The sequence below is a fragment of the Phragmites australis genome, chromosome 20, assembly GCF_958298935.1.
Source record: "Phragmites australis chromosome 20, lpPhrAust1.1, whole genome shotgun sequence".
Classification (NCBI taxonomy): Eukaryota; Viridiplantae; Streptophyta; class Magnoliopsida; order Poales; family Poaceae; genus Phragmites; species Phragmites australis.
This window is the reverse complement of record NC_084940.1, coordinates 13,116,895-13,188,663: the sequence shown is the minus strand read 5'-3', so window position 1 is coordinate 13,188,663 and position 71,769 is coordinate 13,116,895. Positions and strand designations below refer to the sequence as shown.

The 71,769-nt window shown below is 46.6% G+C and overlaps 2 protein-coding genes and 2 long non-coding RNA genes across 14 annotated transcripts in view; 3 read left to right on the top strand and 1 right to left on the bottom strand.

Moving 5' to 3' along the window:
* Window positions 1–19,280: 19,280 nt before the first annotated feature.
* LOC133901638 (ankyrin repeat-containing protein At5g02620-like) lies at window positions 19,281–31,237 on the top strand. Of its 8 annotated transcripts, none has more exons than XM_062343060.1 (5): window positions 19,281–19,883; window positions 19,952–20,479; window positions 20,571–21,088; window positions 21,209–21,925; window positions 30,609–31,237. In XM_062343060.1, the coding sequence occupies exons 1-5, from the start codon at window positions 19,499–19,501 to the stop codon at window positions 30,672–30,674; spliced, it is 2,214 nt and encodes a 737-aa protein (XP_062199044.1). In that variant the 5' UTR covers window positions 19,281–19,498; the 3' UTR covers window positions 30,675–31,237. The 8 variants fall into 8 exon arrangements, with proteins under 8 accessions (XP_062199044.1, XP_062199046.1, XP_062199045.1 ...); XM_062343062.1 differs by lacking the exon at window positions 30,609–31,237 and adding an exon at window positions 22,361–22,810; XM_062343061.1 differs by lacking the exon at window positions 30,609–31,237 and having other exon boundaries at window positions 19,281–19,846; window positions 19,960–20,479; window positions 21,209–22,166.
* Window positions 31,238–31,442: 205 nt separating this feature from the next.
* On the bottom strand, window positions 31,443–36,951 carry LOC133901639 (cysteine desulfurase, mitochondrial-like). Of its 4 annotated transcripts, none has more exons than XM_062343067.1 (3): window positions 35,382–36,950; window positions 33,278–33,426; window positions 31,443–31,749 (listed from the first exon to the last, which is right to left on the bottom strand). In XM_062343067.1, exon 1 carries the CDS (start codon window positions 36,791–36,793, stop codon window positions 35,444–35,446), a length of 1,350 nt encoding a protein of 449 aa, XP_062199051.1. In that variant the 5' UTR covers window positions 36,794–36,950; the 3' UTR covers window positions 31,443–31,749; window positions 33,278–33,426; window positions 35,382–35,443. The 4 variants fall into 4 exon arrangements, with proteins under 4 accessions (XP_062199051.1, XP_062199052.1, XP_062199053.1 ...); XM_062343068.1 differs by having other exon boundaries at window positions 31,443–31,684; XM_062343069.1 differs by lacking the exon at window positions 31,443–31,749 and adding an exon at window positions 33,557–33,672 and having other exon boundaries at window positions 33,106–33,426; window positions 35,382–36,951.
* A 4,129-nt stretch (window positions 36,952–41,080) lies between these two features.
* LOC133902540 (uncharacterized) lies at window positions 41,081–41,776 on the top strand. Its single transcript, XR_009906878.1, has 3 exons — window positions 41,081–41,142; window positions 41,209–41,331; window positions 41,405–41,776. It is a non-coding gene; the product is annotated as an uncharacterized LOC133902540 (long non-coding RNA).
* Window positions 41,777–70,972: 29,196 nt separating this feature from the next.
* The window catches only part of LOC133901952 (uncharacterized), a 4,264-nt gene continuing 3,467 nt past the window's right edge, over window positions 70,973–71,769 (top strand). The window contains exon 1 of the long non-coding RNA XR_009906806.1: window positions 70,973–71,769. This exon is cut by the window's right edge and continues 2,201 nt beyond it. This is a non-coding gene — a long non-coding RNA (uncharacterized LOC133901952).

The window sequence follows — 71,769 nt, the reverse complement described above, 5'->3', positions numbered from 1 at the left end:
CTACGCAAGTTCTTCCCGTAGATGGCCATGTATGCAGGCTCAGGTCAACTAGGCCGGGGGCTCCCCCCCCCCCCCCCCCGCCCAAGTTGACCGGGGGCTACCACTAACAAGGTAAGTCACCTAACCTTGTAAAAATTGTCAATAATGCAATACATATATCAATGTGCAGTTCTTATGTCAAAATTCATTTTTTTCTGGATTCCATATGTTTAATCTGTCTGATGAGATACTCGATTGTGTGAGAAAAATTCGCTCTCTCATGTTCCCCGTTGATAAAAGAATCCCGATCGGTATGCGCGCGGGCAGTTGCCGCTGACTTACGTCTGTCATGGTAGGCTGTGGTGTTCGGTGTCATGGCAGTCTCCCGGGCATCACCGAGTCCTTGGGGTTCTCGGGTAATCCTATCGCTCGAGCTGCTCGAGTAGTCCGGAGCCTAGACCCCAGGGGCGGGCTGTCGGTGCTCAGTCTGGTCTGTCATACCCGGGCGCCACCGAACCATAGGACCTCTGGGTTATGCCTCTGCCTGTTTAGTCCGCCGGTCCGGGTATTCGAGTGGTCTCGGGTCAAAAACGAGAGCAGTTTATAATGAGTACCGCACTAACAGAGCGCACCAAGCAAAGAATTTTTTTTATCTCTCTCAAGTCACAGATCGACAATCAAAAGCAAAAGCAGCTCGACCGCGAGGGCCTCAATGCCCAGGTCGCTGCTCGGCCCTAGGGGTCCTTGGTGGTCCTACGGCTCAGGCGTGAGTAGTCGGGATCGCCTGGTCCTGGACTCCCCATGCGCCCCCCAGTGCTCAGGCGCCCCAGCCGTGGGAACCAAGTTCCCGGGCACCCCGAGCTCGGAGCGCATGCCTCTCTTGGATCGGGTTGGCCGCAAGGCTGACAACTGTCCGGTGAGTGGCTAAATTCACATGAATTTACGTTAAGTAATATATTGTTCCCGAGTTGTCCTCGGGACCCTCGTATTCTAATCTGTTCGGCGAGATAGTCTCCTCGCGCACAAAACCCTGCCACGTGTCCGCTTTTCTCGGAACGACAGAACGGACAGTAGAAAGGTGTACCGTACGTACGGCAATGTCTGACCGAAGTCTTTCATGGTAGTCATGGTGTTCAGTCTGCTTAAAAGGCCCCAGACACTACCGAGCCTCTGGGGTTCTCGGGTTATCTCACGGCTCGAGCTGCTCGAGCGGTCGGGAGCCTAGACCCTGGGGCAGGCTGTTGGTGCTCGGTCCGATCCGTCCTAGCCCGGGCACCACCAAACCGTGGGGACTCTTGGTTGCATTTTCGCCCGCACGTGTCTCCAGTCTACCTGTTTGAGTGGTCGCAGAATGGGAGAGTGTTCACTGGTCATGGCGTGCTCCGTGCTGGATCGATCTATCTCCCGAGCAAGGAAGTTCGTGCCTTTGTCTTTTGACTTAGCCGTTGCGGACTCGCGAGGGCTCGGGGGCTGAACGCGCAGAGAAGGCCTCACAGCTCGGGCGACAAGTGGTCGGGGCGACTTCGTTCTCGGGGAGGGAAAGGTCGGGCTCGGTCTGACTGAGTACTCCTCGGGGCATCAAGAGAAAAGAACATAAACTTCATCAAGCACTCAAAAGAACACTGGAGTTGCGACCCCAAAGAAAGGCTTCCATTATATTCACAAGAAAGGACAGCTATTCTAAGGGATCACTCCCGTATTTACATCAAGTCGAAGAAAAAGAAAATTACAAAAAAAAACCTAATCTAAGTCGGAGCCCTCGCCGCTGCTCCCTGGGTCCGGAGTCGGCGGCGCCTCTCGCGTGAAGCAGGCCGCCACCTCGGCGGCGGCACCCCCGACTACCTCCCGGGCAGCCTCCTCCTCGGCTTCAACCACCCCTTCCCGAGCTGGTTCCAGCGGGAAGTTCGGGTCCCGGCTTCGGTAGCAGGCCAGGACATGCTCGGCCACCGCTTGGGCCAAGCCTCGTTCTTCCCGGGTGGCTAGCTCCTGGACGGCTTGGGGGAGCGCCTTGAGGCGCTGGCTGATTCTCTGGAAGCCAAGGGCGATGTGGCCAATGCCCGTCCCCTTCGCCTTCACATGGACTCGCCTGAGCCTGGCCACCCTCACGGACCTCCGCGCTTGCCGAAGAATGTCTTCCATCATCAGCTTCACGTTGTCCTGTTCGGTCTTGGCGGCCTCGAGCTCCTCTGTCATGCTCGGCAGCTGCTCCTCAAGGCCCTGTCCCTCGGCCGCGCCGGTCGAGCTGCCGCCGGGCGCCTGGGCTTCAGCCAGCTTCACCCGCTCTGCAAGGGTGGAGAGGACCTGCTCGCGGGCGGTCAGTTCAGACTCTCACTTGGCGGCCCTCTCCTCCCGAGTAGCTGAGGCCACCACCGCCTCGGTAGCCTCCGTCTCCCGGCGGATCAGCAGTTCCTCCCGGGCTTCCAGATCCAACACCGTGATGCCGATGTTGATCTCTTGGATCGCGACGTCCTCCTCCCGGCGCTGGAGCTCCTCCTCCCGACGCTGGAGTTTGGCGCGGATCTAGTCAGCCTCGCCTTTCTGGTGGGCCAAGTCAGCCTGGGAGGCCTCTACCATCCTCTCGTGGGCCAGGACCGCCTCCTCCCGCGCCTGCACCTGCCTCTCCCTAGCGAGTGCCTCGGCAGCCTGCTGCTGCGATGCCTTGGCCAGGCGGGCGGCTTCGTCCTGCTCCCGCATGGCCTCCGTGCGAATGCCCTCCAAGGCCTCCCGCTCCTCCTCTAGAGCACGCTGCTCGTTCTCATTGGCGGCGCTCGTCGCGGCAAAGCGGGCTTCAAAAAGGCGCCTGCCTTCGGCAAGCCGCTCCCTCTCCACGGCAAGGGTGGCGCGGCTCACCTCAAGCTGCGTCATCTCCCCTACCACGGCCGCCTCCAGCCTCCCGATCACCACCCGGGCGCTCCCTAGCACGACTGGGAGGGGGTCGGCGAGCCGGCTGGGCGACGACCGGGCGCTGGGTCCCCTGCGAGCCTCCTCCGAGGGGCTCAGGGTCCCCGAAAACTGCCATGCAGGCACCACCCATAATGAGGTCATCCGCCCCACGCTCGACGCGCTCGGGGCGGGCTCAGCCGGCGCCGGTTGCTCCGGCGCGGCCGCTGCCGTCCGCTCGGGGCTGGGCGGCACCTGTGGCTCCGTCTCGGCCGGCGCGCTCTGCGGCTCTGGCTCCACCGGCGTGCTCGGCTTGGGGGCTGGAGCAGACCACGGCGCCTCCGGCCGTCCTTGGTCTCTGGCAGCGCCCGTAGGTGGCCTGCAAAAGAAAAACGAGGTTAGACTCCGAACTCACTCCGGGCAAGGCATGCTCAGGAAAGGGGGGGGGAACTTACGCAGATTTGGGTCTTCGGTATTGCCACCTCGATTCCGGGATCCTGTACCTCGGGCCCGATGGCGTTGGCCCAGAGTCCTCCCTCCTCCTCTTCCGTGGGGGGCTCTGCGGGGCCGCCGTGCGGTCTCCGGGCTCCAGACCAGACCCAAGCAGATCAAGGTCTGGTTCCAGAACCGCAGATGCCGTCCCCGCCGACGGCCCAACACTGGGCGACTGATCGCCCAGGCCTCCCTCCTCGCCAGGTGACGGCGACGGCGGGGACGCCGGTCCGGGGGCACTTCCCTCTGTCCCTCGGCGCTGTCGCCGCCCCGCTACTGGCGGTGCCTCCTCCTCCGGCCTCGAGGCTGCTGCCTGTAGCAGGCCCACCGCTGGCCTGCGGCCCGCCGCCTGCGGCGCCCGGGCCACCGGTCTGTGTAGGATCGCCTGCGGCCTCCTCACCGGCCACCTCGTCCACCCCGGGAATCTGGATAGTCTCGGGGTTTCGGCGCCCTGGCCGATCGACCAGCCCCTGGGCGTCGAACTCCGGCAGCTTCGCTTGCAGCGCCACCCAGTCAGGGTCGGCGCAGAGCGCTAGCTCCTTCCAGGGGAGCTCCGCCCGGCTCAGGTCGTTCACCCCGATCTCCAACCAGAGCAGGCCCCTCAGCTCCGCTCTGTCCAGGTCCCACTCCGCGCCGATCTGGGTCCGGGTGATGTCCTGGGGGCCGATGTACACCCAGCAGGGCCGGGCCCTCTCCCGCAGAGGCGCCAGGCGGTGGCGCAGGTAGTTCGCCACCACCATCACCGAAGTAAGCCCGGCCTAGGCGCAGGAAGTCGATGCGCTCCAGGATCGGCGCCATCCGCACGTCTGCCTGCGACGGCACCTCCCAGGTCGCCTTCTGGGGCTCCGCCGCCATCTCCGACAGGGTCAGACGGTCGTGGGGGCTGACGTCAACGTAGAACTAGTCGCATCGCCAGTCCTCCCACTTGCTCCGCAGCACCTGGGGAATGTACTGTTCCCCCAGGCCGTCCCGCAGTCGGAAGTTGCAGCAACCGGCGACGTCCGCGGTGGAGAAGCCCCTCTTCTTCCCTACCGACCGCAGCATGAAGAAGTGCCGAAAGAGCGTTACCGATGGCGGCACCCCCACGAACATCTCGCAGAGGTGGGCAAAGACCGCCAGGATGACCACGGAGTTAGGGCTCAAGTGCACCAACTGGATCCCGAACGTGTCGTGGATCTGAAGGAAGAACGTCGAAAACGGCGGCACCAGCCCGGCCACCACGAAGGAAGTGAAGAGGACGATGCGCCCCGGTCAGTCCGTCATCGGCGGGAAGCTCGCCGGCGTCACCACCGAGGCCCCCCGCTGGCCCTCGGGCACCATCAGCTTCCGCACCTTGTTCGCTGCCTCCTTGTTCACAAGCTGGGACTCTGGCAGCATGCTGTCAGGAGTCTTGTCACGGCGGCTTCCTCCGGCTCTCAACATCTTGTCAGGGTGGGGGATGATCTGGACGGTGGGGGAAGAGGGGTGCTCTGATCACCTAAGGAAGGTTTAGGGCTCAGGAGCGCAAGGAAGACGAAGGCTTGTTCGTAAAGATGGCGTAAAGAGGGGGGCGGTTCGCTCCCCTCCTCCTTTTATACCCCAGGGAAATTCGAACGTCGCCTACCGCAGTGCACTCAGCGGGACAGTTTCCTCAGCCAGCGCAACCGCCAGGAGAATCTCCCTCAGGTCGTGCGGGTCTCAGCAGTTGCCAGGCGTATTTTCCTCAATTTGCGCGGTTTCCACGCGCGCCGCCTGCCTCGTTATCCTGCGCCGCCCGTCCCGTTATCACATGCCTCGGGAGTCGACTGGACGCGCGTCCGTTCGGCTCCGCGTTGCGCCGTACTAGAAGCCCAGACTAGAAGGGCCAGTATCTATGAGCACGCCGCATGGCGTCAGTACTGGCTTCGGCCTCGTTGACGATGAAGGGCCCATCCGCAGTCTCTGGGCCATCGTCTGCCAATGGGCCCGGGGGCTGCTGTCGGTGAATCAGGAACCGGGAGTCCCCAAATCCCGAGGCCAGGCCAGCAATCTGTCACGTGGCGCCATCCCGCGGAGTCTCCTCCACGAGGTAAAAAAGATTATGTCCCGGGAGAGGGCGCTCAGGGCCACAATCAGTGGTCCCCGAGTACCCAAGTTCCCCGATGATCTGCAAAGTCTAAGTGCCGGGAAGAAAGTGCTCGGGGAGATATATGGTGATCCCCGAGCACCCGAGTTCCCCGACGATCAGGAAAGCTAAGTACCGGGAGAAGTGTGCCTGGGGCCGCGAGCGGTGGCCCCCTGGGCACCCAAGTACCCCGAGGACCCACTGAAGGAAGTCCCGGGAGAGAGTGCTCGGGGCTGCGTGCAGCGGCCCCCGAGCACTCGGTCCCCCGAAGGTCCGTACAAGTGTGCCCAGGAGAGAGTGCTCAGGGAGGTGAACAGTACCCCCGAGCACTCGGTTCCCTAAGGACTAAGGAAGGGCATTCTCGGGAGAGAGTGCTCGGGGAGGTGGATAGTGACCCCCGAGCACTCGGTTCCTCGATGACTCAGAAAGCCCCCTGACAGTGGCCCCCAGGGGCCCACTGATGAGGTGTCAGTCAGTCAAAGGCCCAAGGCCGTATTTAAAGAGCACGTATGGCCTGTCACCTCCAATTGCTCCCGCCACACTCGGTGTGAGTTCCTGCCACATTCTGACAGAAGGGCGTGGGGTCCTTAAATGCACGGGTCTCATCCCGTGCCATCCGGCCCGTCTCGGGATAACGTCGTGAGGGCCGAGGCGTTCCGTCTGCCGCGCGGCTGTGGCAGGAGAACAAGACGGGGTGGGCACACCGGGCCGCTCTGCGGCTGCTCGGTGGGCCCTCTCCACGGCGCCCATTGCGAGTGCATTTATGGTGACGGATGACCGGGCGTGGGGCGCGTTTTCCACCCCTGGTCACTTCGCACAGAGGCTATGATGACGCTCTTTCCATTTATGGTACCTTGGAACTAGTGCCCTCCTGTTCAGGGCACGCTACTGCCGGCGGGTATTTAAAGCAGCCGGCAGCACGGACGAAAAAGGGGGAAAAAGAAGGAGAAAAGAAACAAGCTTGAAAAAGGCAACGAAGATTGGAACAGGCAATCTCTCGGAAGTAAGTAGAAAAGAGAAGAGAGGAGAAGATCGAGAGCATCAAAAACCAACAGATACACACGGACCGAAGAACAAGGAGCCCCAGGCTCTAAGATAGACAAACATTCTTGTAACCAGCAACATCCTTGAGGGACATTCTCAAGGCATTTATAGTATCCATACAGGAGTAGGGTGTTACACCTTCGTGCAGCCTGAACCTGTCTAAACACCAGAGCATTTACTTTGTTCCACACCAGATCATTCCACCCCACCGGCCATCGCATTTACACCCATTTATTCCTCTGGCGAACTTATTCAGGATCATCCCCCCGGCCGAATCTCTAAAAAGGGGTCCCTCAGGATCCCTGCGACAGGAGTTAACCCTCCGACAGTTGGCGCAAGAGATCGTCTTGTGCTAACAAGTACGGCGAGAGTTTCTTCTAAGAAGGAGACTCAAGCTTGGAGACGAAGTTTGAGAGGAAGGGACACAGAAAATGTATTGATAGTCGAAAAGATTAGTCTAGGGGGAGTATCACTATGTCTCTTTGTGTTTGTGTGTATCTGTCCTTTTTTCCAGGGGACCATGGCCCCCCATTTATAGGGTTGTACGTAGCTTGGTGTATAAGTTATCACCATGTACAAATATCTAGGACCTAGCCAAATTACATGGCCTTATCCTAAATAACTACTTTTAACCCTACATAGAAGATAAATATCTACCGTAGCAACTATTACGGTATAAGCAACCCTGGGGGTGAGTCGGTCGCCAATTGTGGCCAGGCGCCTCACTGCTAGGGGTGTCAGGATGACCTTCATTGCACTGCAGTGTTAGGATAAGCACCACTTGCACCGGCATTAATTACTTGTCACTTCGTGTCAGGTCAGTTGCAGGGGGTGTCCTTTCTTCCCCAATATTATCTCCGGAGACCTGATGCATCTTCGAGCTTCGAGAAGGACACAAAGACACCGGAGGGGTGGGCCTAAAGGGGTCCACAACCTCCGGAGGCCAGGTCTCCTCCTGAGAGTCTGAAGACCGAAGACTCTGGAGGGACCTTTGATAGTGATCCTTAACCATTGTCCGTAGGCTGGTCTATTTCCCCCAACAAAAACTATAAATAACAAAAGAAGGATGGAGTCATATGCCCTTTGGCTCCATCACAAAAGCACGACTGCGGAGTAGTTGCCTACTCATGCCTGCCATCACCCTCGGTGGATGTGAAGTAGCCAAAGACTAGCTCCTCCTAGCTGGTAGCATCTGAAACAATAGCGTGAGTATGAAGGTACTCGTAAGACTTAATCCATATTGGGTACTTGTAGATAACCTAGCTCCAAGGATTATGAATTGTGATGTTAGCAATACGTACACATTGTTAAGTGAATTGATATGCGAAAGCATAATTTGACAAAAACATGTGTGAGCATCTAGACTTAACCAACACAACTATCTAACCCATAATCATCAACTAAACATATATATAAAAGGAATCATAGTTATAAAATCTGTAAAGAACCATCTCAACCCAACGACCACCTCAAACCAAACTCGTAACTCTACAACTGCTGCAAATATACAAAAGCATGCTCATGACCGAGAGCACGATATTTTGAAATGTTACACCTTGAAGGGGATACAACTTTACCCATAAGACTCGAGGACCATACGGCTTGAGTGACCACACAGGTCCACCCAATAGGGTACTTGTGTCAACCTTCCCAATAAGCCCAACCATTTGAATCAGGCATTGCTCGGTGCGGAGCCCACTTAGGTTAACTCCCGGAGCAACCTCAAGTGTCTCTTACAAGCCTGCCCACTCACACCATCGATGTGCAAGCTCAAATGATCATAGCTACAGAGGTATTTGGCTTATCTTACCATTAGATCGACATGTGATAAGTACGGTAAATGCTAGAACCAACTGCAACAACGAACAGTGCTTAAGTGATGCAAGCGGTCTACGGTGTCTGGGTTCCTCTCTCGACCTACCTCGGGGAACTCTACATCGGGGTAGGAGAAAAACCCCTAACACCACCCACATCTCGCCTCATCCTCACTACTCAACCAACCAACACCATCAACCCAACAATGTCATCAATGTGACGATAATTAAAGCCTATAGCTCACGAACGGGGGTTGAACCACCGCTCAACTTCTACCAAAGAATCTATGTATGACTAAGCATTTCGGTTAACTTTTAAACTAGACCATCATCAAGTTAAACCCCGGTTACAAGGAGATGGATCACCAATAACTCAAGATGGGGTGTAATGCATCAACATAGGTTCTACCCATACCAGACCCGACGTCACCTCAACAACATGCATAATGTACATAAAGAATATTTTATCATATTAGACACATACGATCAAAATTAATGGGAGAAACATGCTTAGATGCTTGCCTTGCTACTCAGGCGGCTGCCTGATGCTACCCACACAGAATTCACAGAACCTGTGTAACTCGGTGTCACCTTCAACTACACCTGTGTCACAATATGGATCCTCATTCACTAAAGAAGAACGCATGCAATGATGAGCATGAATGAGGTGCAACAATGTATGCTATAATATGCATAAGAACAAGCTAAAAGTACAAGACATGTGAAATAATAGCAAACTTTGTGATCTAAACGACTCAGAAAGCTAATAGGAGGCCAGAGACTCCAGGTCGAACTTGGAACATCCAGGTTCCAGAACCTCCGGGTTGTACTCTAGACGGAGGTTATTGGTTAGCCATTTTGAATTAACTCAGAAGGTCCAGGCAGAGTCCAGAACCTCTAGGTTAGGCCGAAATGTTCGGGTGAGGCTCCGAGCGATGGTTCTCTGCTAAATCTAAATCGAATTAACCGGGACCCTCTGGGTTGGGCCGATTATTCGGGTTGGGCGGACTATTCGGGTTGAGCGGATTATTCGGGTGTGGCTCCGAGCAAGGGTGCTTAGTTAAAAGCACCGCGAATACCTAGACCCTCCGGGTTGGGCAGACCTGCACTTCTCGATGATCTTCCTCGGTTGATTCGACTCGCATGCTAAATTTATCCTACATAAACATACATATACACTATACAAAGGGTTCTAGACTTAACTTGTACCCTAAACACTAACTATTTTTTAGCACAAATCATCAGGGATTTTAGGGGTACCCGGACTATCCGGGTTCTACACGGACTATCCGGGTTGTCTAGAGAGGTTGCTTCGAGGGGGAAAATTCGGCCGATTTGATTTGCGAGCCTCTCCAAACCCAAGGGAAACTTGTTTGAGATAGTTAATAGAGTCTAGAACTCACTCACCAACCTAGCAACACGATTTCTAGCACAAATCTCATCTGAATCCGCTCTTTTTGCTCCAAAGCTCAAGAACTCGAGAACTCTGCAAAATTAGCTCCAAACTCAAAATAGACCCATCAATTCATGCATTCTTGCCAAGAGAAGCCTATGGAACTTACCCATGGTGCTTGTGGAGGTTGGTGACCACCAGGTGATGAAGGAAATGAAGAAATCGCCTGGGAAGAGGAGTCCAACCTCGGTTCCTCGTGCTTCAAGCAAAAACACCAATAACGTCAAGAACAACTCGAATCTTCTAGGAAAATGCAAATGAATTGGATGGATGGGATGCTTCTAACCTAGTGATCCCATGAACACCACATTCGTACCTCGATTCAGCTTCTAGAGGGAGGAATCGAGGGAGAAAGAGAGAGAGCTTGAGAGAGAGGGGCCTGCTCGGGGAGGGAGAGAGAGCTAGGAGAGTGAGAGAGAGAGAGAGAGAGAGAGAGAGAGAGAGAGAGGGAGGGAGTTGGTGGGGGCTGCTGTCCCAAGAGGAGATGGGGGTGGTTGTCCACCCATGTAGGCCCCACGTGCTAAAGAAAGAAGCCTGTTTCAACTGTGAATTCATTTTTTTCTCTCCCGAATTTCTTTCTCTCATCCAATTGACTTAAAACCAAGTGCTCTAATGCTCCAAAACAAAATTAATCAAAATTAATTTTAATGCTTATGAAGTATGATTAGGCTTAATTACGTAATTACGGCTTTGGGACATGACAGTGACGCGTCAAAGGTTCAAGTGGTCGAAGCTGATTTTGAACCAGAGGTGTACATGAGCGAAGTGCCAGAGCATCAAGGCAAGCATCTAAGCATATTTCGTCTTTCTTTGGATCTTGTGGTGTCTCATTTGATAAGCTATCGCTTTATCTATGTTGTGCATGTTTAGCAAGTCAATGTCAGGATGTGTGGGTAGAACCTATGTTGATGTATTTGTTCCTACCTCGATTATTGATGATCCCTATCCTTGTAACCTAGGTATGACAATATTAATGTCTAACTTAAAAGTTATCCGAGATGCTTAGCAATGCATAGGTCATAGGTAGAAGTCAAGCAGTGGTATGCCCATCGTTCGCAAGCAATAGAGCTTAAATGTATTTCACAATGCAAATGATATTGCGATGAAGAGTTGGTGAGGATGAGACGAGATGTGAGCGGTGCTAGGGGTAGGTCGGGAGAGGAACGACCCAGATGCCATAGACTGCTTGCATTGATTAAGCACCGACCATTGTTTGCCGTTGGCTAAAGCAATTTCCGTACTTCCACATATTCAATAAATGTATGAATGAGCCGATTATCATATGCCATGCTAACACTTGACTTATAGCCATATGACACATAAGAGAAAATTGATGAGGAGAAGCAATGTGGCGGGGAGCTAGAGGTGTCCGAGACACACTCGCGGTAACCCCGGTGCCATAGGGGCAAATGCCAGTGGGTAGTTCTGGGTATAAGAAAGGTTGTCTCGGGAGCCAAGAGGATGAACCTGAGTCGTGTGGATAAAGATATACCCCTCCCCTGCAAGGTGTAAGATCAATTTGAATTGTCGTGCTCTTAGTTATGAACATGTTTATATCCATCCACATCAATCGCAGAGTTCTGATTTTGGGTTGTATATGGTATGTTGGGAAGTGGCTAGTGATGGTAAATGTCGAGATGAGTTTGTTCAAGTGACATTCACAGTTATGGTTATGATCTATTGGTAGGAGGGTACAAGTTGTTAAGTTTTGTAGATGCTCACACTCTTGAGTCAATAAATAGATTTTATGTACAAATTCATTTAACCTTGTGGCCGATTCCTTGCTACGCATCCCCAAATGCATGATCCTATAAGTCGGGTTATTATATGTAACCCACTATTGAGTAAGTTTTGCAAGTACCTTCATACTCATCTTATGTCTGATGAGTTTTTGCAGGTGAGGATGAAATAGTGCACAGTTATTTCATGCCTGTCGATGCCGATGAAGAAAAAAAGTAGTGGTGGGCTACTCGTGGTGACTCGATGGTGCCTTAGAGCTAATGGTGCCACCTTTTTGTTGTTTATAGATATTAACTCCGTTGTGTAGCAACTCTAACATGCTAGGAGTTGAACCTGTTGTATTTTGTTCTCCTAGCATTCATTGATATTTAAATCGTTGAACTTGTAATAACCTAAAGGCTTGTAATAAATTTACAATACTCGCTCTTTATTATGCCTCGATGTGATGAAGCTTGTTGTAAAGGCATTTGTTCCGATCTTAGGCATAGAACACATGTTGGGACTACCATGTTGGATCCGTGTTAATCATTGGTGGCTGCGATTATTATGGTAAGATGTGGGTTAGCACATGGAATGTCAAGAGACAGATGTGTGCTAGCTCTCATCTTATTAAATGATCATCCAAATGATTAATTTGAATACAATGTCGACGGTTCCTCACATATAAAAGCTGGCATACGTCTTAGAATCCGCTACAAACTATCAACTAATCAGTAGCTAGCTTTTATCTCTCCTCTCCTCCACATAGGATAAATGATGACATGTACTCTTATATCTAGTTGGTTTGGCATTGTTGGAGATGCCCTTATGAAGGATCGAGATGGCGGCCTATAGGGGGGTGAATAGGCCTTTTTTCCAAATCTCCTCTAAACAAGCTAAAACTTTGCCTTAATGAAATTAAATATGAAATTAAAGATACTCTAAAGCAAGTAACAAGGTGCCTTATATAAGATATAAATAACTAGGATTAACACAAAGCAATTTATGAACTTGCAATAAAGTAAATGAAATATGCTAAACAACCGAAATATGGAGACACGTGGATGTTGTTCCCGAAGTTTGGATCCCTAAGGGGATCCTACTTCTCTATTGTGGGGCTCGGTCACACTTGAGTTGGGTCTCTTTCAACCCTTTTCCTCCTGAGGTTGCACAAAGCACTCCTTGGCTTTCTTATGGTATTTCTTCCCTTACGAAGCCAAAATCCGGCCTTCACAAACTTTCTCACGGTGCACCACACACGTGTTGGCAGCTCGTGAGTGACTCCTAGCCATCTAGGAGTCCTCAAACTCCAAGAGAAACAAATGCAAACACAAAAGCTTGGAGATGACACCTACTTCTCAAAGATCAACTTTCACCTTCTAACACTCAAGCTCTCTTTTCAAATCACTCTCAAAGATGGGACACTTTCTTGGAAGATGAGAGAGGCTTTTTGCTTTTAGAGAGCTCTCAGATTGAAAATGGCAGGGTGTTATGGTTGGGAGAGGGAAGAGGTGTATAAATAGACATCTTCAAAAACTAGTTGTTGGACACTTTTTCATCCCGCATCGGAAGTTCCGATACCCACTATCGGAACATCCGATTAGTTCAAAATAACATATTTGAACTCCAAAACCTAACCCATACCTGGTAAAACAACACATCGGAACATCCGATAACCGAAACAGAAATGTCTATGTTCACAAAAATGGATGTTCCGACCCTGATCACAACATCCAATCCAACCATCGGAACATCTAATGTTGGTTTTTAATTCAAGGCCGAGGCCTTAGTGGTTGAGAAAGTCGGACTGCCGACCTACATCAGAACATCTGATGAAAACATTGAAACATCCGGTGTTAAAAAGAATCCCAAACCGAGAACCCCATGTTCTGAAATTTTCGACTATCCGGTGACATCGAAACTTCGGTTGTAAACATCGGAACATCCAATGTCACTGAGGAGGTTTTAACTCGGTGTTCGTGTTGTGAACTTGTGTCACTTTCTAGACTGAATGTAGATCTTTTAGAGCACTAAGTTCGTGACCAAACCACAGTGTTGTACCCCTTTAATAGTGCGCTAGTCATATACTCAATTTCAAAAACAAAAGAGTAAAATCGTTCATCGTCTTCTTTCTTCAATTTTTGGCGGGTCGCCAACATCGTGTCGCTTACATCAATGGGACTTTTACCTATTCAAATACTCATTGAATACATTAGTGCCATAATCATTTGTCGTCAATTATCACAACCCACATAGGGGGCCTAGATGTACTTTCAATCTTCTCCTCTTTGGTGATTGATGACAATATGATTAAAGCTTACAAGAAATTTAAAGAAATGTATTTTGAATGTCAATATATATGGTTAGCTCCCCCTAAAAGTGTAAATTGGTAGAAATTTTCACGAGAGCTCCCCCTATATCTTGGCATTTGTGGGGTGCATAACAAATATGAAATATGAATGCTAATATGACATGGCATGCTAATATGACATGACATGGCTTCCTTGGATCTTGTTGCATCAAGTCATGAGCTAAAATTCTTCCAAGGACGTCATGAGGTGTAAGCTTCTCAAAATCATCCTGCTCATGAATGAGTGTCACCAATGTGACATTTCTTGGAGTGGTCACCTAGAGCATCTTCTTGACTACAAAGGTGCCATTCATCTCTTACTTCCTAACCCCTTGATCTCATTGACAAGAAGATTTAGGCGGTTGTAAATCTCACTTGGGGTTTCATCATCGCTCATGATGAACCGATCCAATTTTCTCTTGAGAAGCTGTAGCTTGGACTCACTGACACTTGAGGTGCTTTCATGTATATCGTAGAGCATGTCCCAAATTTGCTTGGCACTTTCAAGTCTGGCAACACGGTTGAACTCATCGCCACTCAATGCACTAAAGATAGCATTTGCGGCTTGAGTATTTTTGTGTTCATTGATATCATCTTCAGCGGTGGGATTGTCTGAGTCCTGCAAAACATAGCTATTTTCTACTATGCACCAAATGGAAGGGTTAATATATTTCAAATGCATTTTCTTCTGATGCTTCCATAATGCATAATGAGTACCATCAAAATATGGAGCTATACCAGAGGAATTATGCACATATGAGGGTGCGGAGGGACTTTTTGAGTAATCATATGGAATTTTTGACCCCCTTTGCTAGAACCTATTTCCTTAACCACCATCCTAGATTTATCTAGATGATTAAGCCTAATTTAAAGAGATTAGACTCTGATACCAATTGAAGGATCGAGATAACGGCCTAGAGGGAGGTGAATAGGCCTTTTTACAAATTTCCTCTAAACAAGCTAAAACTTCACCTTAATGAAATTAAATATGAAATTAAAGCTATTCTAAAGCAAGTAACAAGGTGAATCCTATATGAGATATAAATAGCTAGGATTAACACAAAAAAAATTATGAACTTGCAATAAAGTAAATGAAGTATATGAAATAATCGAAAGACGCAGACACGTGGATGTTGTTCCCAAAGTTTGGATCCTTGAGGGGATCCTACGTCTCCGTTGAGGGGCTCAGTCACACTTGAGCCAGGTCTCTTCGAACCTTTATCCTTCCAAGGTTGCACAAAGCACTCATCGACTTCTTTGTGGTATTTCTCCCCTTGCGGAGGTGAAATCCGGTCTTCACAAACTTTCTCACGGCACACCACACATGTGTTGGCAACTCGTGAGCGACTCGTAGCTGTTTAGAAGTCCTCAAATTCCAAGAGAAATAAATGAAAACACAAAAACTTAGAGATGATACCTACTGCTCAAAGATTAACTTTTGCTTTCTAACACTCGAGCTCTCTTTTCAATTCCCTCTTAAATATGTAACACTTTCTTCAGAGAGGGGAGGAGCTTTTTGGTTTTGGAGAGCTCCCAAATTCTAAATGCAGGGTGTTACGGTTGGGAGGGGGAAGAGGTGTATAAATAGACTCCTTTAAAAACTAGTCGTTAGACACCTTTTCAGCCCCACATCGGAAGTTCTGATCTCCACGATCAGAACATCCAATCAGTTCAAAATAATAGATTTCAACTTCAAAACTCAACCCATATATACCTGGTAAAAACAACACATCAGAACATCCGATGTGGAGAATTAAACCAAAACAAAAATGTCTATGTTCACAAAAACCGGTTGTTCTGACCCTGATCGGAACATCTGATCCAACCATTAGAACATCTGATGTTGGTTTTTAATTCAAGACCGAGACCTTCATGGTTGAGAAAGTTGAACTATCCAACCTACATCAGAACATTCGATATTAAAAAGAATCCCACACTGAGAACCCCATGTTCTGAAATTTTGTACTATTCGATGGCATCAAATTTTTTGATGTAAACATCAGAACATTCGATGTCACTTAGAAGGTTTTGACTTAGAGTTCGTGTTGTGAACTTGTGTCGCTTTCTAGACTGACTGTAGATCTTTTAGAACACTAAGTTTATGACTAAACCACAACGTTGCACCCCTGTTAATAGAACGACGGTCCTATACTCAATTTCAAAAACAAAAGTGTACTTTAAAAAGTAAAACCGTTAGCCATCTTCTTTCTTCAATTTTTGGGGGTCGCCAACATCGTGTCGCTTACATCAATGGAACTTTTACCTATTCAAATACTCATTGAATACATTAATCCCTCAATCATTTGTCGTCAATAATCAAACTCACATAGGGGGCCTACATGCAGTTTCACCTTAGAGTATCAAGACTTTAAGGATCAGTGATGACCTAAAAGGAGGTGAATTAGGATAACTTAAAACTAAGGCTCAATTTAACAAGATAAACCTATTTCAATTTATATTTATATGTTCTATAGGTTTACCTAGTGTGTCTATTCTACCGTAGTAAAGTTTTGCACCTAAGAAACCAATCCTACAAACTACACATGAAAATTATATGTAAGGTAAATGCAGAATAGTAAGTGCACGAAGTAAGTGCAGAATATAAAGGTAGAGAGAACGCAAACTCGGCACGATTACTTTTCCCGTGGTATCGGTGAGTTGTTGCTTACCCCTAGACCAAGTTGGAGCCCTTCGCAAGGGCCAAGCTCCCGATGGGCTAACTCCGCGGATAGCCATTATAGCTCCCCACACGCTAGTGGGTCTTCTACTATGCCTTTCTCATACTCTCACCACCATCTTCATGATGATAGTGCTTTGTCACTCGGGCACAATGCACTCCAACTGCTCACAAAAGCTTGTGGATGCTCCATAACCTCCTCATAGGGTCTCGCAAGACACAAACGCTACCAAGTAGTCTAGGCGTTGGCAAACACTAAGAGTAATAAGTATGAATCACTCACTTGATCCAACTCTAGGCTAATCACCCAGCTATATGCACACTAGACCTAAACTAGAATAAATCGAGTCTTCAATCTTGTGCTAATTGTCTTGGTCTTCAATGTGCTCAACTTTGGTGGCAAGAACTCCTCTCAAGTGTACATGTATGCTCCTGAGCTCTAGCACCTTCAAATGGCTGAGGGGGGGGGGGGGGTCAATTTATAGCCTAAGGCTCAAAACTAGTCGTTGTCTCTCGAACCCAAAAAACTGTGAACACTAGATGGTTCAATGAGCATATTTTCCTTAGCACCGAAAAATCCAGTGAGTGCAACAAAAACTAGCCATTGGAACCCACTTCCATAACATCAGATGATTTGTCAACCTCCTAGTGCACACATCAGAACATCTAGTGAGTGTATCCCACCAACTCCACCCGAGTAAACCTTCTCTATAAACATCTTCTAGTGAAGCTTCCGACAAGTATTGTGACTGTACTTCTTCACTTGGACCTCTTTTGAAAACTTGTTATGGTATAACCTTCCGATGATCATCGGGTCATCTGATGAAGCTTCCAGTGAGTACATTTCAACATGGACCTATTCAATTCAGTCCAAACTTTATCCCGATTTTGATGGCTTATGGTTTCTTGATGTCTTGGGTCTTCAACTAGTCTCTTACGACTAATCAAGCCTAATGTGCATCACTACTAGGTAACTAACCTACATACACTATATCAAACTACTAAACTCAAACCCCTCATTATAGTACGGCTAAAGAAAACAATCCTATCTACACAAGTGATATCTTCATGAATCTCTTCTTTGACCTTGATGTTGACTCCTTTGAGGTGTTTATGATCCCAACCCCATCTTTTACATCCATGAGACTGAACCTTTGCATACTACCAAAATTTGATAGTCTCATTGATAATGTTGATATTAATTACCAAAACATACTAATTATATGGTAGGGTAATTGATATTTCAGTCTCCCTCTTTTTGGTGATTGTTGATAACACAACCAAAATAAGAGATAATAATATAATTAAATTTAACTACTTGCATGTATGTAAGATAAGATCAAGAATTAAAGATACCAGCTGCAAGAATGCATAATTTTTTTAAATATACATATATTGCTCTTACCTTAACTTCGTCACAATGAATGTAAGGCTCCCCTTTAATCCATTGATCATTTATTCTCTCCCTTTGGTCCTAAATATTTCTTCCCCTTTGACTATGCATTATACTTGCTTTGATACCAAAATCCCCCCCCCCCTTTGGCATTAAACACCGAAAAGGAAAAAACTTTAAAAGAAGAAATGAGAGCTTTACAAATCATGATCTTTTTTATATGGAAATCATACGGATCTAAATTCATGAAGCCACGTAATATAGACTAAACTTCTCCTTAAATTTATATATACATATTGTGGAAGACAAATTATATGCATAATTTAATGCTTAAGTCAAGAGAAAGGAATTTAAATTATATTATGAAAGATGGCTAGATAAATGATACAAAATGATACATCAATTGTGGAGATGTGAGCATAGCATACATTCAGAGATGTCATTTATCAAACCTGAGGACAGTCCGTAGCTCAGTTGGCAAGGTGTGCAGTTGGCACGCTGCTCACCAGCAATCGGATTGGCTGACTGGAGACGGAGACAACAAGTAGTGATGAGATTAGGCTGTTGTGGTTATCTAGCAGCGCAAATGCGCAGGGCACCATGCTAGTTTAAAAAAACATTAATCAAACCTCAAAAGGCTATGAACTTTGAATTTCACCGTTTAATGTAAACGCAAACTAGAAACTTTTGAACTTTGAACTCAAAAAACTCTGAACACTTTGATATCAGGATTTTGAATTGAACTAAAAAACTCAAAGAAAAATTCCCTTGAGCCTCCTAGTATTTTTTGTCACTAGCTAAGTACCCTACGTTGCAATAAAAACATAAAACATCAAGCACAAACTCAACATATGGAGATACAGATGCGGAATAAGAGCACAGCCGAATAAATACGTCAGGAGCGATACTATAGTTTGATTTTAGATGAGATTAAAAAAGAGAAAATTATCTGCTAATTTTTCTCTTAATTTCTTCATTTATTTTTATTAATAAAACAGGTTCTATATCTGTAGTTAGTTAGTAATGAAGTGGGGATGTGAGAGGACGAGTATAAATTGTAAAAATAGATAAATTATTCGAATTTGAGGTTTTATTAAATGAGAGAAGGGTAGGGGAAGATGGAATTTTTTTAAGTAATATTAATTTAATGAAAAATTATAAAAATATTGTGTATTTTTTGCAAATTGCAAAAATAGTATAATATGGGTAGGCCAATTGCCGACACATGGTGAGACATAGGTAGGAAGCCTGTTGGGAATAAAGCACGTGTCGGCAGGCTAATTATACTTTTTTAAATTTTCAATAATACATAATTTTTTATAACCTTTCATTAAATTAATAATATTTTAAAAAGAGACGACGCGGAACCGGTTGGGTTTTATAGAGTAGAGACAGAGATTGGCGGCAGTTCCTCCATCCGCGGTGAGTGAGATATCCTGCACACCACCGGCATCTAGATATTCCGTGGGTGTGATATCCTGCACACCACAGGCACTTAGATATTCGGTGGGTTAGATATCCTAAGATTTGATGAGGATGAGCTAGAGAGGGGTTGGGGTCTAGGGAGGAGTAGTGGGATGGGCAACGAAAGGGGAAAACAAGGAATGCGATTCGATGGTCGGACGCCGGAGGATGCCAACGGCTCGGCCGCTCGGCCGTGAGTCCGAGCGAACATATGGGATCTGTAACCTCCGAGACTCCCAACGCCAGAAGATGTCGGTTGAATTGACTGAGCGAATGGAGGAAGCTTGGAGAAAGGCCGAACAGCTCAAAGACGAGAATCTGCAGGCTGCGCTGCGTCGTGCAAGGGAGTCGCCGGACGACACGAGGTTCCTGCTTCCTCTGATGCAACTCCCTCAAGAGGATGAGAATGGCCACGGAGCAGCTGGTCGGCGGATGGCCGAGCGCAAGGTCATGTGCCCGGAATTGTATCGTGCGGCCTTCTCTGGATCTGCGCAGAAGGTGCGGGATCTTCTTGCAACCTCTGAAGCCACCGTAGGTACCCCCAAATCCTCCTGATTGGCCGTGAGTCCCGACCTGATTTGATTGTACTAATTCGTCTTCCAGATCGACAGGGAAGAATGCACGAGGGGCGGTGCAGCCTTGATGAGGTCAGTGCGGCGTGGAACACGGTTCTCCACGTAGCCGCCGGCGAGGGGCACGCCTTTCTTGTGCGGCAGCTCTTCCAAGACGCGGCAGCCGCTGCGCTGCTGCCATCGGAGAACTTGAGGTCTGAGACGGCGCTGCACCGCGCCGCGAGGGCGGGGCATCGAGGTGTAGTCTCCCTCCTCATCTTGCTGGCCCAAGCGCCGGAGGGGCCCGGCGCGCTCCAGATTCTGGTGAGGACGAACAGCGGAGGAGACACGGCACTTCATGTGGCGGCGCGGCACGGGCGCCAGGCGGTGGTGGAAGTGCTGATGGTGGCTGCGCCGGCGCTATCCTGCGCAGTGAACGACGCCGGGATGTCGCCCCTCTATCTCGCCGTGATGAGCCGGTCAGTAGGCGCCGTCAAAGCTCTGATCAATTGGGGCCATGCATCTGCCTCCGGCCCCAAGATGCAGAATGCCTTGCACGCGGCTGTTCTGCAAAGCGCAGGTGATCCTCATATCAAATCTGAAAAATAGTGAGAAAAAAGCTGTAACTAGTGCTAGTTTTCATGCTTAACAAGGTGATGAATCGGATGTAGATATCACATCCGAGATATTGTCATGGAAACCGGATCTGGCTAAACAAGGTGATGAATCGGGAAGCACTCCACTGCATTATGCTGCTTCTGATGGCGACCGCAACACTATCAGCTCGCTAACTAAAATGGCGCCCTTAGCTGCGTATGAGCAAGACAATGAGGGTTTCACGCCTCTGCATGTCGCGGCCTGGGTGGGCCATGTCGAAGTCATCCACAAAGTTCTAGAAGCTTGCCCAGATGCCGCCGAGCTCATCGACAAGAAAGGGAGGAATTTTCTCCATGTTGCAATCGAGCGAGGCCATGAATCTGTAGTCAGGTACGTTGTTGCCAACCCGCTCCTCGTGAAGATGGTCAATGAGCAAGACAAGGAGGGGAACACGCCGCTGCACTCGGCGGTTATGTCTGGGAACCCAAATCTTTCAATTTTGGATAGCGGAGTTGTCGAATTAAACATTGCAGACAATGAAGGGCGAACGCCATTTGACCTTGCATCCAAGATAACTACCTTTTTGTTCATGGTAAAACCTCTGACCTCTCCTTGTACAGCATCCCACTTAAACTGTAGCAAAAATTATTTGTTCTTGCCATGTCTAGCAGACTGGATTTATATCAAGTCTCCTACTCTGTTTCACCTTCAGATTGCAACTGTGCTCAAGCTGTCAGCCCACGGTGCTCGGTTCGGCAAGCTACGCAAAGATGACATAACCCCCTGGAAAGCCGCTGAAACGATAGTAGATCCTAGCCAAAATGGGGAGAATGGTGCGGAGAGTAGAGCAATAAGAAAAGAAACTAATTCTACGCATGATGCCAGGAGAATCGCTGAGAACGCCTTGAACGCCGCAGCGATCAAGGACTTGCTCGACAAGACATCCAAGAACTTTGGGATTGTCTCTGTGCTGATCGCCACCGTCGGCTTGTCGGCCATGTTCAATGTGCCAGGCGGGTACGACTCCAACGGTGTAGCGAACCTCCGCGCGACGGTGCAGTACAAAGCCTTCCTGCTGCTCGACACCGTGGCTGTCTCTACCTCCGTCATCGCCACCATGCTCGTCACGTACGGGAGAGCAGCGCGCTTCAGCGCGGCGTGGCTTTTCCTGGCACTGATCTTCATCTGGGTGGCGCTCATGAGCATTGTTCTGGCTTTCATGGCCGCAGTGGTCTCGGGGCTCGATAGCACCATCACCAAAAGGATCATCTGGGGGATTTTCGTGATGCCGTTCGCTTTGGTGGTCGGGTTTAGCGCTGTTTGGCCTGTGCCAGCGCCGATCTTCACGAGCCTATGCTTGCTGGTACGTGCCTTAGCCGCTAAAGACTGGGGCCGGATGAGAAGGCATGTCGGACGGCGTTTCCCATTGGTGAGATCCTACCTCTTAGCTTTGTACTTGTTCTGGTTCTTGAATGCCGTGGCACTAGGTATTACCTTTTATATTATCAGAAACACTATGTAATGGGTCCTACGAAAGTACAGCTGTAGAAGGTGCCGTAAAATTCCCAATCCAATATAGTTTGGAGTTCAATCTATGCAACAAAACAGGTAAACTAAGGATTGTTCATGCTGATGAAACTCTGGAACAAAAATATTACGGCTCAATTAGACATTGTGGTGGTGATTTTTCAAAAAAAAAAATACACATTTATATATCAGTAGTAGAAAACATTATTTTTTTCAGCACTAACTGTAAAATCTTACTATACTAGCAAGATGACCTGCGCAAATTTGTACGACTAGGTTTGTTGCAGTTTATTATTATTATTATTATTATCCTTTGAGTTATCTTCTACTTCTCCAGCGTTGTGATAACAATGCAAATTGCCCATTGTGTTTTCTCTGGTGACGCGAGCCTCTTTCTACGGCTATGACACCTCTTTGCTGTTAGACATCTCTACACGAGCTTTTTGATTCTTCATCGGTGTACATCAATACTTTTATTTGCACATATGCTGCAATTATGTAAACACCATTAAATTAGCTATATGATGTGTAAATGTAATCGACATACTCGTCCCATGCATGCCACATTGCCACTCCTTTTCTTCCATGTTGACCAACTGAAACACCTTTGCAACCTCACTAAATGCCGTAACTTTCACTTCACTGGTGTTTGTATACCTCCTTTAGTTGTTCTTCCCCACCTTTATTAAGCACGGGTGCTCGTACTCACCGTCATGGCCCTCACCTGTTATCTATGGTTCTAGGGAGCACCACAACACTGTTGTCACTAAACGAATTTTGTGGGCAGACAATATTGTCGGGAGAAAATAGATCAGTCTGAGGACAATAGTTAAATATTGCTATTAAAGGTTCTTCTGGAGCCTTCGGTCTCCGAACCCTCAGCAGGAGATCCAACTTTCAGATGCTGCAACAAATCCCTCCGGAGCCTTCGGCCTTCGGACTCTCAGCAGGAGGCCTGGCCCCCGGAGGCTGCGGACCCTTTCGGGTCACCCCTCCGGTGCCTGTGCAGCCTTCCGAAGCCTGAAAATGAAGCAGGTCTTCGGAGACAATATCAACGAAGAAACGACACTCCCCAGCAACCGAACTGACGTGAGGTGACGGACAATTAATACCGGTGCAAGTGGTGTTTATCCTGACACAACGTCGGACCGCAATTGGCAACCAGCTCACTCTCAGGGGGCAGGCACCACAATAATTACCACGGTAGATATTTAGCTTCTATGTACGGTAAAAAGTAGTTAGCTGGGATAAAGCTTAGTAATTCGGTCTGGTCCTAAATATTTGTATATCGTGATAACTTGTACACTAAGTTACGTACCACCTTATAAATAAGAGGTCATGATCATCTAGGCAAAGAAGATGTCACAAGGAGAATGCTCAACGCAACACACAGGACACAGAGGTGCACAAACACAAAGTCACGCTGTGATACACCCCCCCCCCAAACTGATCCATTTTTCTACTATCAATACATTTGTGGTGTTCTTTCTTCTCAAACTTCATCTCCAAGCTTGAGTCTGCTCCTTAGAAGAAACTCTCGCCGTACTTACTGGGGCAAGACGATCTCTTTCTCCAACAGCGCACCGTCCGTGGGGACTCGAACACAGAAGTGCTAAAGAGAGATAGGAATCTGGCCAGGAAAACCACCAAAGCGCTAGCTCTAAACCACCATATCCACCGTTGCAACCATGCAACCATATGTGTGGTTGTCTCAGCCATGCACACCGTGTGCACCCTTCAGCCTCGTTGACGTATGGGATGGCGTTCCTCCGGCCTGACCAACCCAAAACCTTGGGTCGGTACGAAAACTCCAGACGGCGCGGAGGCTTTCCAGCCTCTGCATGGCGAAGACCTCGTCGTACCAGGAGAGGTCGCGGCCGAGGCTGCACCAAAGTAGGCCGCTTTCCAGTGGTTTTGGGCGGTCGAACTCTGGGATGTTCCCGCCTGGGCTTGGTCCCAAAGTATCTCCTTTGGTAGCACTCGGGATGCCCTGGGCGAGCCAACATCTCCAGAGAGTCTGTCCACCCAGTGTCCTCCCCGGGCCCCTCAGGCGAAAGAGGGTTCCAAGGAGGCGCAAGGCTCTGGAGTGCACATACCCCGCCAGTGCCCCCGACACAGCCCTCGTGACGCCAACCGTGCGTAGGGAACCCCAAGTCCACCTCGTCCAGGGAGATGTAGTCGGAGCCACTCTAGCTCTGAAAGTCGGTTCACCCGACAACCTCGACAGTCTCCCCAAAGGGAAGGAGGCCCTAGGGAAACCATAGGCTCCGGGGCATGCGGCCCTGGCAGCGACCTCAATGTCAACCACAAGCTCTGGTACCCCCGGAGGCACACAAGTGCATCCTGCACGAACCGGGGCGTGGCCATAAAACCAACGACTGCCGAACTCTCACGACCTTCCGGGAGGAATACCTTTGAAGACAAGTAGGATATCTGGCCTCAAAGGGAATCAACGAAGGACGACACAGGGGTCAGAAGCCTGGGGCAAATACCTAGCCCTCTGACCCCGCTCTGTCGCCACCAACTCCACCACCGATGGTGCAATATCTCGACGATAAGGACCGAGTCGGAGAGCATTGTCGCCAGGCTCCGGACGGATTACCTCTGGAGCCGGGCAATGGCTAAGAGCTGAGGGGGTCGAGGACCACCTCTCCCAGCTTAGCCATAGGCTTCGAGGCCTTCAAGGCTCATAATAGAGGCCTTATTCTGGCAAAGGTACATCCACTATTACTTATCGATAGTTTACCTAGTTGGTCTATCTTTCATACAGTAAGATTAAAACATGTTGGAGGCCATCCAACCTTACTACTAGAAGTTTTTTACAACAGATAGCCACTAGGTAGAAATGGTAAATCTAGATTATATCTCTGGTTAGTAGTAAGCACTAGAACTTAAGTTACATCTTCATTTGACATGAGTTATGAATAGTTGTCTGACCTAGCTATGTCTTATACTGCAATTAGCTGCTAATTACCAACAGTAGACTGCAAAACTTAACTAGTACATAATCATACAAATGCCCACACACCTGCAGTTGTGCCGCATGCCTAGGTCACTCAGAAGGCAGATTATGCCAAGGTGTCCTGGAAGGTATTGCATAGCCTCGGTAGTGTGGATGTCGCATATCAAGGGATGACCTTGATGTGAGGATGTGGTGCTCTGAGGAATGCTGTCGCAAGGAGTCTTCATTGCATGACATGCTTATACACCGCGAGCGCAGCATGCCTAAGTCACCACGAAGGCATCAAGCCTAGGTTTCCTCGAAGGTATTGCATAGCTTCGGTCGTATAAATGCCACGCGCCAGGGGGACACCCTTGGTGGATAGTGTTGCGGTGCACCCGGGGCGTTTTCTCGTGAGTACGACAAACTTACACACCGCAGGCATAGCATGCCTAGGTCTTCTGGAAGGCAAGATTGCCTAGGTTTCCTGGAAGGTACTGCGTAGCCCTGATAGTTTGTAGGGCCTTCGGCATTAATACATGCCAAAGGACACTTATAAAACCTCCAACAAAGATGGAGAGTCCTACAAAACCTCCGCCAAAACAAAGGATCCTACAAAACCTACGGTAAAAACTAAGAGTCTTGCGAAAACTCCAGGAAAAACGGAGAGTCTTACGAAGCCTCCAGCAAAAACGGAGAGACTTCCGAAAACCTCTACGAGACGGAGCATATTACAAAAACCTCCACCAAAACGGAGAGTCCTACTAAACCTCCGGCAAAAATGGAGAGTCCTATAAAACCTCCGCCAAAACGAAGAGTCCTACAAAATCTCCAGCAAAAATAGAGTCCCGCGAAAACTCTGGCAAAAACGGAGAGACTTCCGAAAACCTCTACGAGACGGAGTGTCTTACAAAAACCTCCGTCAAAACGGAGAGTCCTACTAAACCTCCGGCAAAAATGGAGTCTTACAAAACCTCCACCAAAACGGAGAGACTTCCAAAACCTCCACAAGACAGAGAGTCTTACCAAACCTCTGCCAAAACAGAGATACTTCTAAAACCCCCGTGAGACTGAGTATTATAAAACCTCCGCAGGAGGGAGAGCCTTGCAAAAACCTCTGCAAGACGGAGAGTCTTCAAAAACCCCCGCAAATGGGGATATCTTCCAAAAACCTTCACCGAACGGAGATGTTCTAAAAAGACCTATCGAACAAAATCCCCCGGCACCTTGAAGGCAAACACCTCCATGTTGGAGGGTTGTGAAACCCACTCGCCTACAAAAGGCACAGCCAACAAAATGGGTATAAATCCCCCTCCCCGTAGGAAGAGGTATGGCCCACGTGACTCAAACACGAATGGTAAAAGGTAAAATTATTACCCTGCAGTCTCATCTAAGACACGACTCATACATCATTTATAAAGACTATGCTAATATTAAGCAAAAGCCCACTCTGCGTGGCACGGGAAATGGAATAGAATCCTCAACTGTTCATTGTAAAGGCAGCAGCTTTCGGCACGTCGTCGCCAGGCTCCGGACGGATTACCTCCGGAGTCGGGCAGCAGCTAAGGGCCGAGGGGGTCAAGGACCACCTCTCCCGTCTGGTCTTCGGTTTCGCCTCCGACATGCTGTCGCCAGGCTCCGAACGGATACCTCCAGAGCTGCGCAGCGGCTGAGGACCACCTCTCACGTCTAGCCTTCAGCTTCACCTCCGACACACCGTCGTCATGCCCTAGACGGATTACCTCCAGAGCCAGGCAACAGCTAAGAGCCGAAGGGGTCAAGGACCACCTCTCATGTCCTAGCCTTCGGCTTCACCTCTGATACACCGTCGCCAGGCTCCAGACGAATTACCTCCGGAGCCCAGCTACGGCTGATGGCTGAGGGGGTCAAAGACCACCTCTCCCGTCCTAGCCTTTAACTTCGCCTCCGACACGCTATCGCTAGGCTCCGGACGGATTACCTCCGGAGCCAGGCAGCGGCTGATGGCCGAGGGGGTTGAGGACCACCTCTCCCGTCTAGCCTTTGGTCTCGCCTCTGACACGCTGTTGCCAAGCTTTAGACGGATCGCTTCTGGAGCCGGGCAGCGGCTAAGAACCCGAAGGGTCACAGACCACCTCCAAAGCTTGTCCCCAAAGGTTCCAGATGGACTTCATCAGGTCAGAAATCTAGAATAAATTTGGAAGAAGGTCCTACCAACGCCGAACCCGAGGAGTGCGCAATGGCCGGGAACGACGAGGTCGCTACTACTTCGCCCAGCCCTCCTTAGTTACCCTACGTGTCTACTGCTACCAGATTCGCGAGGCCACCTCTCCCTAGGAAGGAACGAAGTTGGCTACGATCTATGCGAAGTCTCGATACCTCAATCATCCGAAAAACCAGCCATTGCCTACGAAGGGGGCGAAGAAGCGCGGCACGAAGGCACACAGACATACGGTCACCTGTTCGAAGGATCACCTTACACTGTGGCCCAAAAAGAGATACTATCGCTCCCAAAGGTCCAAATTATATTATTAACAACTCGTGCATTCGGAGGATGCGTACAAAGAAGCAACAGTACAAAGACCGCTACAGAAGAGACAGACCCCGAAAGAGCAAACCAGGGGGAGAAAGAGTACAAGGTGGCAAAAGGAAACTATGGCCCGCAGCGGGGCCATAGTCGAACTGCAAGATAGGGATGTCCCACAGCTTCACCAGAAACTCCCCCGAAGGCCGCCTTCGCCTCCTACGGGTCCTGGCAGGGGCTGCGCATAGAGCGGCATATGCACCTCATTCGCGGCCTACCGCTGCGGAAGCTGATGCAGTAACCGGCCCCCGAGCTGTCGGAAGACGAAGAAGAAACCGAAGGAGCCATCGTCAGGGCCTCCTCCCCCTTCTTCTCGGCCTCCTCCTTCACCGCTAAAGCCGTCGGTGTCTCCGCAGAACTCCTCCTCGTCGCTCTCCCTCCGCAGGAGATCCCAGTCGGTCTCCTCATCGTCGTCGGAAATATCGATAATCTCAGCAGGCGTGATCTCCTAAACCAGGGGTTGAACAAGAGCGGCAGGCAACTGTCCACCCCGCAGGGACAAAAGCAGAACGGCCACCGGCGCCACTGTTGTCGGCCGAGCCGGCCCAACCCCAGTAGAAGCAGTCGAGATCATCGATATCTCCAAAGAGGATGAGGAGGAAGACGACGCCATATTCAAGTCAAGGTTAAGTGCTCGCTCGTGGGGCGTTGGTGAATCCAACCGGATGACCCCAACTTTATATCTAGTTCAAGCAGCCACGTACGTTCAGGAGATGAAGCGGAACCGACGCGGCATCACTCCATGGAGTCCCCCATTAAATCCCTGGGGGCCCGTGGCATATCCCAGTCGTTCCGCCGTCACGTGGTAACATCCTACGGCAACACCTCGTTTTTTCACACGAACGTCCTGTCACATTAATGACCTAGACTCCTTTCGGCGCATGCCAGGGGCGTGGGCACAAGACCCTAAACAAACCCACGCATTATCCAGTCAAAATGCACTAGTGACACATCCCATCCTGCTGTCCTCAAATAGGCAAACCCCCGAGCCCACACGTAATCTCCACTCTGACAAACTCAAATGGTGAGAAGAACCATCACCAAAGAAGTCTGAAGAATCTAAATCGGCTTTAGCACGGACCCCGGAGTGCATCACCTCCATCGATGCCCCTTCGGCCTTGGATCCCGATATTACATATACCAACTCCAACAAGCTCCGGAGCATGCCTCCTCTGGCAATACGTCTTCAGTCTTCGACTTCAACGCCGCCTGCACCTCCGACCTCAGCATAACCCTGGGGTGTGTCGCCACCACCAATGCACCATCAGCCTTGAGCTTCGCCATCAACGCCCACAGTTTCCGCCAAAAAAACTCCTTAGGGAAAGGGAATTGCCTTCAGACATTCTTGTTACTATTCCAGGCTGGAGTTGGTTTTCCTCTACATCTTCTCACCCCTCCAAACATTGGGGTCAAAGAATGAGGGGGTACTTTTAGGAGAAAATAGACCAGTCTGAGGACAATGGTTGAAAATTGCCAAAGGTCCCTATGTAGCTTTCGGTCTCCGGACCCTCAGCAAGAAGCTCGACTTTCGGATCCTGCAAGCCCCTTCGGGCCACCTCTCTGGTACGTACGTGGCCTTCCTAAAACTCGGAGCTACAGCAAGCCCATCCGGAGCCTTCGATCTCCAGACTCTCAGCAGGAGGCCTGGCCCTCGGAGGATGCGGACCTCTTCGGGCCACCCCTCCAGTGCCTGTGCGGCCTTCCGAAGCCTGAAGATGCAGCAGGTCTCCGGAGACAATATCAAGGAAGAAAGGACACCCCCTGCAACGGACCTGACGCGAGGTGACGGGCGATTAATGCTAGTGCAAGTGGTGCTTATCTTGACACCCCAGTGCGATGAAAGTCCTGGCACCCCAGGCAGAGCAATGTCGGGCCGCAATTGGCGACCGGCTCACCCCTCAGGGTAGATATTTATCTTCTATGTAGGGTAAAAATTAGTTATACGGTATATGGCCCAGTAATTCGATCAGTTTCTAGATATTTATACATCGTGATAACTTGTACACTAAGCTACGTACCACCCTATAAATAGGGGGTCGTGGTCATCTGGGCAAAGAAGAGGTCACAAGGAGACCGCTTAATGCAACACACAAGACACAGAGATGCACAAACACAAAGTCACGCTGTAATACTCCTTTCAGACCGATCCATTTTTCTACTATCAATATATTTGTGGTGTTCTTTCCTATCAAACTTCGTCTCTAAGCTTGAGTCTCCTCCTTAGAATAAACTATCACCGTACGTACTGGGGCAAGACGATCTCTTACTCCAACAAATACTATCAACGTTTCCTCATCAGTCTTGGCTCTTTGCTTCCATGCAGGTCAATGATATCTATGACATATATAACATTATTGGAGTTATCGCACTTGGAACCTACCAAATTCAGATTTGCAAATTAAATGAATGTTAGATATGTGTGTTGTGAAATTCCGGAGGTGCCTTGAATTATTGGACACTTTCTGAAATTTTGAGAGCTTGCTTGAATTTCCTGGATTTTTAATGTGCATCTCATATTTTTCAGAAACTTAAAACAATTGCTGCTCAAAATTAGTGTCAAATGAAAAACTTGAAACTTCTAAATAGGCAAATACACCTATAGTATTTTTGACGAGTTTTCCATAAATTTAGACCTTGATCTGATCCACGAACAGATTTGATTAAATTTCAGGAATTAAATTGCTTTGGTATAACAATTGAAAATGGGAAAAGCTAGCACGGACTGCATCTAGTTTGGCCGGTTATCTCCTCTCGTATCTGGCCCACCAGTCAGCCCTAGGGTGACCCCACGTCCCCACCCTCCTTCCTCCCGTTGCCCCCTTTCTGCCCAGGGCTTTTCCATATTTCTTTTTTTCTTTTTCGAAGGCGTGCTGTATTTGTTCAAAACTCTGTTTGGGACTCCCTTATGGTTCCAGCGGACGGCAAGGATTAAGGGAATACATCAGATCGCTACCGTTAATTATGGACTTTTAGTGTCTGTATTTTCACATGGACTCTTTTGTTCTGTTGACTTCTAAAATCAAGCTAGCGAAGCAGTATCATTTGTTTACGAAGTCTGTAACAAAGGTTCTCTGCTTTCAGTGTGGTGGAAGTTCGAAAGCATTTATAAGCTTGCAAGTCTCACACGGAGATGAAGGCTCAAGGTGAAGTATGATCTCTGATGTGCAGTCTATCTCCTCCCTAGTTGCTGGCATCCTCGGTGGAACGCTAGGCACCGTAACGTGGAATTCTAAGGAGAGCTTCGTTGATGGGCGCTCGCTGCCGGCGGTCTGGGTGGGCACACCAGAGCCCAACCAACAACACACGTTCCATCTCCTCGTTATCGAACTCACCGTTCAGCCGTCCGTCTGCTGCGTCGAGAACTGCTCCTTTTTCATGCAACTCCCTGACAGAATCAACAAGGGTGGTGCTAGGCGCAGCCTTATCTTGTTGGAGGATGATTGGTGACCGGCCGCACGAAATCTCCAGCAGCATAATCCCGAAGCTGTAAACGTCAGAAACATGCAGTTTTTGCGCGTTTGAGCTAGAGCCTTAATGATATTGTTGGACCAAAGGCCACCGCAGCTAAAAAATCTCCAATCTTGACATTGATTGAAAGACTCGTCCCGCATCGCATTGCTTGGTTTGATGTTCAAGTGCACGAAAGGGTACCAGAAGTCGCTATGGAAGTACCGGAGACCAAAGCCCATGCCTAGGATTATCTTGTACCTGGCAAATAAACGCATTACTATTACATTATTTAAAAAAATTTCAGCACTTGCTGAATTAATTCGTGGATGAGAAACTGCTTAGTTTCGGTTGAAAAAATTTGTGAACTTATATGAGCCACGTAAGAAGGGTTCCTGGATTGTAGAGATGGTCATGGAGGCTGCCGTCATTCACAAATTCATAAACGACGCAAAGCACCAACCCAAGAGCTGCACAAGGTTTCTATGCCTCATGATTTCAAGACTCCCACTGTACAAACTCGGAACTGTCTGTCTGGCTCTAGTTTCATTTTTTTACAGCTTCAGGATGCCTAAAAAATTGTCTAACACCATACTAACACCTCGGTCACCGAGCAACCTCTCCAAAAAATTGTCCGTCGCGTCCAACACCTCTTCGTAAGAAACGTGGTGGATAATCTGTCCAGCCACCAAATCTTGGTATGGGATGACCTGACGACGAGAATGTGTGACAAGGAAATGGTGCAGCGAGAATGTGTGAAGGTCCAGATATCCATCTGCTCAAACAGCAAAGGAAAGTTACTACCAGAGTTGTCACCACAAATAGAAGGTCTATTCCACTTCTTGGCTCTAGGACCACGGGGATCTGTTAGGCAAAATGGTCAACTAAGAGTGTTCCCCATTTCCCGTTGATCTTAAAACACCATACTAAAGAAAAGAAAATATCAGGTGCACAAGGCCTAATCGGTGTGCATATGCACAAACTCGTCTGGGACCCTCGGATCACATCTGGGTGGGAAAAAATCGCTAGTGACCATAGAAAAAAATGACATCGAAGAAATAACATGGAAGGTTCTGTTACGTATAAAGTGGTTGATGCAGCAGTTACTTTTTTTTTAATCAGCTCAAGTAGTTTGGCTTTTATGTTTTTTATTAATTTTATTTGCTAATCAATGGTTCTTGTAGAATCTTAACTACAACCATATCCACTACATAGATTAATTCAACTAGTGCACATATAAACATTGGTTTATTCTTCTCTTGGCATTCTTTAATATTTATGATAAACCCCATATTAAACGACATGTTTTCGTAGGAGGATCTTAACTAAATTCCTAGGAGTTTAATCAAATAAAACAAAATCTCAAGCATTCTTTGAACAAATTTCCCTTGTTCATGGAATGAATAAGGATTTGATCAGAATATGTAACCTTATGATTGTAGAGTGTTTGAAAAAGAAAAGGTACTCTATACTTTTTCACTTTGGGGGGAGTATTGAAACCTTAGTTCTTAGGATTTAGGATAAATTTGAACGAAATTCTAAAAATCACTAGACCACTCCCCAATTTCAAATAGGCCCTAATTTAAGAAAATAAGATAGTGTCAGATCTTTTCATGCTATGTTGCACCCTCTCAAAACCACACGTAGAAACACTAATCTCAAAGTGGCATTCACTTTTTTCCCCAAGGGAGTGAGGAACTCAGAGGTCTATTCAATTTTTGATGCTGTATGGAACTATGGATGCAAGAACGGGCACAAATGCCCAATCAGGCATCAGCACGAAGAAGGAACAACCAAATAAGCTCCCATTGAGCCAATGGGAGAAAAAGCATTGTTACATAAACAAACTTTTATGTGCAACTCACAGATAACTCAGGTCAGAAGACTCAAATTAGTTAGGTGGTAACTCACGTATAATTTAGAGGTGTATGGTTAAGGTTGTATACTTAGTATGGTTGAAACCAAAAGGTCACCAGGATTGGCAACAGGAAATCTCAAACCAGCAACCGCTCAGAAGGAATTTGGAAATGTGTGGATATATATTTCTTGATCCATTATGAGATCAACTTGATCTTGAAATACACTTGAAAGTTGAAACAAAGAAGAAAATTTAAATGAAATACCCAAAAAGTACCAATTGAAGATTTTTTAACTAAAGTTTTATTGAATGGAGCAAATAACAGCATTTATATCAGCACCAAAATATATTCACAGCACTGTAACTGCAACTACTTCAAGCTATATTTCAGATGATACAATACCAAGTATTTCAAGTATCCTTATTTTGTGTCAAGATACTCTACCTTAAAAAAACATAGCAAACCCTCCGGAACACATTTCAGCCCTCGTCTGAGAGCTGAATGGAGCATTCTTTGTATAAAACAAACTGATAGTCGCAATAGATTATGTTGATTCCACGCAGAGGAATGTCTTCACCAGTACCAGACAAAGCCTGAAGAGTTCCAACATGATGCACCAAATTAGAATTGTAAATACTCATGGTACTAAAAATTGTTCTTGATATATACTTAAAAAAAAGCCCAGTGATACAAGACAATGCGTATTTGATGAGAGAAACTGACCAAAGCAAGATTTACTAATTGGGGATCAAGTCATTTGGTGGTATTTTATAATTGGAACAACATGGGCAAGCATGAGCTTCAGGTATCTTGGTTTGCCGTCTAATGTTGTGGATTATCTGGCAAGAAAATATCACTAATGACTTCAAAAAGATCTCAAGTGAATAATAGTCACCAAGAAACATGCACAAGCAGTATAAGAACCAGACCCAAAAGAGTTTAGTATGGAGAGTGGCAGGCAAACATAGTCACATGGAGAAGCTACATGTAGAAATAATATAATGATGCGAACTATACGGTGGCAGAAATATCGCAGATGAAACTCAAAATATACTCCCACCAGTCACAAATGAGATATTTTCTTATGTGTGCAGCCACCTCTTAAAAATAAGGGTACCGATATCTCTAAGAATATTCAGATTAGGCATGTGAATCATATGAGTAGATTTGTTATAAAAAGTGCTACAATAAAATTATAATTCTACTAAGCTTTGCAAATAAGCACAAAATGGTGGTCAGAGTTGTGGTTTGGAGACAGTGTTTGTTTCCAAAAACACTAATTTAGTGATGGGATCTTGTAACTATCAACAAATTGAATAAATAGAAGCCAGGTCAATACAAATTATGGACTATGGAGAATGACTTCTAAATAGTCACACCATGAGGTTAAAGAACGTGCACCTGCAAAGGATGAGAGAAAACACAAACGGTACTGATAACCAAAATGTGGTGAACAGATGCAAGAACTGGGATAGCATTCAAATTCCCCAATATGCCAGGAAGGGACAGTAGAAAAAAAGGTACAGACTGGATTAGGATGTACGGTTGAACCAATACGGTATATGTGGGTTAAGCCATGAACCCAGTGCTATTTAGATAAGGACGCTGATGACAGACAACAGATTAATCGGGGACAACCAAGTAATATTTTATCTACAAACTAATATAGTTTCTCATCCTTGATCTAGTCCCCAAGAAAACAATGGCATAATATAACATATGAAATGTTTAACTGTAGCCAAGTGGTAAACAATTGGGTCTGATATCAGCTAGAACAATTTCAACACTGCAATTTCAGTGAGAAGCAAAAAAAGGCCAGATCAGGTCACATGGCTAGATCTTGCCATTTTAACTCATCATGTTTCGCATGCTTGGACTGCATGTTTACATGCCCTCAAAGTTTCATCCAAAAAAGAAAAAAAAATTAGGGCCTGAATTGGATGGGGGGGGGGGGGTTGGAATTGAATCCCAAGCATTTTGCACCAATTTGAATTAAATCCCAAAAATCCCCAGAGCATATCTCCAAATAAGCAATCTCAAAGGCATTACAAGAATGGAATGTTGTTAACTAGGGTCCAGCTTGGTGAGTTTCTTGTGTTGATATCCTGAAACAAAGACTGTGCCTTGTCTATTCTTGATCAGCACAGACACTTGCGAAATCTCATTAAGAAAACGCTGCTAGGGTACCCAGTAGCAAGGATCTTAGATTGAGCAAACATGCTAAGATGCACAGTCTACAGATTTTGATTTCATCTTGTTCTGAATTTTGCATGAGATTGAATGGAACAAAACCGTACTAGGTTCACTTTTCCAAATTGATCAACGGTCGTTTCATCACAGAGAAAATATGACATGCACAAATGTATGCTCAGAACAAATCACTAAGAAAGTATTGCATGCATTGTCATACGCTCAAAACTTCATAACAGGTGATACACTGAACAGGTGCAAGATTACTTGAGCAGGTGAATGGAACCAAGGCAACATGATATCTTCCTTTTTGAAAGAAAACAGGATAACAAGGAGCAGGAAACTAAGAGCCATATACCTATGTATGTGATCCGTGTATATCTAAAGCACTTTGAGTGACTGATTGTCATGAAAGCTGCCTCAGTGCTGTGACCACTCGATGCTCTTGAGGTCAATGCCAGCCTTGGCCATCTCATAGAGTGGGCTCATGTCACGGAGCTTCTTCACCTGATGCGTAGTGAGCTCAGTTGCTCTGTCTACCTCTTCCTCGGTGGTGAAGCGTCCAATGCCAAAGCGAATAGAGGTGTGTGCCATGTCCTCCTCCACCCCCAGAGCCCGCAGCACATATGAGGGTTCCAAGCTGGCACTGGTGCAGGCACTACCACTCGACACAGCCACCTCCTTCAGCCCCATCAGCAAGCTCTCCCCCTCGACATATGCAAATGACAAGTTCAGGTTCCCTGGGTAACGGTGCTCCATGCTTCCATTGATGACAACATCATCGACCTGTGCACGGATGCCATCGAGAAGACGCTGCTGCAGAGCAGTGGCACGCCTGTGATCATAGTCCATCTCTTGAGCTGCAATCTCACATGCGGCACCAAATCCAACAACAAGCGGCGTGGGCACCGTCCCACTGCGGATGCCACGCTCCTGCCCGCCACCACTCATCTGCGGCTCCACCCGGATGCGGGGGCGGCGGCGAAGGTAGAGCGCCCCCACACCCTTGGGCCCGTAAATCTTGTGCGCTGACAGCGACATGAGCCCAATCCCCATCCTGTTGACATCAATCGGGATCTTCCCAAGCGCCTGCGCGGCATCAGTGTGGAACGGCACGCCCTTCTCTTTGCAAATGCGCCCAATCTCCTCGAGCGGCTGCACGACGCCGATCTCGTTGTTGACGGCCATGACGGAGACGAGCCCGGTGTCGGGTCGGATGGCGTCCTCGAGCTGCGCGAGGTCGACGAGCCCGTCGGCGCGGACGGGGAGGTAGGTGACCTCGAACCCCTCCTGCTGGAGGTACCTGCAGGAGTCGAGCACGCACTTGTGCTCGGTCTGCGTGGTGATGACGTGGCGGCGGCGGTCGCGGTAGAAGCGCATGACGCCCTTGACGGCGATGTTGTTGCACTCGGTGGCGCCAGAGGTGAAGAAGATCTCGCGCGGGTCGGCGCCGACGAGGGCGGCAACGTGGGCGCGGGCGGACTCCACGGCGGCGTCGGACTCCCAGCCGTAGAGGTGGGTGCGGGAGTGCGGGTTCCCGTAGCGGGAAAGGTAGAAGGGGAGCATGGCGTCGAGGACGCGCGGGTCCACGGGCGTCGTCGCCTGCATGTCCATGTACAGCGGCCGCCCCGAGATGCGCACGCCCTTGACCGTGATGGACTCCTCCTCCAGCAACTCGGCAGGGGCCGCGGCCGTGGAGAGCGCGCGGGCGGGGGCGCGGGCAACGCCGCGGCGGAGGAAGAGGGGGAGGAGGCGGCGGGAGAGGGCCATGTGTGGGGTGGGGGGGGGGGGGGGGCGAGAGAGGTGGGTAGGGTTCAGGGGAGGGTTGGGGAGGCGCTGCGCCGCCGCTGGGCTTGCGGGGACGAGGCAGGAGGTGGGGTTGCGGTGGGACGAGAGGGGATAGGCACGACAATACGATACGATGCGGCGCGGCGGTGGATGGAGGGCCTAGCGAAGTGGGGCACGCAACGGCGACGCTTCAGCCTGAGGTTGAGGCCCATTTGGCTGCTGAGATTTTTTTATTTTTATATTTTTTAATTAAAAATTTAAATAAATAGATTCTCCGTGAAAAAAATTACAAATCTAGACGCCTGTAGCTCACTGAGAGGGCGGTTAGGCCAGCTAACCGCCCCCTGAGAGGGCGGGAGGCCTAACCGCCCCCTCAGAGGGCGGCTAGGGGGTGACCGCCTGTGTCCGATGCCTTACCGCCCCCTGAGGGGGCAGGTAGCCCCCTTGCCGCCCTCTCAGGGGGTGGTTAGGGTGCTACCCGCCCGCGCCGCTCGGCCTCCACCCCCATCCGGTCTCTTTTATAAAAGGGGCTAAAATTAGCCTAAAATCCTATTTTATTTAAAAAAAGAAAAAAAATTGTGAAGAGGGAGGAGAAGAGAGGAGAGGGGAGGGGAGGAAGAGAACCCGGCGAAGCCCTGCTGCATTTGAGCCGCGGATTTGAAGATCACTTTCGGTAAGTCATTTTTTCTTTTTATTGTTGTTAATTAGTGCAGTAGTAGCATATGACATAGGTTTTAGATATGTATGACCTAGTGTTTAGAAAATTCTATATTTAGTAGGAAATTGTCAAATTTATTTAGAACATTGTATGATAGTAGTGAAATATAGAATATTATTTTTACTATATTAAGTTTGAAAATGTAGATTTTATAGAATATTAATTGTAGGGTTGTACTGTGCGACATAGGAGGTAGCACTATATGATAATATGGGAACCTAGGATGTAGCATTTAGAAAATAGTAGCGTTTAATTTGCACACGGTACAATAGGTAGTAAATATAGATTGTATAGAGTGATATTTATAGGTTAGTTTGGTTAGGACTATTATTGAAAATCTATTGTTATGTATGAATCGGTGTCGGTAAATTATTTTATCGGATAATTAGAAATATAGTTTGTCGGTCTTAACATTGGTTATGTTTGCGGGTGTTTCCAGGGATGTCAAATAAACTAATTTTTCAGATATATTATGGTGAGGGTGAAATTAGATACGGTCCTAACAGTGTAGATCTGTCTGGATTTTATTATATCATGAAGGGTCTTAGTAAAGCTAATAAGAGGACCATTGTGGGTGTGTGCAAATGGCTCATGCGATTTTTCCAACTGGATCCGCAGCAACATGAGCTGAAGCCGAAAACTGTCCTCAGTCGTGTTAGTCATGGATATTTTGGTGAGCTTCTTCCCATCGAAGCCACATCAACCTGTCTCTGGTTTTGTTAGCTGAGGTGTACCTGAAAGATCAAACTGAGGTGAACTCTGTGGAAGCAGTAGCAGGACCAAGTGAAGCAGTGGAAGATGAATCAGAGCAGGTTAATGTCGGGTCCAGAGAAGATGTTGGTGATATTCCAGAGCTGCAACCGATGGGTATAGCCGATGAAGGAGAGCACATCCCTAGCATGATTGAAGAGATGGAGTTGGAGGATGAAGAGTTGGAGGAAGGCCTTGCCGATGGGGATTCATCTGACGAGAAGGGTAATGCTTCAGTGCCTGCAGAGTGGAGGGATCATGAATTTTCGAAGCTGGTGGTTAGCGAGGCTGATTGGACACTGTGGCAGTACCATGAGAATGAGGTATCCCAGGGTGCTATGTACCCTACAAAGGAGACAGTTATTGATGTAGTGAAATTCTGGTCGTTATTTCTTCAGAGGCAGTTCAAGGTTGTTAAACCCAGTAAAAGGGAGTACGATATGAAGTGTTTGGTGCTGCAGTGTCCTTGGCGGGTGCACGCATTCAGAGGGAAATGGGTAGACTACTGGCAGTGCTCAATAGTTAAGGAACATAATTGTCACATTGAGGAAATAGAGTTCACCTACCGGAACCTGTCATCTGCCTTTATTGCAAATATTATGTACGGGGAGATTGTGGACAACCTAAGGTATGAGCCATGATCAATAATCCGTGCTATTGAGCAAAGGTTCCAGTACACAATAAACTATGCGAAGGCATGGAGGGCGAAACAAAAGGCTATTGAGATGAGGCTCGGAACATATGAAGATTCATATCACAATCTACCTCGTCAATTAGCCACAATTTGTGGAACGAACTCAGGCAGCTACTATGATACCAAGCATTACCCCTCTACTGATGTGAAGTACAGCGGGAAAAGAGTGTTGCAGCGTGCTTTCTTTGCATTCACCGCAACTATCAAAGCATTTCGGTATTGTCGACCCATCATATGCCTAGATGGAACATTCCTGACTAGGAAGTACAAAGGGCAGATATTATCTGCAATTGGGGTCGACGGTAACAACCAAGTCCTGCCACTAGGGTTTGCTTTCGTGGAGAGTGAGAACGGGGACAGCTGGTATTGGTTCCTAAAGCGGGTCAAACATGCTATTGTTCTTGACCGACCAGATGTGTGTCTAATTCATGATAGACATGCAGGATTGTTGCAGGCTTTGTTGGATATGCAACATGGTAGTGTTCGACGTGGCGTAGCAGCATAGTGGCCCGACCTCAAAAGCAGGTGGTGCATGCGTCATATGGGTGCGAACTTCTAATGACAGTTTAAAAACAAAGAGTTGATAAAGCTTTTCAAAAAGTTGTGCAGTCAAAACCAGCAACGGAAGTTCAATGCCCTATGGGCAAGACTTGATGAACTGACTCTAAAACAAACAGCGGAGGCTGCAGCTAACGGTGATGAACTGATAGCTCTCGGACCTCTTCCAACAGATACTCCGCAGATAGTAAGGAGATTAGGTTCAGCTATTAGGAGCTTCTCACAGTGGATACGTAATGAGCCAAATGAAAAATGAGCTCTGTTGTATGACAGTGGTGGTGCAAGGTATAGAGTAATGACTATAAATCTTGTAGAGGTTTATAACTGGGTCATGCAAGGAATGAGGTCCCTACCACTTGTTGGAATTATAGAAGGTATTTTGCGTGGGACTTGTAAGTATTTCATTGATCGGTATGCAACTGCTAAGAATGTAATGGAGGACAATCGTATGCTTTATGGACGGATGCTATGTGAGTACATGGAGAAGGCCACTAAGAAGGCCCATATGCATCGCGCAAATCAAGAGGGGACTGCGGAGCACAAGTTCAGTGTCCTGTGCCGGGATAAGGGTCGGAGGGGGGGGAGACGCGAGCGGCATGTTCAAGAGTGTGTGCTAAGGAGTGGGACATGCATCTGTAGTTGCCAGAAGCCATAATTACTCCACAAACCTTGTACACACGTCATAACTGCGTGTGCGGAGCACCATATGCTTCCTAGGCAATATGTTTCAAAGTATTTTATGAAAGATCAAATACTGAACACCTGGAATCATAAGCTGTATGGTTACGGCATTGTTGACACTTTTACATGTAATCCAGAGCCTGCAAGAATATATGTGCATGATTTGGAAAAGATGAAGAATGCATCTGGCCGAAGACAAACTCATCGGATTCGCAACGATATGGATGAATCCGAGGCTGGCCTTAGGGTCAAGCGATGCAGTCAGTGCAATGAAACAGGTCACACGTACAAGTATTATCCCCAAAATACACCTGGTGATGCACCTGTTGTCTAGGTGAGTATTATGACGCATTGTGCTCGATTTGTAGCATTTGAACCTTCATTTGTAGGTAAATATCGCAATGTGTTAATGTTGCATATAGTGGTATAGTGAATTTGCATTCAATGTATATTGTTTATGTCTACATCTAGCAATGCATTAATGAACATATCTTTCAAATGCAGATATGGTGGACCCTGCGACCCCCGAGCTTTTGGACCCTGCAGTGGACAAGAGGCACCGTAGCTTCTTGTTCGCCGAGCACCAGACGGAGCTAGGAGTGTTTCGACCATGGGGGCCCTGGAGAGCTTCTTACGATCGACGAGTGATGGAAGCACAGGTACTTCGATAATTTCATACAAAATTGTCTAGTGGTGTCCACGCACGACTCGGCGGTTAGATGTGCACCGCCGTTCATTGGTGTCGGCACCCACACGACCCCTTTTACCACGTCATGCAGGCTCGGAGCAAATAGGTACGAATTTTTAATTCCAACGACATTCAACAATATTCGTTTCTTACTACTGCATTGATTATTAAACTTTCATTAGGTGCACCTACATAAGTCTCGACGCAGCCTCGTAGACCGAGCCCTGTGCGTCCACCCTCAGGTACTGGGTGCCCCCTTCATCCCCATTTTTAATACATTCAGCAAATTAAGGTAATATTGTGCACAGGTTACTTCGGTGATGAGGCCGGTCCATCTTCAGCGGCCCCACGCCCGACCCCACCAGTATCGTTCGAGCCATACTATGGCACGGCAGCCTGGCCTTCTTCTGCTGCACCGCCATACCACGCAGGTACAATTGTACATTTTTTACTACTACTTCCAATACCATATTGTTCATATCTAACATAATTATTTGTTCGTAGGCCCCTTCAGCCAGTACACATGGATGCCAGGAGAGTCTTCACAGTCCTCCTACCCTAGTCAGGAGGATGAGACTGGCCCGGACGCCGCATACGACCTCGTTCGTGACTTCTTCGGGGGCATACCTGACTGCGACGTCCTCCAGCGGTCCCAGGTACCCAGTGCTCCCCTTCGGACACAGCCCACGCAGGACGAGGCCTCGACACCGGTGCTCCCTATTAGGCCTACCAGACAAGTCGGTCCACCTGACCCCCTCACCTACTCCAGGGGCCACGTGAGGGTTAACCAGTGGCATCGGGACTACGATGGGGGGCATGGGCGACGGCAATGGGGGAGGCAGCAGTAGAATTTTAGATTTGTTGTAACTTACATATGCATATTCGCTTCGCGATGTGCTCCTACGTATTCAAACACATTTACTCTTTATGGTTCACTTGGCATGTCATAACTGCATTTCATATTCCAAAACGATGGCATCCTAGTTGCATTTCTTAATCCGACACGACCACACTCTACATTCTATCGTCGTCATTATATCTTACAAAGCTACTTATGCAACAAGTGACACCTCGCTTACTCTATTTGGGAGTGTAATTTTAATCACGAAGTGACCACACTACTGAACTTTAATCATGACATGACAACACATGCCTCCTTGCGCAGGCTTTAGACAAGAAGTGACAACACCGGACAGTTTTTTCCAAACAATAAATGACAACACAGGTACCAATAAATGTGGAATCTCTTACCATCATTAGTGACACAACTTTCCCATTCTTCAAGATGGAATCCAATGCTACTACCCCCATTTGAGCCCCTTCACTCACTCCTTTCTTCAAAAGCGAAACCAATGCTCCTGCCTCCCCCAACCATAAATAGCCGAACCTCCTTACGTTGATGCATCACTCATTTCTCATATCTCTCAAGTGCAATGTCTTCCTTAGCTCCACCAAGCCCACCAAAGAAACATTGGGGGACTACCTTACCTCAAGGTATCAAACCACCAATGTGCTTCTGTGGTGACCTTTGCAAGCTCCGCGAGTCGCATGACATCTCATACACCTATGGGCTGCGCTTCTTCATGTGTGCCAACTACGAGTATGACAAGCCTCAACATGCAACATATGAGTATCGACCGGTACAACAACATATATCAGCCACATCTCTGCCGATTTTGCACCCTGTTTTACTAACCGCTCATCTTGTTCTATTTGTTCAGTCCTCTTCACCGCTCTGTGATTTTATTCAATGGCTCGACAATGAGCAAAATGAGGAACAGAAGCAGTGGGTCGACATGAACATGAGGTGGAGAAGGGAAGTATACGCACATCGGGAGTACGAGCAACAGCAAGAGGAACTTCGCCTCAAGCGGGAGGAAGAAGAGTGCATGAGGAAGACGGCGCACGACCATACCGTGGCGCAGGCTTGGGAGGCTGAGAGGGCAAGGAAGAGGGAGAGAGCCTGCCGTGCTAAGGCGGTAGGTCCCGATGCCCTCCGAAAGAGAAAATATCCTAGATGCACTCAGTAGAGAATATCTAATGTAACCCGACATACTTTCACTCCCTAAGGCATGTTATGATTAGAATCGACACACTAATAAGTAGGTCTTAGTGCGAACCGTACATGCCACCTTCATTTCCTCGTCATGTCGTCGTGGTTACAGTCTTATGTAATGTTTTCACCCTATGTTTAATACTATGGTTGTCGTCGTTCGCACCTCATACCCACGTAATATGCTGCGAGTGCTAATTACTGATTTTTTATTCTCCAACTATTACATAACCTACTCCAAATTTTAATTCCAAATTTTCTTAAAGCCTTTTTTTATTATTTCATGAAATACACAAAATTTGGCAATTTTTGGGAAAAAAAGGCCATTACCGCCCCCTCAAAGGGCGGCAAGGGGCCTAACCACCCTCTCTGGGCCTACCCGCCCCCTGAGAGGGCGGTTAGCCCCCTTGCTGCCCTTTGAGGGGGCGGTTAGGCCTCCCGCCCTCCCAGTGGGCGGTTAGCTGGCCTAACCGCCCTCTCAGGGGGCTGCAAGCGCCTAGATTTATAATTTTTTCCACGGGAAATCTATTTATTTAAATTTTTAATCCAAAAAATATAAAAATAAAAAACTCGCTGAGAGGCCAGTGTTTCGGTCATGGATTGAGCTCCGGCCCCAATCGCGTGGCGGAGAGCCTAGGACGGAACCAGCCCATCTCAAACAAAGGCCACACCGCCTCATGGTAATTTCTTTTATTTTTATATTTCCATTTTTCAAATTTAACAAAAATATGCGTCCATTTGAAAACAAGAATAGGCTTCTATTGTCCGTAAAAATGTGACAAGTGGTGGGCTCCATGTTGTAACATTTAAAATTTTAATTTCATTGGTGTGGAGGGTCATGATAAGCAGCCACATCCTCCTGTCGCCTATTAGAAGGGCGATAGCTTTTCCTATATAAGCGTGACTCGGCCCTCCAAGCTGTGCTCTCCTCATTTGTTCCAATCGGGAGAGAAGAGAAGGAGGAGGTTAGAGTGGAGGGACAAGAAAGCAGTGAAGCTCTATCGGGATCCATCTCCGGCGAAGGTAAATGTTTAAATAATTGTATTTTTTTATAACCAGTTAGGTTAGCCATTAGATCTTGATTTAGAAATAAGTTAGCAATCATATTTAGGATTTAGTGATATCAAAGGTAGTGTTATTAGATCTAGTTTTATAGAGCAATGTAGAGCAATTGTTAGACCTATGTTTTTTTAAGTATAGTTGTACTGTTAGTACATCTAGTATTATTTAGCAATTGTTGGACCCAAGTTTTTTGAGTAATAATAGATATGTGTTTTTTACGTTCTGTTATTGTAGATCTAGCAAATATAGTTGTTATTAATCAAAATAATAATATAGTTTTTAATCGACTGTGGGCATGTATGACATTTTAGGATTTTTATGGAAAAAGGGACATTGTTTATGGTCCAGAAAGGGTAGATATGTCGGTGTTTGACTCAATAGATAAGAGTATAGCTAGACCAATGCAAAAGATTGTCTGTAATTTGTATGATTAGTTAATATGAAGTTTCAAAATAGATCTCAAGCAACAAGAGATGATTATTAGCATTGTAAGTAATCGCAAGACTGATGGTGTTTACTTGGAGGTGTACCCGCTTAGTGAAACCCATGTTTAGAGGAGGTACCTACAAGATGTAATTGATAGAGGTTGACCACCTATGTTGCTTGTGCAATGGAGGTATATGGAGGGAGTTGGGGAGTTGTAAGATGGAGGAGATATAGAGAAGGAGAAGGAGGGTGATGAAATAGTGGAACATGAGGTTGGAGAATCGGATGTCAGGCAGTTCTCGGCCATTCCAATAGAACCAACTGGTGAGTGAAATGAGAGGGAACCCATCCCTGATCTAATTGAACAGGTAGAGTGGGAGGTTGGGAGGATGAGGAAGCTCCTGAATATAGCATCTTAGATGACGAGGATGATGTTCATGTCCCTGAGGATTGAAACAATCTAGATTTTTTCAACCTAGTGGTGAATGAAGGGAATCAAATGTTGTTAGAGTACACTCAGAACTAGGTATCCCAGGGGACCTAGGCTATCAAGGATGTTGTGATTTAATAGGCAACATCTCTTCGGAGGCAATTTGTTATTGTGAATTTCATAAATAAGTAGTATGACGTGAAGTGTGTGAATGATGGTTGCCCATGGTGGGTGCACGCCTTCAAAGAAAAGTAAGTTGACTATTGGGAAGTATCGACAGTGATGTACCATAATTTTTTGCCGGACGAACTAGAGAGGATATATAGGAAACTTTCAACAAGTTTTGTTGGCAACATTGTGTATGCTCAGATTGTGAATAACCTGAATTATGAATCGGGATTCATAATCAAGACAATTAAGGAGTACCAGTATACTATCAGCTACAATAAGACTTGGAGGGCAAAGAAAAAGGTAATTGAGATGATGTATTCGAGCTTTCCAGCATTGTTGTCCTATCCTCTGCATGAATAAGACATTCCTTAGCGGCAAGTATAAGGGTCAGATACTAACTACAATTGGAGTTGATGGAAACAACCAAGTGTTATCGGTGGCCTTCACCTTTGTCGAGAGTGAGAACACCAGCAGTTGGTATTGGTTCCTATATCGTGTAAGGATTCTTATTATGGGGGATCGGTCGGATGTGTGCCTTATACATGATCGTCATGTAGAGATTTTGAAGGCAATCCTTGACCTGCATAATGGTACATATGATGGCAAATTCGGTCCCATCTGGCTAGATTTGCATAGTAGGTGGTGCATGAGGCATTTGGGTGCTAAATTGTTCAAGCAATTCAAGAACAAGAACCTAATGAACATGTTCAAGAGGTTGTGTTGTTAGAATCAGCAATAGAAGTTCGACGCCATATGCAAGACACTAGATAAGCTGACCAAGAAGCAAACACAAGAGTGTTCATAGAGGACAGTGATAAGATAGGAGGACATACCTGTTTCCATGGGTAGCCTCCTAATGGACCATCTAGATATGAGGAGGATCAGGTCAATTGTTAGGTCATTCAATGAGTAGATTGAGAATGAGCCAAAAGAGAAGTGGACTTTGCTCTACGGCACCCATAGGGCAAGGTACAAAATTGTGACAACAAATTTAGCTAAGGTCTACAACTGGATCACGAAAGGTGTAAAAGGATTGCCTCTAGTCAGAATTGTGGAGTTCATTCTGCAAAGCACCTATAAATACTTTATGGACCGTTATGCATTAGTGACACTTGCAATGAATGATGGTCGTCTAATATATGGAACCAAAATCACACAATACATGGCTGACAAGATGATGAAGGCATAGATGCACTGAATGAAGCCCATCGTAGAACAAATATGAAATTCTGTATAGGGACAAAGGTCGGAGGGGGGGGGGAGCATGAAAAGGTTATTCAAGAGTGTACACTCTTTGAGGAAAAGCTACAGTTGCAGCTACTACAAGCCAATGCTGCTGCACAAGCTATGCTCTCATGTTATTGCTGCTTGTGCTATGATAGAAATGAGGACTCAAAGGTATGTCTCCAACTATGTCATATGGAACCACAAGCTCTATTGGTTTCGAATTGCGGGTTCATTCACAACAAACCCTGGACTGGATAAATTGTATGTCCCGGATCCCAACACTATAAAGCTAAAGACAGGATGGCGTAGGATGACAAGGATTCGTAATGAAATGGACTAAGCCGAAGTTAGACATTGTGTCAAATGGTGCGGTAAGTGTAATGGAACTGGACATATGTATAAGAAGTGCACCATTGGTTCATCAGATGGCAACACCGCCGAAGTAGGTCGTTCTAGCTCAACTGCCGATGGGAGACGTCCTTGTGCTCATCGTTCATCTATTTCATCCACCCATTAAGTTTAATTTGTGTTGTAACAATTACTGTTATAAAGAATCTCACTATGTGTAATAGTTGTCGTTAGACTTTTTTTTTGTCAGGTTGTAACCACTTATAATGTAATGTGCTATGTTGGAAAGAAATTTGTTATGTTAAGTTTTTTTAATTATTGATGCATTTTTGTTTTCTATTTTTTTTAATTCATGTTTCACAAAGACTAATTATGTTTTGAATTTGCAGGTATGATTGTTGCCCACCCGGAGCTACTTGACCCATAGCTGGATGTCAAGCACTGCTCCTACCTGACCGCTGTGCAAGCAACCGAGTTCCTGGTACTCTAACAATGGGTTTCGGACGACCTCATGAGGATGGACAAGCGTCCTATGTTTGCAACACATTCCTTTCACATCCTTTAGTTGTAACTTGAGAAAGTCATTTACTTAGTATATTTCATTTCCAGGTTGCATAGTGGTGGGCTTCTCCCACTCTGCAAGCTTGTGGAGGTGTACGTGGGGTTTGAGGGAGTAAGGATCAAATGGACCAAGAGAGGGGTGAATAGGGCCCTAATTAAAACTATTTCAACCGATCTCAAGAACAAGTAAATAATCTTATCTTAGATGAATAGTATAGTAACTACAACGACCAAATTTGATAGAATGATAAGCAAGAAAATATGCAAACTATAACAAGAAGAGAATTGCGGAATATTAGCTTTCAAGAAAGTAAATACGGAAAAGTAAAGATATGGGCAAGAAGACACCAATTTTTTTCCTGAGGTATCGAGGAGTTGGCACTTCCCCCCTAATCCTCGTGAAGAATCCACTAAGGATATCACCCCCCTTGAGTCACCAAGACTCAAGTGCTCTTTAGTGATAGCCACTTCTTCATTTCCGGATTGGTGAGCTTCAAACCAAGCACAAAACTTCCTCTCAGAGCTCCCACAAGAACTCCAAGATTTCACTAAGACACCTCCAATCACCAAGATCGGCTAGGTGTTACCAACTACCAAGAGTAACAAGCTAATAGCTTCACTTGACCCAAATCAAGTCTAGACTGTAACTAGATGCACACTTGTTACTCTCTTTGCACCGATGATGTTCTTAATATTCAATTAAGAACTTTGCAAATCACTTTAGTGCACTCTCTTGCCTCTTGATCACACACTAAGTGTTTCAGCTCTTCTAAATCGTAAGGTTACCTAGGGAGATGAAATGAGGCGTACACATAGGCTAGAGGTCCAAAACTAGCCGTTGCCCAACCACCCACTTTTTTCATGAACGCCGGATCAACAGGCTCCAAACACCGGATCATCCAGTGCAAATTCTCTACCCAAAACTAGTCATTACTGCACTGTATCTTCCGGTAAAGCCTCCGATACATACGCTAGACCATTCCACGTGTATGAATCCAACTTCCATTTAACCGAAAGAAAATCATCTGAACTTTACTCCAGTGTCGCCCACCATATATGCACCGGACCATCCGACGTGTATAAGTCCATTTTCCACTCAACAGAAAAACCATCTGGACTTTGCTTTGGCAAAGCATCTGGTGTATATGCCGGACCATCTGACGTGTACAAGCTTGAAGTCCATCTTCTAAAAAATACTTTAACGTGGCCAACCTCATAGCATAGGATCATCCGGTGTTTACAGGAGCATCGAGATAAAAGCTCTGACGTGTACAAACGCCTCAACACCGGACCATCCGGCATGTAGAGTTTTTCCAGAATTTGTCAAATTCAAACTTCTTTAAGTCCTATCTTCACTTCAACTCATCCATGGGCTTCTCTGAGCTATCTAGTGCAAGAATTTCACTAGTGTGCATCCAAACAAGTCTAGACTCAACTAGATCAAACTACTACTATTAGCCTCTCTTTATAGTACGGTCAAAGAATAAGAGAGCCTATACTACTCTAAGTATTCTTCATCTCATGACACTTAGAACTAGAAGACTCTTAATCTAGATATTCACATCCTTTGATCGCTCAACCAATCAATTGGGACCAAGATCACCCAACAACATTGTAAACTAATCTTTTAATTGCCCTTCAAAACTAACTTATTAGTCACAATGATATAGTTGTCATTAATCACAGAAACACTTATCACTTACATAGAGGCCTAGATGCTACATCGAACTCTGTCAGCAGCCCTTGTTGATAGGTGGTGCCTAGGGACGCACACATTTCATCTCCCGTGCAGATAGATGATGCTCACACTTTAGGATGTCTCGCTCTTGCTTGGCCTACCCTACACGGGCCCTACACTGGGCACGAGGGACGTAGGTGTTACCTGGCGTGAGGACCTTCTGGCACGACTTGGAGCCATTGTATGGAGAGGGATGGCCTCCCCTGGTTGAGGACGTTACCCTGATTGAAAAAGCATGGCTCTAAGAAGACTTTTCTACTTCATATCGTAGTATGTTATTCGGCTGATGTTCCTTCACGTGCTTATTGTTCCTCACCTACAAGCTTATTGTTTATCATTTGTAACTGACAAGTGGAGAACATCCACCCAGTGGTGGGCAACAATGAAGTTTATAGGCACTTGGAGGCCTACTTATTGTGGTTGTTTGGATGGATCATGTTCACCGAGATGCATGGCAACTCAGTGTCTAGGAGCATGATCTAGTATGTGATGGAAATTGCGGACATTGGGCTGGGATAGACCCCTAGTACAGTTGGGCTTCTGTTGTTATGGTTGTGACCTACATGGGTTTGGGCGAGGGCTACGTGAAGTCAGACTGGGGAGCTATCTTCACCGTTGCCTACTCGTACTCCAGTTGTGGTCGTACAAGCGGTTCACTATTGGTCGACTGGAAGTAGAGAACACGATGTACCCTTTTGCACTTGACGGCATGGACGGACCCACCATGGGTTCATTGTGGTGCTGATGGCGGGTAAGATCTATTAAGATGGCCTGTATTCCTTGAATTTATTATATTGGTAAACCGGCAATCTAACGAACTTGTTGAAGAATAGGAGGATGCTTTGAGTAGATGAATCACAAGGGGAACACACATGGGGTTTTTAGACAGGTTTGGCCTCCCTGAGGATAATAAACCTACGTCATATTTGTCTTATATTGATCTGAGTCTATTACAAGGGGGTGTAGCTAGTCCAGATGGATCTAAACCTAGTCAGAGACATACTCCTTCGCTTCTGTTGGCTTGTGGTGCTATAGTTTGACCTCCCCCTCTAAATGGTCCCTTGGCTCCATATATATATGAGGGTGTCATATGTCCTCTGGACTCCTCCTTCCTATTCTTGTATATAAACCTTCTCGGGTATGGGTTGCCTTGAGCACCTATGAGTAGTTTTCTTTCCTCCAGTGATCCTCTTCCCAAATATAAAGATATGTCCCGAGAATTATGGAAAACCTTGGGATAACTAGATATGGTAACTATTCATTATTCATTTTTAGATTCATTACTTTATTTATCTAATGCTTATTCTCTACATAGCCGATGTGTTCTAGCGTCCAGACGCACATGGCATATCCAGACTTCACAGCCCATTCTGATGACCTCATGGTCGATGACGTGAGGTGGACACAGTACTCCAACAAAGAAGTACAAGTATGTGCCCCTTTCAGACTATTTGTCTTGTGCATGCAAGATAGGGAGTGCTGGCTGATGAGGAAGCCCCTCATATTTGACATCTTTGTTGAGAACTACACCCCGCATTGGGTGATGCAGTAGTTTAGGCAGTACCAGCAATTCCCCCTACTACTCACACAGAGCATGCTTACGAATGTGCACAAGTAAAATTTTAGATTACTTGTTCCCAATCTTCATTATCGCACCATACCCCTTGTACTAATTGATCTTGTAGGATGACGTGTAAGGGTTTGTCGTCAACTAGCACTTGGGCATCACATATGCAGCAATGGTTGCCAAAATGGGAGCAAGCATTGGACAACATCATTGATGAGGACCGGTCACACTCTAATAAGGCATACAAGGAGTACCTAGCTTGGATTCTGCCTCGAACATGAACCAAGGTCATGTACACGCCATCCAAGGTGTTGGTTCACATAGTGCACGAGTGGGATGCCTACTCGGTGCACAGAGACCAAGCATGGTCATTGATGGTATGTTTCTTCTGCAACAACAATAGTTTTTACCATCAATTTAACTTACAATTCACTTGTGTCATCCTACATAAAAATTGTTCTCAGAAGGACCTACTATGCCTGATAGGTGTGGATGCTAGGTCTAATCGCGAGCGGCTAGACAGTAGGATACATGTCTCTCACATTGAGTTATGTGGGGTGTTCGACTAGATCTACTAGAAGGTGTAGAAGATCATGAGGATGGTCACTTGCAGGTCCTCGTTGGACATTGCTATGCCAACTCAGGAGGCTCTTGTTCGCCTCCCCGCCCCTCAGCAGTGTTCACAGCTTCACCTCACCCGCTAATACATCTGAAAGTACGCTGGTAAACACTATGGTCCGAGTTCTTCCCAGCCATCTTTCACCGGTGCCGTTGAGCACTACGGCGACATCTCCTCTAGGGTGTCTTTCACCGCAGTCGGTGACCACTGTGCGACATCTTCTCTAGGTCGTCTTTCACCGGCGTCGGTGACCACTACTACGATATCAACTCCTCTAGACCTTCTTTCACTGACACCGATCAACACTACTATGGCGTCAGCTCCTCCAGGTCTTCTTTCACAGATGTCGTTCCATCCTTAGCTCTCTCCCCTACTGGAAGTCTTGGTATCACAATCAATAATACATTATGTGCTTCATAAATTTCTCATTCGCAATTGGCGGTAACATGTTTTTCTCCGCAAAATCACATGTAGAGATCCATGATCTCAAAGATATACACACATCAACATAGTACCTGGAGCTGGTTATTAGGGACAATTCTACCATGCCTAGGTATGACTACATCTTTGGCCTTGAGGAGATCGAGACTTTCTAGTTAGGTGGTGCACCTGACGTAGCCACACCACAAAGCTAGGAGGACTACACAATGCCATCTCCCACTGGTCGACCTTCCTAGACAGTTGTCTCGCTAGACCCCCTCACGTACTCAATGGACCATGTGAGAGCATGGGGATGTAGGGTGCCAAGGCCGTATGAGCATAGAGGGTTGTCCCGAAACGAGAACACTTATAGGGTCAGGGATTTGTTAAGTTGCTAAGTTACTACTACCTTATGTTGCTACTATTTCAACCATTGTCCTTATGTTGCTACTATCTTATTCTATTATGTTAATGTCATACATCCATTTTATTTTCCCAGCATTTGTCCTCCATCAACATCACGACGGAGGACCCAACCAACCATTTTGTCACCTTTAGTGGGCTCCTTATTTATTTACTAATTGATTATGAATGCCACATCTTACCAGGGCACTATGGATTCCTGGAGGAACCACCCTATGTGAGTGCCACACTAGCATGAATGTCCGTTGTGCAGGTGTGGCAACTAAGCTCGGATGCCAACGTGTTTTAATGTGGAGACTTTTGGAAAGAGGTTCTTCATGTGTCTAGACCTTGATCCAGATTTCATGGTGTGTTCCTCTTTTCTAATCTTTTCGCACCTGCTAAATTTATATTGCGAACAATACTCCTAACGCCATGTTTATCATCCATAGCCTTGCCGCTTCAAGAAATGGATCGACGTGGTGAGGTCACCTTTCAATGGGGGATGGTTCAGAGAGGCTAAAACCAAATCGAAGTATGAGATCAAGATGGAGGAAGCACGCCAGTGGTAGGAGGCACGTCATGAGCACCAATAGGAACGTCGGCGACGAGAATAGGAACACAAGCGGCATGCTAAGGACCTTCAAAAGCAGAAGGAGGAACACTATCTCTAGTAGGACATTTTAAAGAGGCAGGAGGCCAAACTTCAAATGCATGAGGAACTACTTCAAAGGCATCAAGCTCTCCTGCGTCGCCAAAAAGAAGAGGAGCATGAAGTGACACATGAGAAGGGTTAAATATCCCCGGTTCATGTATTAGAATCCATTTTCAATCCCCGACATTGTAATATTACGGGAAACTTTTTATTAATTGTAGACATTTAACTTTGTGAATTAAATTGTCGTCTTCTATTCTTATCGTTCGATAAATCCACTTTTCATCAGCTTTAGGCGTTCTTTAATTCTAAATTTTGAATAAATAAAAAATATTACTTAGTAACTTACTACTTAATTTTTTAAAAAAGTCAACCTTTTCAGACATAGACTTTTTAGACATAGTCTTTTTCACATTTAGCCTTTTGAAACATAGACTTTTCAGACATAGGCTTTTCAGATATAGCCTTCTTAGGCATAGACTTTTCAGACATAGACTTCGATAGAGGAATCAATTATTTTTCCTAACTATTTTTCATGGGCTTAGTCCATGAACCACCACAGATTTTGTGTTTATAGAAGATTGTAGGAAGCCACTTGTAGAACGAAACCAATCGCCTGAAGCACTTCTACTCCCTGTAAAATGGCATTTGATCCCCCCACCCCAAAGAAATATATGTTGGTTCCTATGCCTACTAGGGTGGAAGTGCTAATGTGATGGTGTGGAGACCTTTGTAGGGTGAAGAAGTCCAGTGACTTCTCAGACACCTACAGAAGGAGATTTTTCATATGTTCGAACTACAAGTACGACCCACTGGAGGGAAGCATCCATGGTGATTACCGCCAGGTACACACTTGTGGACAAACTACATTACAAATATCTATCATTTAGCTCTGATCATTCTTGTCTCCATTAGTAGTCTCCGCCATCTCTCTGTGAGTTCGTACAATGGATGGATATTGAGAAGTCACCAATAGATGTGTTCCTCCTACACAATGAGCATTGGGCATCATGGAGATGATTCAAACAAATGGAAGTGGATGAAAGGAGGGAGGCTGAGCGCAAATGCATGCATGAGGAGCATGTGGAAGCTAAGAGAGGAGTAGACCAACCGGAACGAGGAGACTCGTGAGGTGGAGAGGAAGAGGAAGTGCGAGAGGGCACGTCAAGCACGTAAAACAAGACCAGATGTTTCGAGCAAGGGAAAGTACTCATGATGCACTCAGTAGAGTATCTGTTCTAATCAGGTTGTTTACATTCCCTAATGCATGTTAAGTTTAGAGGCAGTACATGGCTTTGACATTAGAAAAGTGTACCCATACATGCATCATATCTGTTGGTTGTGCGAATAACATTGTCGTCTTCTACTATTCTTGTACGATTATTCCACATATTAAATTATCTCAAAAAAATGAATTAAAAAAATCACAAATTCCTATTCAAAAAATAAAAAATTCTAAAAAATAAAGAATTTAAATGGACAACACTAACTTATTACTACAATTACAACATCCAAAACCCTACCCTATACAGGAACATATTGCCCAATGAAAGTGCGTCAACAACCTATCGCCCGTTGGATGGGTGACAGGAAGCTGTCACCCTTTCATTGGGTGATAGGTCCATTTCTTAAACATTTTTACAATATAAATCCCCTCAGATTCTCACCCCTCATTGAGCCACGTCACCTCCTCATCGTCCACCGTCCGATCAAAGGCTACACTAACGAAAGCCGTCATATTGCACCGGATCTAACCATCCTTCTCCTCCCGATTCTTCTCCTTCCTTCCTGACTTCTTTCGCCCCGTCAGCCACATCTACTCCTCCTCCACCCCCGCCCTAAGGCCACTACTAGGCATGCTAATTGGTTGGGTTCAAGTGTGTTTTTTGGGTTGTGTTGACAGTTGGGTTGGCTTTGGATGGGTGTGAGCGGGCTTGCTTTGCTACTGGGTTGGGTTGGGTTTTCTGAGGAAGCGGGTTGGGTGAATGGGTTATATTTTTGTAGGTTCATATGGGTTCAACCCATGGGGTCCTATTTGGGTCATCGCCTATTCTCCCCATTGCTCGTTCCCTACCAGCACAAAGCGAAGACATCGGCAGCAGCAGAGCGATGCTATGAGGGCCAAGAGAAACGACTAGGTTTGCTCTGCAACCGTCAGTGACGAACACAAGTCGTGGGTCTCCTCCAGCTCCCTCCTTCATCCTCGAGCTCGCCATTGTCATAGGCTCCCTCCTCCCGTCCTCTAGCTATCAGCAAGTAGCAGCGGCTCCCTCCTCCCATCCTCCAACTATCAGTAGGCGGTGACGAAGGCTCCCTCTTATCCTCCCTATACCTCATGGTAAGTTTCCTCTTTTCTGATGAACCGAGTTCTTGACTTGCTTGCTATGGATCTAGATCCAAAGTTGTGTGCATCCTCAATTAATGTATTCCTTGATTTGTCTAATCATGTCCATATTTATTAAAAGATGAAATCTTCACCACGTACGCTTCCCTGACGAAGTAGCTCTGAGGTGAAGTAGCTATGTGCGGATAGCCATGTGTTCTTGCTATCGTTGTAGGCATCATTGAACATCATATGACCTTTTATGAAGACCTTTTCTATTTAGTTTTCATCTTGAAACTTCGATTGGGTCCTGATGCCATGGTCCCGACTCCTAATGCTCACTAACATTGTTCATTTATCTAGGAATCTCTCCTTTTATGTCCTTGTTTAGGAGCGGCTATCCAGCACTTTTTTTTCAGTGTAGAATCATATTCAATTACTTTCTTCTATTCGTTGATCATTGTGTTCTTGCATAAAAATATTTTCTCCTACCTATAATCATTTATCTACCTTCTATTCCATAATAAATTTATTCAATTACTTTGTCATTGTTTATGTTACTGTTAGAGTACTGCCATGCATGCACTATATATTATGTTCCACAAGTGACTAATTTATCAAAGCTCATCTTGTTGCCCTTAATTTTTTTTTCTGAACAGACAAGTGTCAGCTTTAAATATTTTGTCCCCACTTGTGGGTTTTTCCAAAGGGAAATTTTTCTACAGGACACTCTTGAAGTGTGGCCTTTGCTACAGGACATGATTTTTTTATTTACCTGGTGGACACCGTTCCTCTATGATAATTTGATGTAGGACACCGCACCCATTATAATATTATTGTTGGGCCTGAGAGGAGATAGAATCATTATGAAAAGACGAGAATGCTCTTGTTTGCTGGATCAATGAGTTGGACCATTCGTGGTTCAATTCCACCCAATGCTCTCTGGCCGCACCATTGTCATCCTCTCCCCCATACTTCCCCACCTCGACCAGCGACGGCGAGAGTGGAAGATGGCGATGAGCAGGCAATGGTGAAAGCAACACTGATGGCCTCCTGCTCCCAGTCGTCTGCATCTGGTTCATACTTATCCCACTTGACAACATCGGAGCACTCTAGGGGTCGCACAACAAATTTTCCTTTAGTCCCCTACTCGTACTGCAAGACGCCCGTGGTGGAGCAGACTGCCTCAACGCCTCAGAACTATAGGAGGAAGTTCTATAGATGCAACAAGCTGCATCATGTAAGTAATGGTAACCAATTTAGGTACTAGATTTATCCAATTTGAGGATTTTTGAGGATTAGGGTTTTGGTATTGGGGGATTTAGAGGTTGAATCGATGGATTCTTTCAATTGCAGACTCCAGAGGCTTGGAAATTTTTCATGTGGCAAGATGAGTATGCAGTTTGGTTGTTCAAGGAGAGGACAAGATCATGGTGAAGGCCACGGTAGATGAAATGAAGGCATGCATGGGCGAGATGAAGTCTACAATGTTAGCAATGAAAGATGGCAGCAAAGTGATGTAGACTGAGCTGAAGGCCTTAAAGGTGAATAAGAATTATGGCACGATTGAGGGGAAGATGGCAGCGGTGTCTGTGTTTGTAGCCTTGTTTCTTTTGTTTGTTGGTGGTGTTCTGATGAAGTAGGGTAGGACCTTGGAATGGTGTCTGTGCTAGTATGTAATGGTTGTTGATGAAGAATTAGTTATGCAATGTTCTAACTTGCCTGTTAGTTATACAAGAACTTGAAATATGGTAACTTTGTTCATGCAATAGAATGTTGGTCAAGAACTTTAAATGTTCAAGGGAATTTTTTTTGCACAGCTGTATGCAATAGTCCCATTTCATTTATGAACTGAAACTACTGTATAGATATCCCAAAATTATCTGTCATTGGAAAGGAAATATGTACTAGATCCATGCAATCTTTACAGATAAATGAGGTTGCACTGCAACATCTGTACTGGAGCCATGCAATCTTTACAAATATTATGCATCACAAAAGAAAATGATGACAAAATGTGATAAAAAGGTCCGTGCATTCAACCAGAACGGTTCAAGCATCCATTGAACTACAAGTTCTAACCATCCATTACAAGTTCTGATGATCCATCATAGGTTCATGGATACATTACAAGTTCCACCTCATTCAACATTGCATACTGCCTAATACATCTCTTGAAACAATCACCATCTTCAAAATTAACTCCCGTTGCAATGGTGATTTTCATCATCAGCCATATGGGTAAGATGGTCACAACCCTTTTCATCATTCACAACTAGGTCATGTACATCATCATCATCAGAGTCAAGTATATAATCTGGATCATCAACCGCATCATTTGACACCTTTTGCCATCAGTTTTGGATTTGTCTTAAGGCTGTGCCTGATCAGCTTGGCTTTGTTGTGTGGGCAACACCAATGTTAGCTCTGAGCTTGCAATTTGCTCATTGCTACCGATATCCATAATGCTGGTTTCATCCACATAAGAGCTAACAATGGTAGGGGCCTGTGTAATTGAACCTTCACTCACAAAAACATGCAATGGGAGCGTCCTAATTTCCCAGTACTGTCCAAATGCATCGAGTAATGCATTGTCAGATTATATCTCGACATACCTATTGTTTCATTTGTCCCAGAATGTAACAGCTAGCTCTTGATTGCTACCATGTTTGACCACCTTATCAAGTTCATTCATCAGATCTATAAACTAGGTCGTATCCTTGTCTAAAACTCAACTAATGTTGCTTGTCACATGATAGTCCTGCTAACCATCACTCATCCACTCTACATAAGCTACGATTCTAAGAGCAATTCTACAAGCAGAGTTCGAATCCATCCTAATAGATACGCATTGTATCAGAAAAATAAAAGGTACAAACAAGAAAAATGGCTCTGCCTACTACACTTCCGAATCTAAAGAAGGAGGAGGAATTTGCTTACCCGACAGGCACCCATTTGAGGCTCGACGGCTTGGAAGGCGAGTCCACGCTCCGCAATCGACGGGGATCAGGCAGGGCCATCCTCCTTGCACGCTCTCACTAGGCCTATTCAAATGTTGGGCCGGGCTAGGTTTCGGGTCAAGCTTTGAAAAGCCCGAATGAAAACCCACAGGCCCGAGCCGGCCAGAGCCCAGCGTTGGGCCCAGTTGCTAAGCCCGAGCCCGGCTTGACATTGGATTTTTTCGGATCGAACTCGGGTTTTTTTGGGTCGGGTTGGGTTTTTTAGGTTTTTTTCAAGTTTCGGGCTTGGTTTGAAGCCCAATCCTGGTCCAGCTAGAACTATGTGCCTATATTTTGAAGCACAAGCTCAGCCCATGCACTAGTCAGGTTGGGCTTTTTTGGGTCGGGTTCCTCGGGCGAGTTACCCATGAACAAGCCTAGCTCTCACTGAGACATCCTAGTTGCAGCGGGGGAAGACGGCGCTTTTCTTGGTTGCGGTGGCAAGGAGAGAGCGGCGGTGAGTCTGATTTTGGGATTAGGGATTCGAGACCAGGAGAATAAAGCCAGCTCGGCTTGCTTGCTATCCGACTCAGTTGGGCATGGGTATGACTCGAACGTGGTTAACGGGCGCCGAGTGTCATTTTCACAATAATTCTCTCTCTTCTCAGCCAACAATACTATTATAATGGGTACGGTGTCCTACAACAAATTACCACAGAGGAACGGTGTCCACCAACTAAATAAAAAAAATCGTGTCCTGCAGCAAAGGCCACACTTCAAGCCTATCCTGTAGAAAAAATTTCGTTTTCCAAACAATACTCAGTAAATGGCATGTTTCACAACTAAACTTTGGTAGATTAGTTGTACTGTATTTGTTCATCTAGGTATCTAGGTTCAGTTGTACTCCATGGAGAGTCTGTTAGAAGTGCATGTTGAGTGTTGTTTCTTTCCTTTTTAGCTTTGTTGGAGATCACTATTTATGTTATGGATTGTCACTGTTTATGTTGTAGCAATAAGGTAGCAATGTTTTACTTCATTGTTCTACTGAACACTATCGCATTTGTGGACTAGGAACTGGCAACTGCTATCGCAGAATTTATCAAAGTGCTTATTTATAATCTTTTCTTGTTTAAGGTGATGAATGATAAGATTATGTGTTAATTTTAACTAGATGCAATTTGTGTTAATTTTCACTAGCATCTTCCTATCTTTACTTGACCTATATGCAAGGCATGTATTCATTAGTATATGTTGTGCATATCCATTAGTAGCTTTCTGCAACCTTGTAAGGCCTATATTATTGGAAAAAAGTCCAAATTACTCCCATGAACTATTCTTAGTGTCTGGATAACCACTGAAACTTTAAAATCATATATTTAACCCCTGAACTTTAAATATCAGATCACATAACCCACTAGAGTGATTTGCAATAGCAGTTTTGATGACATAACGGCAGTTTCACTAACGTGGCAGGGGAGATGGCGAGGAGGGGCGCGCCAGGGAGAAGAGGAAGCTGGCTGAGGTGAGGAGCTCACTGGTGGTGGACTCGTTGGGGCTCACCGGTGGTGGGAAGAGATACACAGAGAGGGGGCGGGAGCTGCAGAGGAGAAGGGAGGCCGACGGGGATCAGTGGTAGCGCAGGCACGCAAAGTTCGTCAGAGGCAAGCAACAGCCCAATCGGCTTGGCCAAGGGCACCAAAAGCAAGATCGCACCACGGGGAACCCGTTTGGGTGGGGCTCGGTCAGAAGGTGGCCAACAGCGAGCACAGAGGTGCAGTGGCGGGTGTCTCACGCAGACGGACGCGTCGGCATTGGGCCGGAGCCAAACCGACGTGCACACAAGACTCAGTATGGTACGAGGGAGCTCACCAAGGTGCGGATTTGGGAGACGAAACAGCAGAGGGATGACGCGACGGTGAGCGGCGGAGAAGGTTGGACAGCGCTGATGAAGAAGTCATCGGCACATCAAATCTAGTCGAGAGAGATGGGGATCCAACGGGGAATGGACTCGGCCCCGCAATTGAGAGCTACGGCTAGAGCGGCGTGGGTGGCGCCACAGCGCTGTTGGAAGAGGCGTCGAAGGAGGATGGGGGGGGGGGGGAGGACCATGCAGAGGACACCCACCATGGCGCAAAGGTCGACGGGGGTGGTGGGCATGGCGAGCGACGAGGCGAGCTATAGCGCCAGGGGCTCCTGGTGGGAGGCGCGGGGGCAATGGAAGGCGGCCTCGGTGGCGGCGCGGTTGGCATTGGAGGACGACATGAGCGTCGACAGTAGCACATTAAACGCCACTGGGTCGCCCCTAGTAGCATGGTGGTCGTGGCCTGGTTGTCGGCAGACACCATCAGGGGTGGTGGCTAGGGTTTGGTCGGGGGGAGGAGCCGGTGGCGGCAGCGGCGGTGGGAAGGGAGTGGTGGTGGAGGAGAGAGAGATGGAGATATAGAGGGGGAGGAAGAGAGGTGCGTGGAAGCTATATGGCAAAAACCAGGTGACGTGATAGCTATGGTGGCAAAACCACCATTAAAATTGGCCTTAGGGGGTTATATGATCCGGTATTTAAACTTTAGGGGGTCAAATAAACGGTTTTAAAGTTCATAGGGTAATCCGGACTGCGGGCATACTTTAATGGAGTAAAATGGACTTTTTCCATATTACTGATGTTCTCTGAAGCCTAAATTGTTTCTGTACCTTGCAATTAAACTCTAAATATGTTAGATCTACTGCAAAGTCTGATGAAATATGAAATTTTTAATCAATGCATTTTCTTATCCCCTTGCCATTTCAGAACTGCTAGCTACATTTGCTCACATGAATGATATCAAAGGCCTAAGCTATACTAGGAAACATATGCAAAGTGTACCATCATTCTGTCTTCTTTTTGAGTAGTAGAATTTATTACAAGGTTTATTTGTTTGTTTTCTAGAAAACATCTGCTGAATTTTGGACGCTTTCATGTCTATTTGTTCTACTGCATCTTGTAATTTTACAGCTAAAGCTGAAATTTTGAAGCTTTCATGCTGAAATTTCTTTTTTATGCCTAAATTATTGATGTTCTCTGAAGCTGCTAGACCTAAATTGTTCTACTGCATCTTCTAATTTTGCATCAATGCGCAGGTAAACAAGAGCATGATTGGAGCAGTGAAGTTTAAGTGGCAATGGCAAAATTGATGCACTGCTGCATAGCATCGAGCACTTGAAACTTCTAAAATGTTGAAATAAAGTTGTAACAAAGTGTGAATTAAAACTATGGTGTTGTAATGCATAATTTAATTTGTGTTTGCTATTGAGATTTCTGGTCGGGTTGTTTTAATATGAAGAGTACTGGCAGCATGCAGCAGTAGTACGCATCATGGCAGCGGTAGTACCCAGCATGGCAGCATGCCTGCTCACATGCGCCCACGGGTTGAACACATTGCAAAGGCATAGGTTGAACTCATCGGTGGATTAGTATAGGTATAATTAAGCTGGTGGGTTGGATTGGATGGGGTTTAGGCATAGTTTTCTTAGAGTGGGTGGGTTGAGCTGGGAAAAGTAGTTGTTTTGCGGGTTGGTTTCAACCCATTAGAGCATCTCTAAGACATTAGTCAAATAGCACCATTTATATATCATATGGAGTGTTCTCCAAAAAAAAAGATCCTCCCTCTATATTTCTTGACACTCTAACAGACTATCTATATTCCACTCTTCATATTTCACTCTTCTATATTTTAGTAATTTATGGTAACTAACCATATATTTATAGTGGCTATATTAAAACGACTATATTTTCAACGGCTATATTTATAACGGATATATTTTTAATAGCTATATTTTAACTGCTATATTTTTCTAATGTCTATATTTTCAACGGCTATATTTTGACGGTCTATATATGCAAGTCCATTCGCTATTTCTAGTTGTATCTCCTCATCCACGTATATGTGTCTCCTCTACCACATCGCAATAAGTCGTTGCAACCCGTCCTAAAAATGCTCTTGGATTCGTCATTGTCCTCATCCGATGACAACAAACTCATTGTTGCTACAATATTCATAGTACACAATAAATATCAACAGTTGAATGCTCGAAACCATGGTGGTTTCATGCCAGGACGTTGGTTAATTCATCGCGATAGAGAAGCCGGACATGCTAGACTATACCAAGACTACTTTTAAGATGCTCCTATCTGCGGCTTAACTATCTTTCGGCAAAGGTTTGCAATTAATCCATATATTTTAGTTCATCGTTCTTGTTGATCCTCTTGTCTCATTGTTTTTTTTTCACGCAGGTTTATAATGGCTCGTTCTCTGTTTTTGAGCATAGTGCATGATGTAGAAGACCATGATAGCTATTTTGTGTAGAAAAGAAATAGTGCTAGAATTCTTGGGTTATCTTCTTTGCAGAAAATTACAGTAGCATTTCGAATACTAACTTATGGAGTAGCGGCGGATGCTACAAATGATTATATTTGGATTAGAGAAAGTACTGCTATAAAGAGTCTTAAATATTTGTGAAATCTATTATTGAAATTTTTGGAGATGAGTATCTAAGATCTTCAAATGATTATCATACTGCTAGATTATTTGTAATTGGAGAACAAAGAAGTTTTCCCAGAATGCTAGGGAGCATAGATTTCATGTATTGAAAGTGAAAAAATTGCCATGCAGCATGGCAAGACATGTATACCAGCCATGTGCACAAGCCTACAATCATTCTGGAAGTAGTAGCTTTACAAGATCTATGGGTTTAGCATGTCTTCTTTGGTTTACCAGGATCTCATAATGATATTAATGTTCTTCACCATTGTCCTCTTTTTGCAAAGCTATCGGAAGGGCTAGCTCCAAAAGTGAACTATATCATTAATGGTCATAACTATATAAAAGGATATTACCTTGCAGATGACATATATCCATCATGTGTCATATTTGTGAAAACAATATCATCCCCACTAAGAAATAAGAAAAAATATTTCCCCCAAGCTCACCCTTCTTGAGGTCAACCATGAAGATCTCCTCGTCGACGTCAAGCTTGTGGGAAAGCGCAACACCAAACAGGATCAAGACAGCTGCTAATCTGATCAGGACCTCACACAGTCCTAGCAATAGAAAGAAGACAGATTTATGGGAGATTTGATGAGGGGGAGGGGGAGGCTAACCTGGGGGGCGGCGTTGAGCTGGTAGACGAGGGCGACGTTCTTGGTGAGCTCCTTGCCGGTGTCGGTGGCCAGGTGCAAGCACATCTGCTCCAGGAGCTGCACGGGTGACCTTGGAGAGGGGAGAGACGAGATGCAAGAAGAGGAGGAGAGCTTGGTTGGCTATGTGGGGAAGAGGACTAGATGCAAGAAGAGGTCAACTGCTCGAACGCCCCCACGCCACCGGCACCCTGCTGCCCCAGCACGAGCGCCGCCGCCACAGCCAACGCCTCCTCGTCGATGGCCACAGCCTTGGCAGCGTCCCTCCCGCCTCCACCGCTGCTCCGGCCGCTGGAGGAGTTGGAGGAGCGCGGCAGCAGTAGCGGGGACGACGCGAGGAGGAACAGCAACAACAACGAGGAGGTAGACGGGTGTCCAAATGGTGGCGGGAGCGTCTGAGCGAATCAGTTGGAGGATGGCGTAGGGGGAGAGACACGCTACATCTGACGTGTGAGAGGGAGGGGATAGTGTGCCCAGCACAATAACTCGCACGATAGAGGCTCCGCTAGAGATAGATTTTTTTACTGGTTTTAGCTATTGGATGGGATGGAGGTGGGATGCATGGACCGTTGGAGATGCTTTTAGACCATCTCTAACTATATTCCCTTTATTTCGTTTATTTTCTGATTTCAATCATCATTCCTATTTCTTTTATTTTCTCTTATCTCCAACTCTTTTATTTTGTCTTATCTTCAATAGCTTCTCTTCGAAGATAATCGTGAAGGGAAAGGAAAGAGAATCCTGGTATGGAAGGAATGGAAGAGAGAATCTCTTTGTGAAGATAACTGTGAAGGAAAGCCGTTGGAATGCTGAAGGAAACGAGAATTCTTTTACGAAGAGAATGAGACTCGCGAAAGGGAAACCGTTAGAGATGATCTTAGTAGAATAGTTGCCTCTCCCCAGAAACCTCGTGTTAACCGCGTCCCTTCTTTCCCGTGCACGGCCGCCACCCTCTACTACCCTCTCGACACAACCATCATCTCGCCGCCACAGAAGGAGCAACGGGTGGGGGAAAAGCCACTTCCCGCCAAGGCCGGCCCTGAGGAGGAGGGGGGCGATCACCCTGATCCCCAAAACCAAAGGCCCCCTCACCAGGTATGTTACCACGGGCCATGGCTGTACATATTGCACCAATCTCGAACAGGGCCGGCAGAAGGATCAATAGGTTGTTCAGCCCAGTAAGTAGCAGCAAGGATCAGAGTTTTTTTATTTTTATATTTTTTGAGTTAAAATTTAAATAAATAGATTCTCGGTGAAGATATTTACGGATCCTAACTGCCCCCTGAGAGGGCGGTAGGCCTAGCCGCCCCCTCAGAGGGTGGGTGGGGCCTTCCCGCCTGGCCCGGAGCCTTACCGCCCCCTGAGGGGACGGGTAGAGGTCCTTACCGCCCCCTCAGGGGGCGGTAAGGGGTCCTCCCCGCCCGCCGCGCCGCATCGCCTGCCTGGCGCCCTCTACTATAAAAAGGCCAAAAATTGGCCAAAAAATCATAAAAATCCGAAAAAAAGGAAAAGTTGAGAAGAGAGAGGAGAAGGGAGGAGAGGAGAGGGGAGGAAGAGAGGTCGGCGAAGCCCTGCTGCATTTGGGCTGCGGATTTGAAGGAAAATTTTGGGTAAATCTTTTTTTCCTTTTTATTGTTGTTAATTAGTGCAGTAGTAGTATATGACATAGATTTTAGACATTTATGACTTAGGGTTTAGAAAATTGTCAAATTTAGTTAGAAAATGGTACGATAGCAGTTCAATATAGAATATTATTTTTAGTATATTATTTTCAGTATGTTATTTGTAGTATATTATTTTTAGTATATTATTTGTAGTATATTAATTTTAGTATATTATTTGTACCTGCGGACATAGGAGGTAACAGTAGATGATAATTTGTGAACCTAGGGTAGCATTTAAAAATTATTTTATCCGATAATCAGAAATATAGTTTGTTGTCTTAACATGGGTTATGTTTGCGGGTGTTTCCAGGGATGGCAGATAAATTAATTTTTCAGATATATTATGGTGAGGGTGAAATTAGGTACGGTCCCAACGGTGTAGATCTGTCTGGATTTTGTCATGTCATGAAGGGGCTTAGTAAAGCTAATGAGAGGACTATTGTGGGTGTGTGCAAATGGTTCATGCGGTTTTTCCAACTGGATCCGCAGCAATATGAGCTGAAGTTGAAAGCTGTCCTGAGCCGTGCTAGTCATGGATACTTTGGTGAGCTTGTTCCCATCGAAGCCACATCAACTTGGAGGCAGTATATAGATATATGATGTGAACGTGGCATGCCGCTTGTTTTGTTAGCTGAGGCGTACCTGAAAGATCAAAATGAGATGAACTCTGCAGAAGCAGTAGCAGGACCAAGTGAGGCAGTGGAAGATGAGTCAGAGGCGGCTAATGTAGGGTCCAGGGAGGAGGTTGGTGACGTTCCAGAGCTGCAACCAATGGGTATAGCTGATGAAGGGGAGCACATCCCTAACATCATTGAAGATATGGATTTGGAGGATAAAGAGTTCGAGGAAGGCCTTGCCGATGGGGATTCTTCTGATGAGGAGGGTAATGCTCCAGTTCCTGCAGAGTGGCGGGATCATGAATTTTCGAAGTTGGTGGTTAGCGAGGCTGACCATGAGAATGAGGTGTCATAGGGTGTTGTGTACCCTACAAAAGAGTCAGTTATTGATGCAGTGAAATTCTGGTCGTTGTCTCTTCGTAGGCAATTCAAGGTTGTTAAATCAAGTAAAAGAGAGTATGATGTGAAGTGCTTGGTGCCTCAGTGCCCTTGGCGGGTGCACGCATTCAGAGGGAAATGGGCAGACTACTGGCAATGCTCAATAGTTAAGGAACATAATTGTCACATTGAGGAAATAGAGTTCGCCCACCGGAACCTGTCTTCTGCTTTCATTGCAAATGTTATGTACGGAGAGATTGTGGACAACCTAAGGTATGAGCCACGATCAATAATCCGTGCTATTGAGCAAAGGTTCCAGTACACAATAAACTATGCGAAGGCATGGAGAGCAAAACAAAAGGCTATTGAGATGAGGTTCCGTACATATGAAGATTCGTATCGCAATCTACCTCGTCAATTAGCCACAATTTGTGCAAGAAATCCAGGCAGCTACTATGATATCAAGCATTACCCCTCTACTGATGTGGAGTACAGCGGAAAAAGAGTGTTGCAACGTGCTTTCTTTGCATTCGCTGCAACTATCAAAGCATTTAGATATTGCCGACCCATCATATGCCTAGATGGAACATTCCTGACTGGGAAGTACAAAGGGCAGATTTTGTCTGCAATAGGGGTCGACGGTAACAACCAAGTCCTGCCACTAGGGTTTGCGTTCATGGAGAGTGAGAATGGGGACAGCTGGTATTGGTTCCTAGAGCGGGTTAAGCATGCAATTGTTCTTGACCGACCAGATGTGTGTCTCATTCATGATAGACATGCAGGATTGTTGCAGGCTTTGCTGGATATGCAACATGGTAGCGTGCAATGGGGTGTACCAGTACAGTGGCCAGATCTCAAAAGCAGGTGGTGCATGCGCCATATGGGTGCGAACTTCTACAGACAGTTTAAAAACAAAGAGTTAATGAAGTTCTTCAAGAAGTTGTGCAGTCAGAACCAGCAACGTAAGTTCAATGCATTATGGGCAAGACTTGATGAACTGACTCTAAAACAAACTGCGGAGGCTGCACCTAACGGTGATAAACCAATAGCTCTCGGTCCTCTCCCAACCGATACTCCGCAGATTGTAAGGAGATCGGGCTCATCTATTAGGAGCTTCTCACAGTGGATACGTAATGAGCCGAATGAAAAATGGACTCTGCTGTACGACAGTGGTGGTGCAAGGTATGGAGTAATGACTACAAACCTTGCAGAGGTTTATAACTGGGTCATGTGAGGAATGAGGTCCCTACCACTAGTTGGAATTGTAGAACGCATTTTGCATGGGACCTGCAAGTACTTTATTGATCGGTATGCAGCTGCTAAGGTTGTAATGGAGGACAATCATATGCTTTACGGGCGGATGCTATGTGAGTATATGGAGAAGGCAAATAAGAAGGCCCACATGCATCGCGCAAATCAAGAGGGTACTGCAAAGCACAGGTTAAGTGTCCTGTGTCGGGATAAGGGTCGGAGGGGGGTAGACGTGAGCGGCATGTTCAAGAGTGTGTGCTAAGGAGTGGGACATGCATATGTAGTTGTCAGAAGCCACAATTACTCCACAAACCTTGTACACACATCATAGCTGCGTGCGCGGAGCACCATATGCTTCCCATGCAATATGTGTCACAGTATTTTATGAAAGATCAAATACTCAACACCTGGAACCAGGAGCTGTATGGTTACGGCATTGTTGACGTAAATAGGGATGCAGCTGCTGCCATGGACCGCGTCCGGCAAGGGCACCACCTAAGTGCGTCGGATGTTGCGAGCTTCATTAGACGGGTTTTCGACAAGACGACGCGCGCCTTGAAGCTCACCTCCTACCGATCTACCACAGATGTAGCAGGGCCGCCTCCCAGGTCGAGTGGTGTACACGCCGAATCGTCTCGGTCGTCAGACGTGCACCGACGTTCTTCAGTGTCGGCACCCACATGACCCCTTCTACCACATCATGGAGGGTCGGAGCAACATGGTACAAATTATACTTTTGAATAATGTTGAACTATATCCTTTACTTATTATTATTAAACATTCATTAGGTCCGCCTGCACAAGTCTCGACGCAGCCTCGTAGATCGAGCCCTGTGCGTCCACACTCAAGTACTCCGGGAACCCTTATTCCTAGTTTCTAATACTTTCAGCAAAATAAGTTAATATTGTGCTAAGGTTACTTCGGTGACGAGGCCGGTCCGTCTTCGGCGGCCCCACGCCCTACCCCGCCCGCAACGTACTATGGCACGCTAGCGTGGCCTTCTTCTGCTGCACCGTCGTACCACGCAGGTACAATTATACATTTTTTACTACTACTTTCAATACCATATTGTTCGTATCTAACGTAATTATTTGTTCATAGACCCCTCCAGCCAGTACACATGGACGCCTACCGAGCCTTCACAGTCCTCCTACCCTAGTCAGGAGGATGAGGCTGGCCCCGACACCGCATACGACATCGTCCGTGACTTCTTCGGGGGCACACCTGACTACGACGTCCTTCAGCGGTCCCAGGTTTCCAGTGCACCGCTTCGGACACAGCCCACGCAGGACGAGCCCTCGACACTGGTGGTCCCTACTAGGCCTACCAGACACGTCGGTCCACCCGACCCCCTCACCTACTCCAGGGGTCACGTGAGGGTTAACCAGCGGCATCGGGACCACGATGGGGCGCACGGGCGACGGCAACGAGGGAGGCATGAGTAGCATTTTACATTTTATGTAACTAACATATGCATATTCGTTTTGTGATGTACTCCTATGTATTAAGACACGTTCACTTTGTATGGTCGACTTAGCATTTCGTAAATGCATTCCATATTCAAACACGTTCAATGAAGAAGTGACCACAGCACTAAACTTTAACCATGACTTGACAACACATGCCTCCTGCCGCGGGCTTTAAACAAGATGTGACAACATTACCCAGCTTTTTCCAATCAGTAAATGACAACACGGGTACCAATAAACGTGGAATCTCTGACCATAGGCAATGACACAACTTTCCCATTCTTCAAGATGGAATCCGATGCTCCTCCCACCAGCTACGCCCATGCCCTCACTCCTTTCTTCACGAGCGAATCCAATGCTCCTGCCTCCCCCAACTATAAATAGCCGAACCTCCTTACGGTGAAGCATCACTCATTTCTCATATCTCTCAAGTGCAATGTCTTCCTCAGCTCCATCGAGCCCACCAAAGAAACATTGAGGGACTACCATACCTGAAGGTCTCGAATCACCAATGTGCTTCTGTGGTGACCTTTGTAAGCTCCGCGAGTCGCAGGACATCTTATACACCTATGGGCTGCGCTTCTTCATGTGTGCCAACTACGAGTATGACAATCCTCGCCATGCAACAACTGGTTATCGACCGGTACGGTAACAGATATCCGCCTCATCTCTTCCGATTTCGCACCCTCTTTTACTAACCGCTCATCTTGTTCCATTTGTTCAGTCCCCTTCACCGCTCTGTGATTTTATTCAGTGGCTCGACAATGAGCAAAATGACTCACAGAAGCTGTGGGTCGATATGAATATGAGGTGGAGAAGGGAAGCGTATGCACGTCGGGAGTACGAGCAATAGCAAGAGGAACTTCGCCTCAAGCGGGAGGAAGAAGAGCGCATGAGGAAGGCGGCGCACGACCGTACCGTGGCTCAAGCTCGAGAGGCTGAGAGGGAAAGGAAGCGGGAGAGAGCCCGCCGTGCTAAGGCGGCAGGTCCCGATGCCCTCCGAAAGGGAAAGTATCCTAGATGCACGCAGTAGAGAGTACCTAATGTAACCCGACATACTTTCTCTCCCTAAGGCATGTTATGATTAGGATCGACGCACTAATAAGTAGATCTTAGTGCGAACCGTACATGCCACCTTTGTTTCCTCATCGTGTCGTCGCGGTTACAGTGTATTGTAATATTTTCACCCTATATTTAATACTATATTTGTCTTCGTTCACACCCCATACCCACGTAAAATACTGCAACTACTAATTACTGATTTTTTTCTCCCGCTATTACATAACCTACTCCAAATTTAAATTCTTAATTACCTTACACCCCTTCCTTTTTTATTTCTTTAATTAAAAAAAATACATTTTTAAGGACAAAATGGAAAAAAAATATTTTTACAGGAAAAAATGCCCATAACCGCTCCCTCAGAGAGCGGCAAGAGGGGCGGGCGGTTAGGAACCGTAACCGCCCTCTCAGAAGGCTGCAGGCGCCTAATTTTACAAATATCTTCATCGAGAATCTATTTATTTAAATTTTAACTAAAAAAAAACTCCAAGGATCACGATCAATAGGTCGGTTCGCTTGGCTGGCCGCTGGCCTATTGACTGCTCGCCACGCTCGACGCTCGTGATTAGGCTGCTCGTGATCTCGTCTCCTGGTGCTCCTGTGTTTCGCGATGGGCACGGGCCACGGGCCACGACCGACGGCCGACGGTGCGAGGTGCGACTTGTGATCCACTCGACAGTCGTGACTGGTGGATCGTGATTCAGACATCCATTCGTCCTGGCGTCCTACCTCCTGCAGTGCTCATGCTTCGTTGATCTTGATCAGGTATTCAGGTTTTTAAGTTTTTTCCTCCACCTCCTCGGCGTCTTTGTTGATCAGTTTTTTTTACCTTCTCATGCTTCTCCCGTCATCATACTCCGTTGTATTAAAAGCTAGCAGCAATTTGATCAGGACCAGGAGCGCGCACTGGATGGATCGGTCATTAGATTGGGCCAAATTTTGGTCATCGGATCCAGATTAGGGCAAAGGCTTATTTGACTCAGAAAACTAAATTGGTGAGAAGCAACATCTTTTCTAATTTCCAGAATTAGCATAATAATTTGATCTTTTCCATAAGTATCATGTAGCCATACATTATATTGACCACAGTGAAGTAGTCATACTAATATTCCATTACTCCCTATTTATTGCAGCAGGCCATCGATAATCGATTAATTGGACATTGGTTAAGGATAGATATTATTGGATTTTACGAGTTTGACATGATAATTGATATGATTTTCTTGAGTTGATCCAGTACTTTTGTAGTTTTGTACTTAGTTTTTAACTGCTAATTTATTCTTTTCTTAATTTTCAGTATGTCTTTTCTTTTCTCAATATTGATACATCATTAATGATTTCACTTCTCTAAATATTAGAAGAAATTGGTTCATACAGGTAAAGTGCTTTCCTTAGTCGCCTGTATATTATAATTTTAACTTTTTAACGTATCATCATTAACGTCAATAATTTTTTAAATACCTAGATTTGATATATAAATATTTCAATATTTATGTTTAACATTCCCGCCGCCGCCGACCTTTCCCGCGCCCTCTGCGCTACCATCATCAAATCCACCTTCCAGCCCCGCCTCCACCTCCCGCTCGCCGCTTCGCCGTCCCTCCTCACTGATGTCCTCCACCGCCTCTCCCCGCTCCCCTCCGCCGCACTCGCCTTCTCCCGCACCCTGCCACCGCCGCACCTGCTCGATGCCTCCCTCGCCCTCCTCCACCTCCTCGCGCCCCACCCGGCTGCTCGCTCCCTCCTCCGTGACCTCTCCCTCCGCCACCCGCTCTCCTCTCCGCTCCTCCTCCCCTCCCTCCTCGCCGACTCCCCCCCCCCCCGGTCCCCAGCTGGCTCCTCCTTGTCCTCTCCGACTCCGCCCGCCCCATGACGCCGTCTTGGTGTTCGACCAACTGCGTGCGCGCGGTCTCGCGCCCACGCCTGCATCGCTTTCGCCAAGCCCCGGATGATGGCCACCGCGTGTAGGGTGTTTGATGAAATGGTGCGGGCCAGGGTCACCATGAACACGCACATGTACAACTACAACACCATGCTGCACATGTGTCTGAAGGCTGGGGACACTGCGCGCGCGGAGGTGCTCATGACCAGGATGGACGCGGCTAGCGTGCCGTTGGATAGGAAGCGGCGGGGGCACCCGACTCCCCGAGGCGCCGTGACGCCCCACGTGCAACCGCTGCCCAAGTGGTCTGGCTCACCGAGAGGCCCAGCCGCCCCATGTTCCAGGAGCTCTGCCACCGCATACCCCGTGTGCCGCTAACACCATTCTTCTCCACCGACGCCAAGCAACGAGGGCGCGAGATGGCAGAGCGCCTGAGGT

Excerpts from the sequence above, each read along its gene's own strand:
- LOC133901638 (XM_062343056.1), top strand. The coding sequence starts at position 19,499 with ATGGTCGGACGCCGGAGGATGCCAACGGCTCGGCCGCTCGGCCGTGAG. Across the intron at positions 19,884-19,951 it reads AACCTCTGAAGCCACCGTAG|ATCGACAGGGAAGAATGCAC; the intron begins GTACCCCCAAAT and ends TTCGTCTTCCAG. Across the intron at positions 20,480-20,570 it reads GGCTGTTCTGCAAAGCGCAG|ATATCACATCCGAGATATTG; the intron begins GTGATCCTCATA and ends AATCGGATGTAG.
- LOC133901639 (XM_062343069.1), bottom strand. The coding sequence starts at position 36,793 with ATGGCCCTCTCCCGCCGCCTCCTCCCCCTCTTCCTCCGCCGCGGCGTT.